Source organism: Schistocerca serialis, chromosome 2 (genome assembly GCF_023864345.2).
Source record: "Schistocerca serialis cubense isolate TAMUIC-IGC-003099 chromosome 2, iqSchSeri2.2, whole genome shotgun sequence".
Classification (NCBI taxonomy): Eukaryota; Metazoa; Arthropoda; class Insecta; order Orthoptera; family Acrididae; genus Schistocerca; species Schistocerca serialis.
Genome location: NC_064639.1, coordinates 341859764 through 341931852, shown reverse-complemented (window position 1 = coordinate 341931852; position 72089 = coordinate 341859764).

Below are 72089 nucleotides of genomic sequence, written 5' to 3'. Positions count from 1 at the left end.
GCCAATTAACTATGTCAAATGCTTTTTGTAAATCTATACAGGTCAAGCAGATTTTCCTATTAACTCCAATTCGTCTTTCTAATACCATCCTCAGAGCTAGTATTGCCTCTCTAGTTCCTTTTCCGGATCTGAAACCAAATTGGTCTTCTCTTAGGTTTGCCTCAGTTTTCTTTTTTATTAGATTTTTTTTATTACGTTTAACATTACCTGACCGCAGAGGCAGAAAATCGTGGAGTTGAGTAGCAGTAAACGATTAGGATATAGGATCTCAACTATAAGTCCTTTGCGAAACGGAAGCTGTGGTTTTCTATGAGGTAGTGTGACTGGAATTACCGACATCTATTGAAGGGGGTATGATTCGCTGAGAACGCAATACGCCAAAGGCTCAGGTGAAACAAATCGGCGTTTTGTGGCTGGCGTAAAGATTTTAAAAGACTGTAGGTTTTGATTATGATGCAATTATGTGAAAACTCTTAAAACTATTAAAAAGAAACAAACGTTATTAACGTTCTGCGTCTTTAGTCTTCATGTCTACATATATACAGCCCTCTGCTGCTAGAGGCTCCGAATTGTAGCGTGTAACACGACGGTCTGTAACGTAACATCGTCGGTGCGTGGAAATAGCGTGCCGTAATCGCGTTCCTAATTGTCTACTTCAGCATGACAATGTCAGACCACAAACGAGCGCTGCGACATCTTCAACAATCCGACGCCTCGGGTTCACTGCCATTCATCAACATCCATAACGTCCCAACTTGGCCCCATCCAATTTTCATCTATTTCCAGCAACTGAAGAACACCTTAGAGGACTTCACATAGATAGCGATGGAGCGGTGGAAGCACATGTAAGGTTGTACCTGCGTCAACGAGGTCAAACATTTCACAGTGACGGTGTCGACAAACTGGTCTCTCGTCGGGAGAAACATGTGCGTCGCCAGTGACTAAGTTGAGAAATAAACGCGTAGACATGGAGAATAAAGATGTAGACTGTTAGTAACGTTTTTCTCGTATAAAAGTCCTTATGAGTTTCCAGGTAAAAAATTCGGAGTCATTACTTTTCTGCGCGCCCTCTCACAATAAAAGAACTGTCTGTATAGGAATATATTTTTTCACATCAACTATTACTACGCCGTTTCGTAGAGAATATTGATTAGTTTCAGTAATAAAAATAAAACGAAAAGAACATAAAATCTTATAAATTTTCAAGCAATGTACAGGAATGCAGTCGGGTGATGACTTCGACAACCGCCAGCATTTCGACAATTGAGCAAAACGTTATTTTCAAAGCAGAAATGCGAATTCCTGCGTTTACGTAAGTTTATTGAACATTTCATATGCCAAGAGAATCTTAAGGGGACCACACCGTGGTTCAGGTCGAAAAAATAGATTTTCGGTTTTCATCATATTTCGATAGAGTAAGGTTTTATTTGAGTACTCTGAAAAGGATTTTGCTGAAAAAAATATTTTTCGAGCACCACGTGTGTTTATGTGCCATGCCCACTTTTCTGTCATCCATTTTTCTGCATATATTTTAGATCTTTATATTCCCTACATTGCACGTTAGGAATTTTTTTTTTCATTCCGAAGTGCTATCCTTGGAATGCAACGGTCGGTATTCTTTTGTTTCTGCTGTTTGTAAACAACATGCTTTCAAACACGCGGTTAGTTTTGTTCAAGTGTGATTGCGAGTAGCTGTTATAGAAAACTTGCAGGTATACTATGGGCAGGCAATTACGAGAAATAAAGAAAATCTGGAGGCAATGAAGAGAGATGTTTGGGCCATATTCTTCCATAAGTCCTCTACGGATGATAAGCCATGTTGTGGATTGGATCCATCAGCAGAAAATTCGTGGTGCAAATACAATAGGGTTCAGGCAACTACAGAATTTTATTCTCACCAGCATTCTCTTCCTGCTGCTGTTATTACGCAATTAAACCTATTTTCAGAGACTTGGCTCATCCTGACTTTCTAAGGAAATGTCTCCATGGGCAGACACATAACCCAAATGAATGTTTCAGCAGCATAATTTGGAACTGCCTTACTAAAACTGTATTTGTAGACATGCATAAAATGAAATTAGGAGTTCATGATGCTCATATTACATTCAATTCTGGTAATACTGGAAAGTGTTGGGTACTGAAAAAGCTGGGAATTAATCCTGGTGAAAATACGATCACTGGACTGCAACACTGAGATAAAATGAGGATAGCCGATGCAGACAGATGTACATCTAATATGGCCACGAAAGGAAGACAAAAATCCAGGAAGGTGAAAAAGAAGCTGCAAGAGCTGCTAGAGGCCAAAGAAGGGCCATCATATGCAGCAGGACAGTTTTAATTAACTGTAAGTAACAAATTTCAAAAGTTTTTTCTTTAAAGTCAATTTCACGCAAACTAAAGTTTTCAGTACATATGCCCCATTATATCAGAAACTATCATAGATAAATGTATGAAATTTTCAGAGACTCTGTATAACATAAAAAGCCACCTCTGGTACTACATTCATTAATATTACCCAATTAGGAAGTTCAGAAAAAATATTTTCTGCAGAAAAAACTTAATATTTTTTGTTAATAACTTTAAAAAAGTATTTCTTAAAAACGATAAAATGGATAAAGTAGATTTTAGTACAGTTTACTTTATTAGCATCATGTAACATACAGTAAAAATATTAAGGTCTTGCATCAAACAGTTTTTTTCAGAAATGGGTCAAATACTTGCCTAAATTAACAAGGGTTAGATAGGCAGGGTGTAGTCCCCTTAAGTTCAACACAGTCTAAAAATTATTGTAAAAGACTGGCATTAGCAGAGTACATATATAACCTGTATGCAACATACGCCTAGGAGACTCAATCAGTAATAAAGACCTCGTCAATTTTTATATTATATATGCTGCCAGGCAAACAAATCGTTCTTGAAGAGATGCAGCAGCCTTTTTAGTAGTTGCAGGGGCAGTAGTCTGGAGCGTATGATCATCTGATCAGACCTTGGTGTGCTGGTACTACAAACGGCTCAACGCAAGGAAAACAAGCTGTTATATTTTCCGAGAGGATCCAGCTTTATTGTATGATTAACAGACGATGGCATTCTCTTGGGTAAAAAATTACCGAATCGAAATAGTTCCCTATTCTGCTTTCCTGGAGGGGACTACTCAGGCGGATGAGATCAAAATTGTGTCTGTTCTTTCGGACAACCGCACGCAGAAAGTTGATGTTAGTAAATTGTGAAGTCAGGAAGAACAGGTCTTCTGGCCGGATGAGTACACGGTAATAGATGAACAATGACATACATGTCCTAAAGAACAGACACCATATCCATATAAGTATATACTTTTAATAAGTGTCAACAAAGATACCCCTAAATGTGATTGAACAAAGTGCATGAGATGTCGCAGCGGTTCCAACCGCTTCCTAACTAATTAACTGATGAGGATGAGATAATATTGCTGTCACGACACGTAACTGCGCCGCACATAGCATGTGGTTTGCTGCGAATTGCTGTGTTTTGAGAGCTGCGTTCATGGACTCGCAATGAAGAGCTAAAGAAAGTTTCTTCCTTCTGTGTCTGGACAGAAAAGGGGGTGGGGGGGGGGTGATGGGGGTTGCTGACTTTATCTCTTTTGAAGGTGTCTCGATATCCCCATTGACTTTGTTCTCCTCCGGCCGCAGGCCTTAGCATGCGAGCACAAACAATGGACAATAGAGTGGGACGTGAGTCTCAAAATAAAAGGAACATGTGACTTTATTGCTCTCCATCTTCCTGCATCTTCACACCGTGAAAATTAATCGTTATAATAAGAAAGCACTTGATGGCCATTACTGCGTGCATACTGCGATTCTAATTGTCGCTTATCGACACCGTATATGTTTACTTTTACCTCCACAAGTTTGCAGTGACTGTACATTATCGTATACAAACGCTGTATGAGACAATTCCAAGGTTAATTCACTTTTCTGCAAACTTAAGAAGCCAACCACATTGCCGCAGTGGTAACACCGGTTTCCGTCATATCATCAAAGTAAAGCACTGTCGAGCTGGACTAGCACTTGGATGGGTGACCATCCGGTCTGCCGAGTGCTGTTGGCAATCCGGTTGCACTCAGTCCTCGCGAGGCAAACTGAGGAGCTACTTGATTGAGAAGTAGCGGCTCCCGTCTCCGAAACTGATTTATGGCCGAGAGAGCGGTGTGCTGATCACATGCCCCTCCATATCTGCATCCAGTGACGCCTGTGGGCTGAGAATGACTCGGCGGGCGATCGGTACCGTTGGGCCTTCATGACCTGTTCAGGCGGAGTTTTTTTTCTGCAAACTTAAAAGCCTTACTCGGCACACGCATATTGCTTATCAGAATACTAGTCGAAGACTGGGTCACAACCGTTTTTCGAGGCTGGCTTAAAGTAACTTAATTTCAATTAGACCAAATATCCTCTCGTACTACGAACATGTCGCTGGTGTGAAAGATACATACGAACTGCCTGAAAGTTTGTCATAAACTGAGCTCATAAACGTTTTTTCGAGGCTGGTTTTAAATTTAATTCACTTTTGATAATCTGAAATAGTCACACATAAGAATAACATGTCGCCATGGTGAATATGAAGGCTGGGCTGCCTAGTGAGTTAGCTTACAGTTTTGCGCCTGCCCGCTCACGGCGCGCTGGTTATTGGGTGCTTCAGCCAGTCACTCATTTACAATATAAACTGAAATCTTTCGTCAGACTTTGAGCTTGGATTTAGATTTTAAAAGCCATCATTGTGGATAACGTCTTCTGTATAGCTGGAGGCATGTTAAGAACTTGGCGCCAAGGCTGGTAGGTGAATCACCGCTCTCTCCATACTCCCCAACACGTCAATCGTTCTACGCACATCACCATTCCCACGCTTGATGACCATCTGCCGTTTGTGGAATGGGTAGGATACCAATTTTGCCTCGTCGCTAACTTACAGCAGCGTGAGTCTTCATATACCGTATGATAAAACGTGTGCTGAAATGTAGCATGAATACCCCGATGTGACTTGTATAAAATGCCCCCACTGTATTAAATTTTGATCCACGAAATAATCTATAACGCCATCTCGCCATGGTTTCATAAGCGTATTCAAGCGTACGGGATGCTTACGTTGCGCAACGGGAAGAAATGGCAGCCTGGATGTAATATGAGTAAATTTTAAATAAGAATTATTTTTCGTAGTTTCATATTTGGTTTTGGTGGGCATATAATTGATCTCAGTCTCTCAGTCTCGTAGTCTAAACACAGGGTTTCGCAAACTTTTCCTCTGATGCAACACATTGTGAATCCTGGTACTTTTATGAAACATCTTGTTTATTTTGAAGGTTAATTTGCCGTCAGTGACTTGTGAACCCGGCAATGTTTCGCAAGTGCTAAATTGGAATGGAAATCGGATGAAAGTGCTAATCTCTTCCCCCCCCCCCCTCCGTCCACCCAGTCCTCCCTCTCTCTCTTTCTCTCTCTCTCTCTCTCTCCCTCTCTCTCTCTCTGTCGATCTTCTCCTCCCTCCTAACTCTATCCAACTCCTCCTCCCCACTCTCTTTGTCCCTTTCCTCCCCGTCTCTCTCTGTACATCTATTCACTCCCACTCTCTGACCTCGAGCCTTGTTTGTTGTTATTTCCAATGAAACCTTGATGGGAATTTAAGCCGTTTAAAATGAATGAGTAAATCAGTTGGGAGCATGTGTATACGGGATACGAGGGACCTCTCCTTCTGTTGGATAGTAGCTTCAATGACAGTATTTTGCGTAATTTAAATTTGCCCCTGAAATCGTATTTAAAACTGACTGAACTAATAACACAGAAATAATAATGAAATTTTGAAAAACTAGTTAATATTGTCAAACTGCCGAAAAAAAGCCACCAGTTTTTCGTGGAGCATTTATTCACTCCCCGTGGAATACCAGTGTTCCGTGGAACGCAGTTTGAGAAACCCTGGCCCGAGACCTGTTTACACAAGAACATCAAGTATAATCACATAATGCGGTAAACAGCAGAGAAATCTAGGAATCTGTGCAGCGCTACCTACATTTTGAGCTGTAAAGCCACGCAAAGAATTGGAAAAGGCTTCGGCTGATTGCAGTTTGGTCTCTCGCTGACTAACATTTCTGCTGAAGGCAGCTTTCACAATAAAGTTATTTCTCAGATCCAATACAAATTCGAGAATAAATAGAAAGGCATGCATGTAATCAGTATAGATTTAATTAAGTGACTGGGGAAGGAAAAAATATTGTGTCGTCCGAACAAGACACAGCCAGGAAACAAGCGCCACAGACGCAAAGATGCGAGCTGGCGCCAGTGTCGTAGAGACTCGCCACTTGACCGAGTTCCACCAGCGCCACGGGCGGCGCTGTGGGTCAAGATATCGACTTCGCCTCGGCCAATTGGCGGCCGAGTAAAATCCACCAATGACCGAACGAAAAAGGACAGAAGCCTACTCGGAAGACAGAAGAGCAGCCCACTCGATTATAGAGCATCGTCCAGGGCTGACTTAGACAGGGAACGTCAGTGAACGCTCAGAAGTGAAAAGATTGTTGTTGTAAATTGCATTTTCTATGTACTGTGAAGTTTACCCACGATTATTTGCACTTAGCCATTGAGGGCCTGAGCCGTAGTTGTGTCCGGCTCTTCGAAAAGCGCGCCAGGCGGAGTGCTTTCTCTTCGCGTCTAGTGTTTGCGGTGGCGCTTTCGGTTTGGCGCGCTGTTTGGATCGCTACCGCCCTCTGGCGGGAGGTGGAGCAAATGTACGCTGGCGTGACGATCGTGGAGTACGCACTGGGCGGTGACTGAGAGAGGTGGTGGCGCGAGCGGGGCCCTGCTGTTGGGGGTCGTCGACTGCTCGCCACGTGCTTTGGCCGACCTCTTGGCTGTCAGGGGCTAAGTCTGCCTTACCCGCATGTACGTGGCTTATGAAGCTTAGAAGCCGTGGTGCAGGAGATCAGCTTGTGGGACCGTATGTCTTCTTATCGGCCGTTGAAACCACTGGCAGCGGTTGGCTTTCACGAGCATTTGTAAGTGCGACGTGTTCCCGGCGCTGGGGTGGAGTGTGAGAAGTTGAGTACTGTTTTCATGTAACAGAGTTAGTTATATAAACGGGTTTTTCAAGTTCTAGTGAAGTGTATGAGTTTCTTCACCAGTGGTTTTGTTGGGGTCTTCCCACCACAGTTTTCGTTTGCCTGTCCGCGGGAATGTGGTAGTTGCTTCATGGTCGGGCCTCGATTGGGTGATTTAGGGTCGGTGTCGCGGGTCTCTGTGGTTCGGAGTCTGTGCAGGCACCGCCCTTGCCACATCTCCTGGTTCTGAGTTACTCGGGGAGGTGGCGGCTTGTTATGGAAGTGTTGGGGCTGATCTGCTGTGGCCCTTTTGACCACCAGTAACAATTCCGCCTATTGTGATTTGGGCCCCTTTACACGTGTCACTACCTCACCGAGCTAAGGAAATTTTTTTTTGAGAACTGCATTTAATGTGAAGGTTTGTGTGCTGGCTTATTCACATTTATCTTGTAACAACTGACAGGTGTAATATAAGTTATTTAACTGGCAAGAGACAACTATTTTAGCTTTAGTACAAACTAGCTACTTAAAGGTGTCTTTTTGAAGGAATTGTTCTCTTATATATATATATATATGAGAAGTTCAAAATCTTATTATTGGGAAATTGTTAACGTCATACCTTGCAATATCCTTTACATAGAGAAACTTCGCCAGCTATTTAAAAGAGTTTTTTTCTAATTGTTGTCTCATATATATATATATATATATATACACTCCTGGAAATTGAAATAAGAACACCGTGAATTCATTGTTCCAGGAAGGGGAAACTTTATTGACACATTCCTGGGGTCAGATACATCACATGATCACACTGACAGAACCACAGGCACATAGACACAGGCAACAGCGCATGCACAATGTCGGCACTAGTACAGTGTATATCCACCTTTCGCAGCAATGCAGGCTGCTATTCTCCCATGGAGACGATCGTAGAGATGCTGGATGTAGTCCTGTGGAACGGCTTGCCATGCCATTTCCACCTGGCGCCTCAGTTGGACCAGCGTTCGTGCTGGACGTGCAGACCGCGTGAGACGACGCTTCATCCAGTCCCAAACATGCTCAATGGGGGACAGATCCGGAGATCTTGCTGGCCAGGGTAGTTGACTTACACCTTCTAGAGCACGTTGGGTGGCACGGGATACATGCGGACGTGCATTGTCCTGTTGGAACAGCAAGTTCCCTTGCCGGTCTAGGAATGGTAGAACGATGGGTTCGATGACGGTTTGGAAGTACCGTGCACTATTCAGTGTCCCCTCGACGATCACCAGTGGTGTACGGCCAGTGTAGGAGATTGCTCCCCACACCATGATGCCGGGTGTTGGCCCTGTGTGCCTTGGGCGTATGCAGTCCTGATTGTGGCGCTCACCTGCACGGTGCCAAACATGCATACGACCATCATTGGCACCAAGGCAGAAGCGACTCTCATCGCTGAAGACGACACGTCTCCATTCGTCCCTCCATTCACGCCTGTCGCGACACCACTGGAGGCGGGCTGCACGATGTTGGGGCGTGAGCGGAAGACGGCCTAACGGTGTGCGGGACCGTAGCCCAGCTTCATGGAGACGGTTGCGAATGGTCCTCGCCGATACCCCAGGAGCAACAGTGTCCCTAATTTGCTGGGAAGTGGCGGTGCGGTCCCCTACGGCACTGCGTAGGATCCTACGGTCTTCGCGTGCATCCGTGCGTCGCTGCGGTCCGGTCCCAGGTCGACAGGCACGTGCACCTTCCGCCGACCACTGGCGACAACAACGATGTACTGTGGAGACCTCACGCCCCACGTGTTGAGCAATTCGGCGGTACGTCTACCCGGCCTCCCGCATGCCCACTATACGCCCTCGCTCAAAGTCCGTCAACTGCACATACGGTTCACGTCCACGCTGTCGCGGCATGCTACCAGTGTTAAAGACTGCGATGGAGCTCCGTATGCCACGGCAAACTGGCTGACACTGACGGCGGCGGTGCACAAATGCTGCGCAGCTAGCGCCATTCGGCGGCCAACACCGCGGTTCCTGGTGTGTCCGCTGTGCCGTGCGTGTGATCATTTCTTGTACAGCCCTCTCGCAGTGTCCGGAGCAAGTATGGTGGGTCTGACACACCGGTGTCAATGTGTTCTTTTTTCCATTTCCAGGAGTGTATATATATATATATATATATATATATATATATATGTGTGTGTGTGTGTGTGTGTGTGTGTCAAGTTAAAATCTTACTATTGGGAAGTTGTTATCGTCATACTTGGCAATCTCCTTTTCATAAAGAAAATTTGTCAGCTATTCGAAATTGTTATTGAAATTGTTTTTTTGAAATGCCAGACTTAAAAATTTATTATTGAGAAAGCCTTTCAAAATAGAAAGATGACCTTAGCAGCGTGTGTTATTTCACCGGTACCTCATCGCCCCTACTTCCACGATAACGTTTTTGGAATAACATGTGTACTGGAGTTGTTGTTTGTGAACCGCCCTAATTGACGGTTCAGGGCCTTTTTCTGTCATATGCAGTGTTGCAGCCTTTATTATTAATCAGGTCACAAAGATGGGTAAACCTTTTTAACTCATTTGTGTGACTTTGTTACTAATTTGTTGGAGTGTTGTGGAGCCTTCGTTCTCCTGTCCTGTTACCTGATTCTGAGGCATAGCTATGTAATAGTGGCAGGGAGAAAGTTGTCTTAGCGGTGTAGTGCACCAGAAGCAGTTTCACGAACTCATAAATTCGCCCTACTGTAACAACGGTGGCAACTCGGTCTGCACAGCAGTTACGACGAAGCCTTCACAAAAGAGGCGAGGAGGGTTCACAAAAAAATAAATCGTAGATATTTTTGTAAAAGTCGTGAGTACTGAAATTCATTTCAAAAGCAGTAACAAATGAAATATTACATTTGTCCTGTGATGGACCACGCGCTATACTGGGCCACTATATGTGAAAAATTGAACCAAGGGAAAGTCCAGATACAGTAGAAAATCTTGAACACATTTAAATTATCGGACACGAAATGTAGCTAGTAAGGCTATTATTCGTATGAATGAGAGAGAAATCGATGCTGCCCCCCTTGCATGGGACACAATTTACCGCTCTGAATAATGGAAGTTACCTATGAAGAGGAACGAAGGTGCATTTAAAGACCTGAAAATTTCTCCAAGCTCGGTGCTTAAGAATGGCCATCAAAAAGTAACCTCACTGCAAACATCAAACATCTATAAGCAAGCTGACACACTAATCAGCCGTAGCAAAATATTGAAGCGGCGAGACGACCCAGAAGCCAAGAAGAGTATCGGAATCAGATTGCTTTTTCCACAGTTTAATAGATCTAAAAAACACGGGACACAGCACGTGCAGGCCTTTGATTGAGGTGTACACACTGTCTCCAAAGTATAGGCTGCCAGACATATCTTCATTCAACTAGTACATTATCATTAAGCGCCGGCCGAAGTGGCCGTGCGGTTAAAGGCGCTTCAGTCTGGAACCGCAAGACCGCTACGGTCACAGGTTCGAATCCTGCCTCGGGCATGGTTGTTTGTGATGTCCTTAGGTTAGTTAGGTTTAACTAGTTCTAAGTTCTAGGGGACTAATGACCTCAGCAGTTGAGTCCCATACTGCTCAGAGCCATTTGAACCATTTTGAACATTAAGCAATCGACAATCCGGATCAGAACGTCTCTGCAACAGACTTGTAACTCACAACTTACGCAAGCTGAATAACGAGGCAGTTGATATTTTAACGAATGACCTCCACACGTTGCCTGAACCAACCGGACCGACAGAAAACGTGGCTTCGTCCGCAGAATCTGGGCGCAGTTTCCTCTGGTTGGCTTGTGTATACGACGGTGCGATATGCGCGACTCTTGTGGCGCTCCCTATATAACTCACATAGGGGACAGGCAAAATAATGTGAACAGTGGTAGTAATGAGAGGTTTGTGTTTAACGGTCAACAACGCAGATAAGGTATGTGTCGCGCTGGACTGTGCATGTTCAGTACGGACTACGCATCAGTGCAGGTTGTTTATGAGTAGTGCACACTTCGTATTTGCATTCAGAGGCCGATATCGACGTGCAGTGAAGGACCTAACAGAGTTCCAAACAGGGCACATCGTGGGGCCGAATAGCTGGAACAACAGTAACCAAGACAGCCAACTTATTGAATGTTTCAAGAAAATGGTTTCAAGAAAATGGTTCGAATGGCTCTGAGCACTGTGCGACTTAACGTTGGAGGTCATCAGTCGCCTAGATCTTAGAACTAATTAAACCTAACAAACCTAAGGACATCACACACATCCATGCCCGAGGCGGGATTCGAACCTGGGACCGTAGCGGTCGCTCGGCTCCAGACTGTAGAACCTTGGAACCGCACGGCCACTCCGGCCGGCGAATGTTTCAAGAGGAACTGTTTCAACAGTCATGACAACCAACACGAAACATGGAGAGACATCATTGCGTAAACGTAATAGACAAACTGTCGAAAAAAAGCCACCAGTTTTTCATGGAGCATTTATTCACTTCCCGTGGAATACCAGTGTTCCGTGGAGCGCAGTTTGAGAAACCCTGGCCCGAGACCTGTTTACACAAGAACGTCAAGTATAATCACATAGTGCGGTAAACAGCAGAGAAATCTAGGAATCTGCGCAGCGCTACCTACATTTTGAGCTGTAAAGCCACGCAAAGAACTGGAAAAGGCTTCGGCTGATTGCAGTTTGGTCTCAAAACTAAATGACGCAGATCATCTTACGCTAACAAGAATTGTGTGAAAACAACACAAAACTGCGGAGGCTAAAGTGACTGCAGAGATCAAAGGCCATCTTTGAGACCCTGTATCTATCGATATTGTCCGCCCAGAAGTCCATAAAGCGAATATACATGGAAAAACTGCTACACCGAAACCATTAGTGACGACAACCAGCGCTGGCCGGTGTGGCCTAGTAGTTCTAGGCGCTTCAGTCTGGAACCGCGCGTCCGCTAGGGTCGCAGGTTCGAATCCTGCCTCGGGCATGGATGTGTGTGATGTCCTTCGGTTAGTTAGATTTAAGTAGTTCTAAGTTCTATGGGACTGTTGACCTCAAATGTTAAGTACCATAGTGCTCAGAGCCATTTGAACAATTTGAACGACAATCAGCGCAAAGAAGTGTAACACATGGCGTTAGGAGCATCAATCCTGGACACGTCATATGGTCCGACGACTCAATGTTTTTGTTATTTCCAACATCAGGCTGGGTTTTCATCTAGAGAACGCCAAAAGAAATCTACAATTCTGATTGTTTGGTTCCAACGGTTAAGCATGGAGGCGGAAGTGTGATTGTGTGGGCAGCCACTTCATGGTACTCTGCTGGTCCCATCATTACTCTCAAAGGCCGTGATACAGTCACCGATTATATGAACATTTTAGGTGATCAGGTGCACCCCATGATTCAACTGTTGTTCCCCAACAATAATGCCTTATTTCAAGACGATAGTGCACCAATTCACACAGCCAGAACGGTACAATCGTATTACGAAGGGCAAGCAAATAACTGCAGCGTCTTCCCTGGACAGCACAGTCCCCGGACTTTAACATTATCGATCCCTTTTGGGCGGTAGTGGAGCGCAGACTCCTGAGCAGATTTCCGTCTCCCTCGTCACTACAGGAGTTTGAAGAGGTTCTGAACGAAGAGTGGCATAGCATTCCACTCTAGGCTATACAACCATTATATGCCAGTATTGCAAGAAGAACCGCAGCAGTATTACGGGTAAATGGGTATCCAATCCCTTATTAATAATCCATTCCCAAGTAAGTATAGGTGTTCACTTTTGTCTGGCCCCTGTGCGTGCCTCACGTTACGCTAAACTTGAACTGAGGTGGTGCGATGACTTTCCCTGCAGGAAATATTGCAGGGTGCCGTATCTGTGCATGGCGTCGGCAGGGTTGACGGTGAGGAATTGCCACAATTAGTGCGTAATCTGGTGAGCGCCGACCTCGCCAGGAGCGCAGCGGGTGTCCTGGCGACAGATAACGTCGTCTTCAACGTCCATTGTCTGGTAAGGCGCACACATGTCTCTGTCACGCGCAAGCGTGCCGCTGTGGCATGCCGGCAACGTGGGCGCTCGTGTACAGACAGTTACCGCTGTTTAGGCTACCAGCGCGCAGCCTCTGCAGTGTCTTTCTTATAAGAGGGTGTCGAGAGTGAAACAAACCTGCTTCTTCCGCAGATGCCTATTCTGTTCTCGGTGGCTGCGCTGGCTCCAAAACTAGCTGAAAAATGTTAGTTCTACTGAAACTGGTAGTCTATAGCAATACTGTGGTCGGCTTTCCCTACTACACTATTCTTTGATTGTTAAAGTGTCCTAGTGCACTCATCACAGATCATAGTCCAGTGGTTCAAAATGGTTCATATATGGCAAGAATTTAACATATCAGTTCACGATATCACTGTCCTATACACATGTAAGGAACTCGAAAAAATTAAGACAGTGCATAAAAATAAGCAGCATATCCGTCAACACTGCCCCGCTAACCAATCATTGTTCGTAGGAGTCAATAATCACTGTCTTCCGCTTTTAAGTTCTCATTCGGAATCAATGAGTAATTTCTGTCACAGAAGTCATGAATTAAACCAACGAGTAAAGAAAACAAACTGTATGCAGTATGTGTTGATATTTCCAAATATTAGCTATCGGTCTATAGCTAACTGCTCTAGACAGGAAACGTAGGTGCTGCTCACTTTACTCTCTGCCACAGACCGACTAACATCGACTGTGCAAGATCTATATACAGTTCGCCTGTGAACAATATGTTGACGACAGCCATCTTAAATAAAATAATTTAAGACGCACAAATTACTGAACTTTCTAATTAGTGAGTTAATTAACAAATTCTGCACGTCAAATGAAACGTAAAAAATATATCAACAAAATTATAATGCAAAGTACAGAATGTAACAGTAGTTTTGACATAACTTGTAAATGAAGTTGACAATTGTCTAAAGCTTTCATGTTAATTAATTCGGAAGATAATTACTTTCAGACAATTTTTGGATATGTTACGGAAAAGTTGGAGATACGTACTTCCAAATGATAAGCGTTAATATGAAGAAAGACTTTTTTATGTAAGTCTTTTTTTTTTTTTTTTTTTGTAAACCCTCGTCGTCAATTTTGTAAAGGCCTCGTTCCTACTCCTATGGAGGCCGAGTTGCCACTTTTGTTATGGTAGGCCGACTTTGTGAGTTCGTGAAACGGCTTCTGGTGCAGTACACCGGTAAGACGTTTTCTCTCAGCCTCTATTACACAGTTATGCCTCAGGGTCAGGTAAGAGGATAGGGAAATGGAGGTTCTACAACACTCCAACAAATGAAAAGGCTTACTTTTCTTTGTGACTTGTTGAATAATGAAGTTTGCAACACTGCATGTAAGATAACACAAAAAAGGCCCTGAATGGGTAAGTGCAAATAATCGGGGGTAATATTCACAGTATACATCAAATGCACTTTACAACAACTGTCTCTTCATTTCCGAGTTGACTAATTGACTTTCAGTTTCTAAGTCCATCCTCGACGATGATCTATAACCAAGTGGGCGCAAGCTGCTCTGCTATCTTCCGCGTGGATTCCGTCCGTTGTCGTACGGTCACTGGCGGATTGTACTCGGCCGGCAATTAGCCGAAGCTAAGCCGATATCTTCATCCTCAGTGCCGCCTGTAGCGCTGGTAGAACTCAAACAAGTGGCGAGTCTCTATGACATTGGCACCATCTCGCATCTTTGCGCCTGTGGTGCTTTTTCTCCAGCAGTGTCTCGGTCAGACGACACAGCGCGTTTCCTAACACTCACTAAATGTGTAAGGTATTAATGTATGAACCATTTCAATATTTAATAATTAACAAAGTTTCTGTGTTAACTAATCAGACCAATGGTTCAAATGGCTCTGAGCACTATGGGACTCAACTGCTGAGGTCATTAGTCCCCTAGAACTTAGAACTAGTTACACCTAACTAACCTAAGCACATCACAAACATCCATGCCCGAGGCAGGATTCGAACCTGCGACCGTAGCGGTCTTGCGGTTCCAGACTGCAGCGCCTTTAACCGCACGGCCACTTCGGCCGGCTATCAGACCAATGCAACTGTATTAGTAATAGTGTGTAATGAGCTATGAAATTGAATGGGGCTAAGCTTATTAATGAATTTGAAATTACTATGCACTCACTTGGTACTATGTACACTGTCGTATAGTAATTTTCATAGTTTAGGAAAAAATTTAAGAAGTCTTGGGCGCCAGAAAAGCAAAGCAGATGAGATGGGTACTCAAGGGGCTTCACCTCAAGAGTATGAACGTTGGTTGTTACATTACAACTTTCAATATTTAACTTGCTACTTTTAAAGGTGTGAAAATTACCGAACTATTAGCTTAATAAGTCATGGCTGCAAAATACTGACACGAATTCTTTACAGACGTATGGAAAAACTGGTAGAAGCAGACCTTGGGAAAGATCAGTTCGGATTCCGCAGAAATGTTGGAAAACGTGAGGCAGTACTGACCCTACGACTTAGCTTAGAAGAAAGATTAATGAATGGGAAACCTACGTTTCTAGCATTTATGGACTTAGATAAAGCTTTTGACAGTGTTGACCGGAATACTCTCTTGCAAATTCTGAAGGTGGCCTGGGTGAAATATAGGGAGCGAAAGGCTACTTACAATTTGTACAGAAATCAGATCGCAGTTATAAGAGTCAAGCGACATGAAAGGGAAGCAGCGGTTGGGAAGGGAGTGAGACACGGTTGTAGCCTATGGCTGGTTCAAATGGCTCTGAGCACTATGGGACTCAACTGCTGCGGTCATCAGTCCCCTAGAACTTAGAACTACTTAAACCTAACTAACCTAAGGGCATCACACACATCCATGCCCGAGGCAGGATTCGAACCTGCGACCGTAGCAGCAGCGCGGCTCCGGACTGGAGCGCCTAGAACCGAACGGCCACCACGGCCGGCAGTTGTAGCCTATCCCGTATGTTATTCAATCTGTATATTGAGCAAGCAGTAAAGGAAACAAAAGAAAAATTTGGAGTAGGAATTAAAATCCATGGAGAAGAAATAAAAACTTTGAGGTTTTCTGATAACACTTGAATTCTGTCAGAGATAGAAAAGTACATCTACATCTACATCTACATTGATACTCCGCAAGCCACCCAACGGTGTGTGGCGGAGGGCACTTTACGTGCCACTGTCATTACCTCCCTTTCCTGTTCCAGTCGCGTATGGTTCGCGGGAAGAACGACTGTCTGAAAGCCTCCGTGCGCGCTCTAATCTCTCTAATTTTACTTTCGTGATCTCCTCGGGAGGTATAAGTAGGGGGAAGCAATATATTCGATACCTCATCCAGAAACGCACCCTCTCGAAACCTGGCGAGCAAGCTACACCGCGATGCAGAGCGCCTCTCTTGCAGAGTCTGCCACTTGAGTTTATTAAACATCTCCGTAACGCTATCACGGTTACCAAATAACCCAGTGACGAAACGCGCCGCTCTTCTTTGGATCTTCTCTATCTCCTCCGTCAACCCGACCTGGTACGGATCCCACACTGATGAGCAATACTCAAGTATAGGTCGAACGAGTGTTTTGTAAGCCACCTCCTTTGTTGATGGACTACATTTTCTAAGCACTCTCCCAATGAATCTCAACCTGGTACCCGCCTTACCAACAATTAGTTTTATATGATCATTCCACTTCAAATCGTTCCGTACGCATACTCCCAGATATTTTACAGAAGTAACTGCTACCAGTGTTTGTTCCGCTATCATATAATCATACAATAAAGGATCCTTCTTTCTATGTATTCGCAATACATTACATTTGTCTATGTTAAGGGTCAGTTGCCACTCCCTGCACCAAGTGCCTATCCGCTGCAGATCTTCCTGCATTTCGCTACAATTTTCTAATGCAGCAACTTCTCTGTATACTACAGCATCATCCGCTAAAAGCCGCATGGAACTTCCGACACTATCTACTAAGTCATTTATATATATTGTGAAAAGCAATGGTCCCATAACACTCCCCTGTGGCACGCCAGAGGTTACTTTAACGTCTGTAGACGTCTCTCCATTGATAACAACATGCTGTGTTCTGTTTGCTAAAAACTCTTCAATCCAGCCACACAGCTGGTCTGATATTCCGTAGGCTCTTACTTTGTTTATCAGGCGACAGTGCGGAACTGTATCGAACGCCTTCCGGAAGTCAAGAAAAATAGCATCTACCTGGGAGCCTGTATCTAATATTTTCTGGGTCTCATGAACAAACAAAGTACATGGAAGGGCAGTTGAACGGAATGGACAGTGGTTTGAAAGGAGGATATAAAATGAACATCAACAAAAGCTAAACGAGGATAATGGAATATAGTCGAATTAAATCAGGTGATGCTGAGGGAATCAGATTAGGAAATAAGACATTTAAATAGTAGATGAGTTTTGATATTTGGGGAGTAAAATAACTGATGATGGTCGAAGTAGAGATAATATAAAACGTGGACTGACAATGGCAAGAAAAACGTTACTGAAGAAAAGAAATTTGTTAACATCGAGTATATATTTAAGTGTCAGGAAGTCTTTTGTTAATGTATTTGTGTGGAGTGTAGTCATGTATGGATGCGAAACATGGACAATAAATAGTTTAGACAAGAAGAGAATAAAAGCTTTCGAAATGTGATGCTACAGAAGGATGCTGAAGGTTAGATGGGTAGATCACGTAACTAATGAGGAGGTACTAAAATTATTGGGGAGTAGAGGAATTTCTGGCACAACTTGACTAGGAGAAGGGATCGGTTGGTAGGACATGTTCTGAGGCATCAAGGCATCACCAATTTAGTACTGGAGGGCTGCGTGGAGGGTAAAAATCGTAGAGGGATAAAAAAAATGGTTCAAATGGCATTGAGCACTATGGGACTTAACATCTGAGGTCATCAGTCCCCTAGAACTTAGAATCACTTAAACCTAACTAACCTAAGGATATCACACACATCTATACCCGAGGCAGGATCCGAACCTGCGACCGTAGCATTCGCGCGGTTCCAGACTGTAGCGCCTAGAACCGCTCGGCCACACTGGCCGGCGTAGAGGGAGACCAAGAGATGAATCCACTAAGCAGATTCAGAAGGGTGTAGTGTGCAGCAGTTACTTGGAGATGAAGAAGCTTGCACATGATAGAGCAGCATGGGGAGCTACAACAAACCAGTCTCTGGACTGAAGATCACATCAACAACACTCCTAAAATTCGATTACTTTTGCGTACTAGTCGTTGGGGACTTATTGTAAAGATGTGATTTTGCACCTAGTATATTTTAAGATCAAAGTAAATATCTGGGGAATAGTCTGAGGTGTACACGAAGGAATTCCGGGTCAACCGACCAATCTATGCGCGGCCTGCATTTCTGGGGATTCTGGGTTGCAAGTTTGAATAGGCGATCTTGTGTTCCGCCGTCTTGAGGAAGGTGATGTTGCTTGCTGGCTACTGGCCGTTGGGCGTGAAGTATAGCTTGGCTTCGTGCAGGAGATGGACACTTGTAATACTATTTTGTTAATCATCCATATTGACTATTTTCTTGAGTCGTATTGCGAAGTTTCTGGACAGGAGTTTGTGGTTATCAGGTCTTCGTGGGGCGAGTATGTGTCGAGGCTCAGTACAGATTCTGTCTGCCCTAAAATAAGCCGAACGGTAATGTTGTCAATCACATTCACTATTATGAACGTATGTTACTGCTTTCCGATTCGTATGTTGATTTTCTTACGTTCTCTAATTCCGTATGCCACGTGCTTTCTGAGCACTAATAATACAGTCCTGGAAATCAGTATAAACGCAGGGTTCCTACGCAAGTAATACACTATGTCTGAACCATACATGTATCTAATTTATTACGAAAGTAGTAGGTACATGCAAGACATAAACAATCATGACGGAATCACGTAGTGTCTTTCACAATACAAGTAACAAAAATAAAGCATTTGCATTTCCTGGATGGAAATAGTTATAAAGGCCCTTACTGTCCTGTTGTATTATTGTATTGTTAGTACTTTTCCGAACTTCCGTTCATCCTAACGACAGCAAAAATTCTCTTCGGCGTTGATTTAGTTAGGGTTTGTAGTTCTTGTAGTGAAATTGTCGCTTACTTTTCTCGTATTGCTCTTTTCAGCTCACGTACGGCCTCAAACTGCCTTCCATTTGCAATAAACACTTCTTGCAAGTACTCCCCAAAGGTTTTCCACGGGCTTCAGACTCAAGTTGTGTGCAGGCTAGGGCAAGACACCGATATCTTTATCGTCAAACCACTTTTTTGTTATAGCAAAAAAATCACATATGCATTATCTTAAGTAACTGATTCTGTCTCTAGCGACTCGGTGTACGTATTAAGAGTTCATTCAAGTGTTTACCCTAGCAATACGTGATTTTTACGTTGACTGCAGCAGGTTGCCCAAATCATAACACATCCACCACCAAAATTTCTTCTCGTTCTTACCTGCTGTTGGGCTCTCAGATCATGCCAGTCATATCGAACTCCATCCGGACCACGTAAATTAAACTTCTTGAATGCAAGATGTTCGTCATTTGACAAAATTTGTCGTACACGTCTGGCAGTTACTAGCAATTGTAAATCAGCAACAAGCTGAGAAGAATAACGGCTTGTAGCATTTGCTTTTGAGAAAGTAACTATTTCGATGCCTCAGACAATTTTACACTTTGCCCATCTTTCCCGTTCTGTCCATGTCGTGCGCTCTGTCTAATGAAATTATAAATCACTGAACTTGAACGGTTCAACTTCTTGGTTATTTGACGATTAGGGGGTCCCACTTACTTCTATGCTCTGATTTTTGCTTTTTTCATCACGTGATAACTATTTTCCAAATTCCATTACAATCGTGGTTTATGCACACAATATGCACTGTCATAAATGCAGTCCGTTTCCTATCTACAGAAAGGGACGTTCGGACACACTAACACCGCTAGGAGCGGACCGCCTTTATACGAGTTCCACTCTCTGCCACCCGAATCGTTGATGTCCTGTTATATGCTGTACTACTGACGTCAAATGTGATACCGTTTGACTGCATTTTGTCAGTATGCAGGACATTATACTACTGCATATGCATAGTGCGTAACTAATCCAACAGACAATACTGTTTTCCTACAAATATTTATGTCTTTATATTGTGTTCCACTACTGTAAATGTGTCATTTTGATTTTCTCACTTTTCACAGTTACGTGCATATTCTGTCTAGTCCAATATTTGCCACTCATTTTCATTTTTATACGTATTAGGCAACTCGCAGTCACCAGTTTGGATACGATTACTTGTTGCGAAAAGTTCTATTTAAGCCACCGCAATTGGTAGAATACTGAAATATACCTCAACAACAACGTTAATCCCTATGAATATTATACATAACATTTCTGAGTATGCCTTCTTCAGCAGAAAATGTGGCCTTTGTACTGATGCAGGCGACAGAGATGCAGTTCTACGGAAAGTGTGTTTATTTGAAGTTAGATACTTGTGCATCATTACAACAGACTGAGTCCACACGCTCACATGACTATAGGCTGTGTTACATAAACATGCTATTATGCATTGCCAGATGTTTGGTACAGTTGCTGGTGGTCCCTTCAGTTTTTCTTTTCTATCTCTACTGTCAAACGTTGCGCTAATAAAGCAAGGGTTCACTGCCTAGTTAATTTTCTACAAACTTTTCGTAGTGGGATCGAGTTACAAAAATTGATTCATGGACTGTAACTATGTAATTCAAAGCGTATTCCCCTTTAGTTTAATAGGTAATCCACTTCTAAACCTTGCAACAACCAGATGGTATTGCTAGCCTCAGTGAAACTTGCCAAAGAGAGAATTACGAGATGTGATGGATGAAACGAGAAAATGTGGACTGAGAGAAATCAAAGAAAGACTCAGGTATCGAGGAGTACCAGAAATGAGACTTAACAAAACTGAGGACGCCATACACTGAAGAACCAAAGAAAGTGATACACCCGCCTAAAGTCGTGTAGGGCCCCCGCGAACACGGAGAAGTGCCGCAACACGACGTGGAATGGACCCGACTAATGTCTGAAGTACTGCCGGAGTGAACTGACACTATGATTAGATTAGATTAGATTAGATTAATACTAGTTCCATGGATCATGAATACGATATTTCGTAATGATGTGGAACGAGTCAAATTTTCCAACACATGACATAATTAAGTTAATTTAACAACATACTTAAGTTAGTATAATAACTTTTTTATTTTTTTGTGTTTTTATTTTATTTTATTTTTTTATTTTTTTTAGTCATTTTTTTTGTTTTTTTCTTGTTTTTCTTAATTTATATCTAAAAATTCCTCTATGAAGTAGAAGGAGTTGTCATTCAAAAATGCTTTTAATTTCTTCTTAAATACTTGTTGGTTATCTGTCAGACTTTTGATACTATTTGGTAAGTGACCAAAGACTTTAGTGCCAGTATAATTCACCCCTTTCTGTGTCAAAGTTAGATTTAATCTTGAATAGTGAAGATCATCCTTTCTCCTAGTACTGTAGTTATGCACACTGCTATTACTTTTGAATTGGGTTTGGTTGTTAATAACAAATTACATAAGAGAGTATATATACTGAGAAGCTACTGTGAATATCCCTAGATCCTTAAATAAATGTCTGCAGGGTGATCTTGGGTGGACTCCAGCTATTATTCTGATCACACGCTTTTGTGCAATAAATACTTTATTCCTCAGTGATGAATTACCCCAAAATATGATGCCATATGAAAGCAATGAGTGAAAATAGGCGTAGTAAGCTAATTTACTAAGATGATTATCACCAAAATTTGCAATGGCCCTTATTGCATAAGTAGCTGAACTCAAACATTTCAGCAGATCATCAATGTGTTTCTTCCAATTTAATCGCTCATCAATGGACACACCTAAAAATTTGGAATATTCTACCTTAGCTATATGCTTCTGATTAAGGTCTATATTTATTAATGGCGTCATACCATTCACTGTACGGAACTGTATGTACTGTGCCTTATCAAAATTCAGTGAGAGTCCATTTACAAGGAACCACTTAGTAATTTTCTGAAAGACAGTATTGACAATTTCATCAGTTAATTCTTGTTTGTCAGGTGTGATTACTATACTTGTATCATCAGCAAAGAGAACTAACTTTGCCTCTTCATGAATATAGAATGGCAAGTCATTAATATATATTAAGAACAACAAAGGACCCAAGACTGACCCTTGTGGAAAACCATTCTTGATAGTTCCCCAGTTTGAGGAATGTGCTGATCTTTGCATATTATGAGAACTACTTATTTCAACTTTCTGCACTCTTCCAGTTAGGTACGAATTAAACCATTTGTGCACTGTCCCACTCATGCCACAATACTTGAGCTTGTCTAGCAGAATTTCATGATTTACACAATCAAAAGCCTTTGAGAGATCACAAAAAATCCCAATGGGTGGTGTTCGGTTATTCAGATCATTCAAAATTTGATTGGTGAAAGCATATATGGCATTTTCTGTTGAAAAACCTTTCTGGAAACCAAACTGACATTTTGTTAGTACTTCATTTTTACAGATATGTGAAGCTACTCTTGAATACATTACTTTCTCAAAAATTTTGGATAAAGCTGTTAGAAGGGAGATTGGACGGTAATTGTTGACATCAGATGTATCCCCCTTTTTATGCAAAGGTATAACAATAGCATATTTCAGTCTATCAGGGAAAATGGCCTGTTCCAGAGAGCTATTACACAGGTGGCTGAGAATCTTACTTATCTGTTGAGAACAAGCTTTTAGTATTTTGCTGGAAATGCCATCATTTCCATGTGAGTTTTTGTTTTTAAGCAAGTTTATTATTTTCCTAATTTCAGAGGGAGAAGTGGGTGAGATTTCGATTGTATCAAATTGCGTAGGTATGGCCTCTTCCATTAACAGCCTAGCATCTTCTAATGAACACCTGGATCCTACTACGAGGGCGGTTCAGAAAGTAACCTCCGATTGGTCACAGTGCGGGTTGTGGGGGGAGTAGCGACGCCATCTGTGCGTTCACGCACTCAACAGGTCAGTCGGCATCAAGCCGTGGTCGAGTGAACGTCGTACCTGCGCTAGTTTAGTTTTTGTGGCAGTTTGAAATGTGTGCTGCAATAGAAAACCCCGCCAAATGTGAAGTGCGTGCTGTCATATGGTTTTTTACAGCCAAAGGATATTCTGCAGCAGCTATTCGTCGTGAGCTTTGTGCCGTGTACGGACCAAGAGTTATGAGTGAAGGAGTTGTCTGTGAATGGGTACGTTTATTTAAAAGTGGACGAGAAAACGTTCATGATGAAGAGAGGAGTGGTAGACCATCATTGGTGACTGACGAACTCGTTCAGACAGTTGATGCAAAAGTTCGTGAAAATCGACGTTTCTCAATGTCGGAGTTGTCTACTGGTTTTCCACAGATTTCTAAGACTCTCTTGTACGAGATAGTGACAGCAAGATTGGGTTACCGTAAGTTCTGTGCACGATGGGTGCCCAAAATTCTTACCGACCACCACAAAACTCAAAGAATGGCCTCTGCATTAGACTTTCTGTCACGTTATGAGGACGAAGGAGAACCATTGTTAAACAGAATCGTGACCGGTGACGAAACCTGGATTAAGTACGTGAACCCTGAGACAAAAGAACAATCAAAGATGTGGGCACATTCAAATTCGCCTACCAAACCAAGAAAAGCCTCGCAAGATTTTTCTGCCAGAAAACTGATGGCAACGGTGTTTTGGGATGCCAAAGGGGTGTTGTTGGTTGAATTCATGGAACGTGGTACGACCATTAATCAAGACGTGTACTGTGAAACAATAAAAAAGTTACGACGCGCTATACAGAACAAACGCCGTGGTATGCTGACTTCCGGTATCGTTTTTTTGCACGATAACGCCCGTCCTCACTCTGCTCGCAGAACAACGGCCCTTCTTGAGTCCTTCAAGTGGGACGTTGTCAACCATCCACCTTACAGCCCAGACCTGGCGCCAAGTGATTATCACCTCTTCATGCATTTGAAGAAATGGCTCGGGTCACAGCAGTTTGATGACGACGAAGAGCTCAAAGATGCGGTCACAGGCTGGCTCCAGGCAAAAGCGGGTGATTTTTATGCAGAAGGAATTTCAAAGCTTGTGAAGAGATACGATAAGTGCCTCAATCGCTATGGAGACTATGTAGAAAAATAGTGCAAAGATGTAGTTGTAAGATGTATATATTAAAATATTTTTATTTAACTTGGTGTATTTTTTTAAATCAACCGGAGGTTACTTTCTGAACGGCCCTCATATATCCACAACATTTAGAAATGAATCCTGATGGGCTCTTCATAAATCCGTAAGAGTATGAGGGGGTGGGGATCTCTTGTGAACAGCACGTTGAAAGGCATCCCAGATATGCTCAAGTGGCCAGCGGAAGTGTTTAAACTCAGGAAAGTTTCCCTGGGGCCACACTGCAGCAATTCTGGACCTGTGGGGTGTCGCATCGCCCTGCTGGAATTGCCCAAGTCCGACGGAATGCACACTGGATATGAATAGATGCAAGTGATCAGAAGGGAAGTTTACGTACGTATCACCTGTCAGAGTCGTATCGAGACGTACCAGGGGTCCCGCATCACTCGAACTGGACACGCCCCACGCATTACAGAGCCTCCACCAGCTTCAACAGTCCCCTGCTGACATGCAGGGTCCATGGATTCATGAGGTTGTCTCCATATTCGTACACGTCCATCGGCTCGATACAATCTGAAGCGAGACTCGTGCGACCAAGCAACAAGTTTCCAGTCATCAACAGTCCCATGTCGGTGATGATGGGCCCAGGCGAGGCGTAAAGCTTTGTGTCGTGCAGTCATCAAGAGCACACAAGTAGGCCTTCGGCTCCAAAATCCAATATCGATGATGTTTCGTTGAATGGTTCGCACGCTGACACTTGATGATGGCCCAGTATTATAATCTGCAGCAATTTGCGGAGGGGTTGCACTTATGTGACACACTCGTGAAACTGTCGTACTAGAAAATGCCCACTTCATCGCTACATCGGAGATGCTGTGTCCCATCGACCACAACACCACGTTCAAATTCACGTAAATCTTGATAATCTGCCATTGTAGCAGCAGTATCCGATCTAATACCTGCACAAGACACTTGTTGTTTTATATAGGCGTTGCCGACTGCATCACCTATTCTGCCTGTTTACATGTCTCTGTATTTGAATACGCATGCCTATACCAGATTCTTTGGCACTTTCAGTGCATAAGCTGTTTTACTTAAACATGCTTTTATGCATGGTCAGATGTTTGGTACAGTTTCCCGTGTTCAGTTTTCCTTTTCTATGCCTACTGTAAATCGCAGCGCTAGTGAAATGTGCACTGCTTAGGTAATTTTCTACAAGCTTTTCGTAGTGGGATCGAGTTACTAAAGTTGATTCACTGGTTGAAACCTTGTATATAAGAGGGTCTTTTTCTTAATTCGGGACATATTCCAGTTTAGTTTCGTAAGTAACCCATTTCTAAATCTTGCAGGAACCCCGTCGTATTACCATCTCAGTGAAACTTCAATGAGACTTATTCGACCTGGTGAACGGAAGGGAGAAAATATAGACTGAGAGAAACCCAAAGAAAGACTGAAGTGTTGAGGAGTAGCAGAAATGAGACTGGCGATAAACTTATCAAAATTGAGGACGACATAGTACACTACGTGATATCAAATTGGACCCACCACCTCTTATGGGAGAATACTTCTTGGGTTATGTACTCGTAAATATTCAATAGTTCAGATGGGACAGTAATTACATGGATTGCCGTATTGATTTGCTATGCTATGAATTGTGATTAACATTTGATATTTTATACCGAGATGATGTTGTGAGCCGAAACCGTTAGTTGTAATAAAAGACATTTTAACAGCTATGTAGTGTGAGGAGGGCTATGCGAGAGGCGTTCAATGAATTCGAAAGTAAAGTTCTATGTACTGACTTGGCAGAAAATCCTAAGAAATTTTGGTCTTATGTCAAAACAAAATGTCCAGACACTCTGTGACAAAAATGGTACTGAAACAGAGGATGACAGACTCAAGGCCGAAATACTAAATGTCTTTTTCCAAAGCTGTTTCACAGAGGAAGACTGCGCTGTAGTTCCTTCTCTAGATTGTCGCACAAATAACAAAATGGTGGATATCGAAATAAACGACAAAGGGATAGAGAAACAATTAAAATCGCTCAAAAGAGGAAAGGCCGCTGGACCTGATGGGATACCAGTTAGATTTTACACAGAGTACGCGAAGGAACTTGCCCCCCTTCTTGCCGCGGTGTACCGTAGGTCTCTAGAAGAGCGTAGCGTTCCAAAGGATTGGAAAAGGGCACAGGTCATCCCCGTTTTCAAGAAGGGACGTCGAACAGATGTGCAGAACTATAGACCTATATCTCTAACGTCGATCAGTTGTAGAATTTTGGAACACGTATTACGTTCGAGTATAATGACCTTTCTGGAGACTAGAAATCTACTCTTTAGGAATCAGCATGGGTTTCGAAAAGGACGGTCGTGTGAAACCCAGCTCGCGCTATTCGTCCACGAGACTCAGAGGGCCATAGACACGGGTTCACAGGTAGATGCCGTGTTTCTTGACTTCCGCAAGGCGTTCGATACAATTCCCCACAGTCGTTTAATGAACAAAGTAAGAGCATATGGACTATCAGACCAATTGTGTGACTGGATTGAACAGTTCCTAGATAACAGAACGCAGCATGTCATTCTCAATGGAGAGAAGTCTTCCGAAGTAAGAGTGATTTCAGGTGCGCCGCAGGGGAGTGTAGTAGGACCGTTGCTATTCACAATATACATAAATGACCTTGCGGATAACATCGGAAGTTCACTGAGGCGTTTTGCGGTTGATGCTGTAGTATATCGAGAGGTTGTAACAATGGAAAATTGTACTGAAATGCAGGAGGATCTGCAGCGAATTGACGCATGGTGCAGGGAATGGCAATTGAATCTCAATGTAGACAAGTGTAATGTGTTGCGAATACACAGAAAGATAGATCCCTTATCATTTAGCTACAAAATAGCAGGTCGGCAACTGGAAGCAATTAATTCCATAAATTATCTGGGAGTACGCATCAGGAGTGATTTAAAATGGAATGATCATATAAAGTTAATCGTTGGTAAAGCAGATGCCAGACTGAGATTCATTGGAAGAATGCTAAGGAAATGCAATCCGAAGACAAAGGAAGTAGGTTACAGTACGCTTGTTGGCCCACTGCTAGAATACTGCTCAGCAGTGTGGGATCTGTACCAGATAGGGTTGATAGAAGAGATAGAGAAGATCCAACGGGGAGCAGAGCGCTTCGTTACAGGATCATTTAGTAATCGCGAAAGCGTTACGGAGATGATAGATAAACTCCAGTGGAAGACTCTGCAGGAGAGATGCTCAGTAGCTCGGTACGGGCTTTTGTTGAAGTTTCGCGAAGAGACCATGAGGAAAAAATCAGAGAGATTAGAGCCCACACAGAAGCATACCGACAATCCGTCTTTCCACGAACAATACGAGACTGGAATAGAAGGGAGAACCGATAGAGGTACTCAAGGTACCCTCCGACACACACTGTCAGGTGGCTTGCGGAGTATAGATGTAGATATAGATGAAGATGTGCCCTGAACCATTTAAAAAATTTTTTTGAGGGCTATGTAAACACTAGCATTGTTTAACGGATCTCTCCTTCTTTCATAAATAATTTTTCTATCTTCACAAAGTATCGAACAGAAAACCTGCGCATTGTATCCCATATAAACGAATAAGCGTTACGTTTCCCTGCTACGCTCTTTGTAGAAGAAGCAACACATTAAGTAACATTAGATAACAGTGTAGAAAAACTGAAAAGAGTTATTTAATAACATAGATGACGCCGTATAAGTTGCTGACCAAGTCTAAACGTGTCACAATTTTTAACTGATCACTGAAAATACCATTGCTCTTTTAAAATTGACAGATGTATTTTACGTCCCCACCTCCCGCTATGTATCAGCTTTCACCTGAAGTAGCAACAGATGCACATTGTGGCCCACGTCTCGCATGCAGTAAGGCTACTGGAACCTGAAAAAGGAAAAAACGAGTGGAACGGATCTGGAGCGACTCAACGGTAATCCTGTCTGACCTCGGCTTTACATTTTAAGTAACAAGACGAGACAGTGTGTCACGCATGCTTGCGCCCGTGTCAAAATTCAGTGTACTTAGCCTACAGGCGGGGTGTCGGTGGCTGTCACCTAATTCCACCGGTCGAAAACACTCGTAAAAATCTCCTGTACAACTCCTGACAGCCTGAATAAATTCTTTCTAGTTTATGCCATTTAGATGCATTACGCGTCAGGTGTATTAAAGTGTAATTTTTATGTGCAGGCGAATGGAGAGTGAATCGTAAAATTTGATAAAAACCATTCAGTAGCAAGATCGCATAAAATATTTTTTTTTATTTAAGACAACCAGTTTTAACAAACTGTGCTGTCATTTTCAAGTCTTAAAATCTTTTGTTGTAAAACATTTTCATTTTGCGCTGACCTCAAGCATAAGATGTCAAGTGGATGAGAATCAGAACATTATAAAAGCTTTGTCATCGCTAAAATATTTAAAAACGTAAGTCACCTTGTGCAAAAGGCTATGTTCATATACATATTGCTCACAATTGCTTGTTGCATCATACAAACACGGTACGCAATAGCACAACTCTCGCAGTAAGCAAGTGTGAGCAACACGTGCTTCATGTTTTACCGATGACAAACCTTTTATAATGTGCTGATTCTCATCCACTTGACATCTTAAGCGTGAGGTCAGCGTAGACTGAAAATGTTACACAACAAAAGATTTTAAGACCTGAAGATGAGAGCACAGTTTGTTGAAACCGGTTGTCTCGAATAAAAACATACTTTGTACAGTCTCGGCTATTGAATGGTTTTTAACAGTTACACAGATCGCCCTTCAGTCTCTCAAACTGAGAAATTCAATGTAAAATTTGAGTCCTATAACAATCACTTGCGCTACTCCTCGAAGGTACGCTCACGTCCATAGATTTCTCTCCATTATTATGCTACGTTCTATTTGCTAGGGACTCCTCAGTCTACCACAGACCGGCATGATACCCTATGAACTAGTTCTCGCATTTTGTTCACTAAGCGCCCGGTTGGGAGGGGGGAGGGGAGGGGGGGCAACTGCACATTAAACCGTGAAGGAACACGGCATCAGCCTGTGGGTCGGCATCCATGAACACCTAGGTTTCGAGAATCCATGTTGATAGCTACACAGGAGATTATTCTGTCTCCGGACAGGTCTTTACGCATGAGCGTAAAAGTACCCCAAAAAACAGACTGCAATATAGAGATGTACGGCTGTAATGTTCTTTGTCTGTTAGACGACTCTTCTTAAAAACGGGAATGATCTGCAGTTTTTCTAGTCGTTTGGAACTCTTCATTTCTCTAACGATGCCCAATAGATTGCCACTGGAACGCTAAGAAGGATCTCTCGCATATACGACAAACAACTGCATACTTGAATGAAATTTTCACTCTACAGCGGAGTGTGTGCTGATATGATACATCCTGGCAGATTAAAACTGTGTGCCGGACCGAGACTCGAACTCGGGACCTCTGCTTTTCACGGGCAAGTGCTCTACCGACTGAGCTACCCAAGCACGACTCAGGCCCCGTCCTCACAGCCTTACTTCTGCCAGTACCTCGTCTCCTACCTTCCAAATTTTACAGAAGCTCTCCTACGAACCTTGCAGAACTTTTTTTTTCTTGGTCATCAGTCTACTGACTGGTTTGATGCGGCCCGCCACGAATTCCTTTCCTGTGCTAACCTCTTCATCTCAGAGTAGCACTTGCAACCTACGTCCTCAATTATTTACTTGACGTATTCCAATCTCTGTCTTCCTCTACAGTTTTTGCTCTCTACAGCTCCCTCTAGTACCATGGAAGTCATTCCCTCATGTCTTAGCAGATGTCCTATCATCCTGTCCCTTCTCTTTATCAGTGTTTTCCACATATTCCTTTCCTCTCCGATTCTGCGTAGAACCTCCTCATTCCTTACCTTATCAGTCCACCTAATTTTCAACATTCGTCTATAGCACCACATCTCAAATGCTTCGATTCTCTTCTGTTCCGGTTTTCCCACAGTCCATGTTTCACTACCAGACAATGCTGTATTTCAGACGTACATCCTCAGAAATTTCTGCCTCAAATTATGGCCGGTATTTGATATTGGTAGACTTCTCTTGGCCAGACATGCCTTTTTTGCCATAGCGAGTCTGCTTTTGATGTCCTCCTTGCTCCGTCCGTCATTGGTTATTTTACTGCCTAGGTAGCAGAATTCCTTAACTTCATTGACTTCGTGACCGTCAATCCTGATGTTAAGTTTCTCGCTGTTCTCATTTCTACTACTTCTCATTACCTTCGTCTTTCTTCGATTTACTCCCAAACCATACTGTGTACTCATTAGACTGTTCATTCCGTTCAGCAGATCATTTAATTCTTCTTCACTTTCACTCAGGATAGCAATGTCATCAGCGAATCGCATCATTGATATCCTTTCACCTTGTATTTTAATTCCACTCCTGCACCCTTCTTTTATTTCCATCATTGCTTCCTCGATGTACAGATTGGAGAGTAGGGGCGAAAGGCTACAGCCTTGTCTTACACCCTTCTTAATACGAGCACTTCGTTCTTGATCGTCCACTCTTATTATTCCCTCTTGGTTGTTGTACATATTGTATATGACCCGTCTCTCCCTATAGCTTACCCCTACTTTTTTCAGAATCTCGAACAGCTTGCACCATTCTATATTGTCGAACGCTTTTTCCAGGTCGACAAATCCTATGAGAGTGTCTTGATTTTTCTTTAGCCTTGCTTCCATTATTAGCCGTAACGTCAGAATTGCCTCTCTCGTCCCTTTACTTTTCCTAAAGCCAAACTGATCGTCACCTAGCGCATTCTCAATTTTCTTTTCCATTCTTCTGTACATTATTCTTGTAACAAGATTCGATGCATGAGCTGTTAAGCTGATTGTGCGATAATTCTCGCACTTGTCAGCTCTTGCCGTCTTCGGAATTGTGTGGATGATGCTTTTCCGAAAGTCAGATGGTATATCGCCAGACTCATATATTCTACACACCAACGTGAATAGTCGTTTTGTTGCCACTTCCCCCAATGAATTTAGAAATTCTGATGGAATGTTATCTATCCCTTCTGCCTTATTTGACCGTAAGTCCTCCAAAACTCTTTTAAATTCCGATTCTAATACTGGATCCCCTATCTCTTCTAAATCGACCCCTGTTTCTTCTTCTATCGCATCAGACAAATTTTCACCCTCATAGAGACTTTCAATGTATTCTTTCCACCTATCTGCTCTCTCCTCTCCATTTAACAGTGGAATTCCCGTTGCAGTCTTAATGTTACCATCGTTGCTTTTAATGTCACCAAAGGTTGTTTTGACTTTCCTGTATGCTGAGTCTGTCCTTCCGACAATCATATCTTTTTCGATGTCTTCACATTTTTCCTGCAGCCATTTCGTCTTAGCTTCCCTGCACTTCCTATTTATATCATTCCTCAGCGACTTGTATTTCTGTATTCTTGATTTTCCCGGAACATGTTTGTACTTCCTCCTTTCATCAATCAACTTAAGTATTTCCTCTGTTACCCACGGTTTCTTCGCAGCTACCTTCTTTGTACCTATGTTTTCCTTCCCAACTTCTGTGATGGCCTTTTTAGAAATGTCCATTCCTCTTCAACTGTACTGCCTACTGCGCTATTCCTTATTGCAGTATCTATAGCGTTAGAGAACTTCAAACGTATCTTGCCATTCCTTAGTACTTCCGTATCCCACTTCTTTGCCTATTGATTCTTCCTGACTAATGTCTTGAACTTCAGCCTAGTCTTCATCACTACTATATTGTGATCTGAATCTATATCTGCTCCTGGGTACGCCTTACAATCCAGTATCTGATTTCGGAATCTCTGTCTGACCATGATGTAATCTAATTGAAATCTTCCCGTATGTCCCGGCCTTTTCCAAGTATACCTCCTCCTCTTGTGATTCTTGAACAGGGTATTCGCTATTACTAGCTGAACTTGTTACAGAATTCAATTAGTCTTTCTCCCCTTTCATTCCTTGTCCCAAACCCATATTCTCCTGTGACCTTTTGTTATACTACTTTCCCTACAACTGCATTCCAGTCGCCCATGACTATTAGATTTTCGTCCCCCTTTACATATTGCATTACCCTTTCGATATCCTCATACACTTTCTCTATCTGTTCATCTTCAGCTTGCGACGTCGGCATGTATACCTGAACTATCGTGTCGGTGTTGGTCTGCTGTCGATTCTGACTAGAACAACCCGGCCACTGAACTGTTCACAGTAACACACCCTCTACCCTACCTTCCTATTCATAACGAATCCTACACCTGTTATACCATTTTCTGCTGCTGTTGATATTACGCGATACTCATCTGACCAGAAATCCTTGTCTGCCTTCCACTTCACTTCACTGACCCCTACTATATCTAGATTGAGCCTTTGCATTTCCCTTTTCAGATTTTCTAGTTTCCCTTCCATCTTCAAGCTTCTGACATTCCACGCCCCGACTCGTAGAACGTTATCCTTTCGTTGATTATTCAATCTTTTTCTCATGGTAACGTCCCCCTTGGCAGTCCCCTCCCGGAGATCCGAATGGGGGACTATTCCGGAATCTTTTGCCAATGGAGAGATCATCATGACACTTCTTCAAATACAGGCCACATGTCCTGTGGATACACGTTACGTGTCTTTAATGCAGTGGTTTCCATTGCCTTCTGCATCCTCATATCGTTGATCATTGCTGATTCTTCTGCCTTTAGGGGCAATTTCCCACCCCTAGGACAAGAGAGTGCCCTGTACCTCTATCCGCTCCTCCGCCCTCTTTGACAAGGCCGTTGGCAGAATGAGGTTGACTTCTTATACCGGAAGTTTCCGGCCGCTAATGCTGATTATTTATCAAAATTTACGCAGTGGCGGGGATCGAACCCGTGACCGAAGACGTTTTGATTATGAATCAAAGACGCTACCCCTAGACCACGTGGACTGACAGCAGCACTCCTGAAAGAAAGGATATCGCGGAGTCATGGCTTAGCCACAGCCTGGGGGTTGTTTCTTGAATGAAATTTTCACTCTACAGCGGAGTGTGCGCTGATATGAAACTTCCTCGCAGATTAAAACTGTGTGCCAGGAAGTTTCATATCAGCGCACTCCGCTGTAGAGTGAAAATTTCATTCTAGAAGCAACCCCCAGGCTGTGGCTAAGCCATGTCTCCGCAATATCCTTTCTTTCAGGAGTGCTAGTTCTGCAAGGTTCGCAGGAGAGCTTCTGTAAAGTTTGGAAGGTAGGAGACGAGGTACTGGCAGAAGTACGGCTGTGAGGACGAGGCGTGAGTCGTGCTTGGGTAGCTCAGTCGGTAGAGCACTTGCCCGCGAAAAGCAAAGGTCCCGAGTTCGAGTCTCGGTGCGGCACACAGTTTTAATCTGCCAGGAAGTTTCAACTGCATACTTATCCCACCAAGCCATCACGTCCAGTCACCTTTTCTATGTTGAGCGACTTTAATGGATTTACTCTTCTGTACTTACTGCCATTCTTGCGTCCGTGATATGACTGAACGGAGAAACCACACTACGATCTTTCCCTGTGAAACAACTTCGCATAATAGGATTAAATATTTCGGCTTCTGTTTGTGAGACACCGTTTCGTTGCCAGTATGGTCACTGACTGACTGTTCGATCGAGTTAGTGACTGAACGTAAGACCGAAGTTTCTTAGGTATTTTTGTATGATCGACAGATAGAATTTTGCCGTTGAATTCGTTGAACACATCAGGCGCGGTCATCTACACCTTGTTCAGTTTTTGTTCGACGACATGGCTCTGACTACGTTTAAAACGATTCTAAATTTCTGTGTGTTTTCTGAGTACCTAACCCGTCTGTTGTCCCACGGTGAGTCTTTTCTGTCTCTCACAACAGATTTCGGCACTTAGGCTATCTGTCTAGGACAACACTGAATTTTATCCTTTTCAATTCAATATTTTCATAGATGACTGTTTGATGTTGATCGCTCAGGTGATCTGAAACCTGTTTCTAGAGGTTCTAGTCGCTACAGTCTGGATCCGCGCGACCGCTACGGTCGCAGGTTCGAATCCTGCCTCGGGCATGGATGTGTGTGATGTCCTTAGTTAAGTTTAAGTAGTTCTAAGTTCTAGGGGACTGATGACCTCAGAAGTTAAGTCCCATCGTGCTCAGAACCATTTTTAAATCTGTTTCTCGTCGCATTTAGTAAACAGAAACATCTTCCTACTTTTCTCAATCTTTCTATTGGCACATTCAGTTAGCGATAATTTAACGGCCTTGTGGTCACTGGCTACCTGCTGTACATTAACTAATCAAAAAAATTAGGATCTCTTTGTAAATTGGAGATCTAAGGCGTTGCCGTCACTATTCGGTTTTGGCCCAAGGTAATTTTTGGGTTACACATCTAGATCGATATCACATGAACCCTCTCCCTACCAATGATCGTATTACTTATCAGTTACCATGAGGGTAAAATTAGAGTAAATCTGCCGTATACAAATAGATCTAGACAATTATTTTCTCCTGGGCACTATTGGTGATTGATCTATAAAGCGTGGTACGTGGGGTAGGAGTGGTGAGGTGGCGAGGGGGGGGGGGGGGGGGTAGGCGGTGTGATAAAATTTTGTGTACCATGGTAACATGTTTCGTTGTGATACATGTGACAGTGAAGCCCTTCTTCTTCTACTGCAAGCTCTTGGCTTTCCATATTTTGCAAAGACTTAGTATGAACCAAAACAAGAAAAATTTGTCTGTTAAACTTGAGGTATAAAATAAATACTTATGAGCTATTAGTAATTGTTCAGTAGAAGGGATGCTTCACAGGAGCTAAGATGAACAAGTGCTCATAGTTTTTAAGGTATGCACTGTTTACTGGGTATTTTTTTCTTGTTTTGATTCATACAACCTCCTCCCAAAATGTGAAAAGCAAAGAGCCGATGTATCACAGCTATTTTCGCTTATAACATCCGACTCGGTAGTTTCTGGAGAAGGGTCCCATACCTCAAACTGATGTATTTACCCTTCTCCATCGTCGTTGGAAGTTTGTAATATCATTGCGGAATCATCCAATATGTACAGACATCAAACGTATTTAATCCTTCCTGTTGCTTATTTCGCATCATTTCTTTGTACCGTCCAAGTGTGATTTAAGCCTAAGAATGAAGCAGACGTTTACGCGACGAAATACGTTATTATGGCGGAGATTTTATTGGCATAGATCTACGTTTCTAAGGCGATGTGCATATGAACTTATACTCTTCTCCTAAAACACTCAATACGAACATTGTTTCCAGATTTAGAGAATCGTTTCACCACACTTCCTTTGGCGCCATTACTAACTGCGTTGTACATCTCTGAAACAAGACACGAGTTTCACACATCCTCTCCGCAACGGGCTGAAAGTGGTATAGCGGTGTCGTAACGATACGATGTCATGTTGTTGTTGTTGTTGTGTTGTTGTGGTATTCAGTCTTGAGACTGGATTGATGCAGCTCTCCATGCTACTCTATCCTGTACAAGCTTCTTCATCTCCCAATAACTACTGCAACCTACATCCTTCTGAATCTGCTTGTGTATTCATCTCTTGGGCCGGCCGCAGTGGTCTCGCGGTTCTAGGCGCGCAGTCCGGGACCGCGCGACTGCTACGGTCGCAGGTTCGAATCCTGCCTCGGGCATGGATGTGTGTGATGTCCTTAGGTTCGTTAGGTTTAAGTAGTTCTAAGTTCTAGGGGACTGATGACCACCGCTGTTAAGTCCCATAGTGCTCAGAGCCATTTGAACCATTTTTTCATCACTTGGTCTCCCTCTACGATTTTTACCCTCCACGCTGCCCTCCAATACTAAATTGGTGATCCCTTGATGCCTCAGAACATGTCCTACCAATCGATCCCTTCTTCTAGTCAAGTTGTGCCACAAACTTCTCTTCTCCCCAATCCTATTCAATACCTCCTCATTAGTTATGTGATCTAATCTACAGTATTCTTCTGTAGCACCACATTTCGAAAGCGTCTATTCTCTTCTTGTCCAAACTATTTATCGTCCACGTTTCACTTCCATACATGGCTACACTCCATACAAATACTTTCAGAAACGACTTACTGACAAATCTATACTCGATGTTAGCAAATTTCTCTTCTTCAGAACCGCTTTCCTTGCCGCTGCCAGTCTACATTTTATATCCTCTCTACTTCGACCCCAAACAGCAAAACTCCTTTACTACTTTAAGTGTCTCATTTCCTAATCTAATTCTCTCAGCATCACCCGATTTAATTCGACTACATTCCATTACCCTCGTTTTGCTTTTGTTCATCTTATATCCTCCTTTCAAGACACTATCCATTCCGTTCAACTGCTCTTCCAAGTCCTTTGCTGTCTCTGACAGAATTACAATGTCATCGACAAACTTCAAAGTTTTTATTTCTTCTCATTGGATTTTAATACCTACTCCAAATTTTTCTTTTGTTTCCTTCACTGCTTGCTCAATTTACAGATTGAATAACATCGGGGAGAGGCTAAAACCCCGTCTCACTCCCTTCCCAACCACCGCTTCCCTTTCGTGTCCCTCGACTCATAACTGCCATTTGGTTTCTGTACAAATTGTAAATAGCCTTTCACTCCCTGTATTTTACCCCTGTCATCTTCAGAATTTGAAAAAGAGTATTCCAGTCAACATTGTCAAAAGCTTTCTCTAAGTCTACAAATGCTAGAAACGTAGGTTTGCCTTTCCTTAATCTAGCTTCTAAGATAAGTCGTAGGATCAGTATTGCCTCACGTGTTCCTATATTTCTACGGAATCCAAACTGATCTTCCCCGAGGTCGGACTCTACTAGTTTTTCCATTCGTTTGTAAAGAATTCGCGTTAGTATTTTGCAGCCGTGACTTATCAAACTGATAGTTCGATAATTTTCGCATTTGTCAACACCTGCTTTCTTTGGGATTGGAATTATTATATTCTTCTTGAAGTCTGAGAGTATTTCGCCTGTCTCATACATTTTGCTCACCAGATGGTAGAGTTTTGTCAGGTGTGGCTCTCCCAAAGCTGTCAGTAGTTCTAATGGAATGTTGCCTAGGCCCGGGGCCTTGTTTCGATTCAGGTCTTTCAGTGCTCTGTCAAACTCTTCACGCAGTATCGTATCTCCCATTTCATCCTCATCTACATCCTCTTCCATTTCCATAATATTGTCTTCAAGTACATCGCCCTCGTATAGGCCCTCTATATACGCCTTCCACCTTTCTGCTTTCCGTTCTTTGCTTAGAACTGGGTTTCCATCTGAGCTCTTGATATTCGTACAAGTGATTCTCTTTTCTCCAAAGGTCTCTTTAATTTTCCTGTAGGCAGTACCTATCTTACCCCTAGTGAGATAAGCCTCTATATCCGTACATTTGTCCTCTAGCCATCCCTGCTTAGCCATTTTGCACTTCCTGGCGATCACATTTTTGAGACGTTTGTATTCCTTTTTGCCTGCTTCATTTACTGCATTTTTATATTTTCTCCTTTCATCAGTTCAATATTTCTTCTGTTACCCAAGGATTTCTACTAGCCCCGTCTTTTTACCTACTTGATCCTCTGCTGCCTTCACTACTTCGTCCCTCAGAGCTACCCATTCTTCTTCTACTGTATTTCTTTCCCCCATTCCTGTCAATTGTTCCCTTATGCTGTCCCTGAAACTCTGTACAACGTCTGGTTTAGTCAGTTTATCCACGTCCCATCTCCTTAAATTTCCACGATATCATAAGTTTCTTATAGTCCCATAACTAGACAGATGACCGTATGATACGAAGTATCTCATTCGGTGCAGTATTCGAGAAGTACTCCAGAGGGGCGCAGCCCCGAATCCACCCGAAATCAAGTACGTAAGGAGGTAACAGGACCGAATCCCCCAAACTGACACATTGTATGTTGTATTATAGACAATAATATAATTATTTCTGCCATGTTACTTACCTTCTTCTCCTAACCTTTCCATGTTTTAAACAAAAAATATTGATTCACTTATGCCCGCTTTGTGCGTGACCTTGAGCGGGACTTAGTTGCTGTCGCTGTGCACGCGAAAAATTTTTACTTCTACTGCAACTTCATATGCTTAACTTTGCCTGCTCAGAGTATTCATCACGTTTAGAGCTGCAACCTATTTCAAACGGGAAGATTCGATCCCATCACTTTACAGACCCTTGCGGGCTTGGGAGAATTCGGTACCATTTTTCTGACCGCGGGAGGATCCGGGGCTGCGCCCCTGCGGAGCGTTGTTAATTTGGAATCGGCGCGTTTTCCATCAGAGATCATACGCAGGGATCGTGTAACTTCTACTTCACTTTGTTCGATTGTGGATCTGCATAGGTACTGCTCCTCTCGAATATGCATTAGAAGTTATCAATAACTCTCCCATTCCAGAGTCATTAAAGAATCGAACTCGCATGCATAAAACTGATACAAACAAAGGACGAGTATAGTCTGGATAAGTTTCGTTCCGTTTTCAGAAAAGCCTGTTTCTCACGCAGTGGTTATACCATAATTTGTCCTCTGATGTGTGTCGTGTAGTGATATAATTTTGCAGCTACAGGGTAACACTCACTAAATTATATGAAATACAATCGTCGTAACTTCTGAACGGTTTGTGTTAGAACGTTCAAACGGCACGAGTGGCCGCGGACCGTGATGGGAATTGGTATGCGCATGCATGGTTTGGTTTAGCAACGAAACCCACTTTTATTTGGATGGGTTCGTCGATAAGCAAAATTGGTGCATTTGGGGACTGAGAATCCGCATTTCGCCATCCAGAAGTCTCTTCACCCTCAACGGGTGACTGTGTGGTGTGCAACGTCCAATCACGGAATAATACGCTATTCCTTGATGGCACGGTGGCTAGCGATCAGTACGTGAAGGTTTAGGAAGGTGATTTCATCCCCATTTTCCAAAGTGACCCTGGTTCATGCAAGACGGAGCTCGAACCCTTCGAAGTACAAGAGTGATGTCCTGGAAGAGCATTTTGGGGGACCGCATTCTGGCTCTGGGGTACTCAGAGGCCACTGGCTTGAACCTAGATTGACCGCCATAGTCTCAGGATCTGAATACAAAAAAAAATGGCTCTGAGCACTATGGGACTCAACTGCTGAGGTCATTAGTCCCCTAGAACTTAGAACTAGTTAAACCTAACTAACCTAAGGACATCACAAACATCCATGCCCGAGGCAGGATTCGAACCTGCGATCGTAGCGGTCTTGCGGTTCCAGACTGCAGCGCCTTTAACCGCACGGCCACTTCGGCCGGCGATCTGAATACCTGCGACTTCTTTTTGTGAGGCTATATTAAAAACAAGGTGTACAGCAATAATCCCAAAACCGTTGCTGAGCTGAAAGCACCATTCAGGATGTCATAGACAAGATCGATGTTCCGATACCCCTGCGGGTCATGCAGAATTTCGCTATTCCTCGGCGCCACATCATCGCCAGTGATGGTGGGAACATGGAACATGTCATAATATCCGAATATCCGTAGTGACGGTTACATGTTGAATAAAGTGTTTGCACGCCGTAGTGTGAAATTAATTTACGTTTCTGTAATTAATAAAATATTCCGGGCTATTATGCCGTTGACGAATGGATTTCATTTTAATATCTGACGTTTCGTCCCCATCTACAGAGAAAATTGACAGTGGGGATCGTAGCTATGTCGAATGGCGATTCATACCCTGGCTCGCTTCTAACTACAGCAAAATTCCGCTTCCGCGATATTCCGCGCACTGGCGTGAGGTCACATGTTTTGAATACGCGAACGCAATTGGCCGTTATCGACTGCCGTCGTCCGCTGTTCTATCATCCCATGGTGGAAGACTGGTACGTATCTTGCTGGCCGTGGTGGCCGAGCGGTTCTAGGCGCTACAGTCTGGAACTGCGCGACCACTACGGTCGCAGGTTCGAATCCTGCCTCGGGAATGAATGTGTGTGATGTCCTTAGGCTAGTTACGTTTAAGTAGTTCTAAGTGCTAGGGGATTGATGATCTCAGAAGTTAAGTCCCATAGTGCTCAGAGCCATTTGAACCATTTGGTACATATCTTCTCCTGTACCGGAAACCAAATTTCATGCAGTTTCACGCCCTCCTCCAATTCCTGGAGTGTTTCATAATTTCTGTTGCCTCTCTGTATAGCCTTTCGTGGTATCCGCATGTGGCTGCCATACTTGAGTCGTATCAAAATGAATGTGGTGGTCTCCTGGCTGTAAAGTATGTTCCGCAACAACTGATTTGTCAGTCTCCCCTCTTTTGCAATTGCCTTTGTGCTCTTCGAGTCGTTTTTTGACAGTTTTTCTCTGTAGTACTCACAAACACCTCCCCACAACTACACGGATCCTATAAATTTCAGCTTTTTTCCAGCGGTTGATGAGCATCCTTGGCCGACTTTAGGTGATACACACTACTAGCCATTAAAATTGCTACACCAAGAAGAAATTCAGATGATAAACGGGTATTCATTGGACAAATATATTATACTAGAACTGACATGTGATTACATTTTCACGCATTTTGGGTGCATACATCCTGAGAAGTCAGTACCCAAAACGACTACCTCTGGCCGTAATAACGGCCTTGATACGCCTGGCCATTGAGTCAAACAGAGCTCGGATGGCGCGTACAGGTACAGCTGCCCATGCAGCTTCAACATGATACCACAGTTCATGAAGAGTAGGGACTGGCGTATTGTGACGAGCCAGTTGCTCAGCCACCATTGGCCAGACGTTTTCAGTTGGTGAGAGATCTGGAGAATGTGCTGGCCAGGGCAACAGTCGAACATTTTCTGTACCCAGAAACGGCCGTACAGGACCTGCAACATGCGGTCGTGCATTATCCTGCTGAAATGTAGGTTTTCGCAGGGATCGAATGATGGGTAGAGCCACGGCTCGTAACACATCTGAAATGTAACGTCCACTGTTCAAAGTGCCGTCAATGCGAACAAGAGGTGACCGAGATGTGTAACCAGTGGCACCCCATACCATCACGCCGGGTGATACGCCAGTGTGGCGATGACGAATACACGCTTCCAATGTGCGTTCACCGCGATGTCACCAAACACGGATGCGATCATCATGGTGCTGTAAACAGAACCTGGATTCATCCCACAAAAATTACGTTTTAACATTCGTGCACCTGGGTTCGTCGTTGAGCACACCATCGCAGGCGCTCCTGACTGTGATGCAGTGTCAAGTGTAACCGCAGCCATGGTCTCCAAGCTGATAGTCCATGCTGCTGCAAACGTCGTCGAACTGTTCGTGCAGATGGTTGTTGTCTTGCAAACGTCCCCATTTGTTGACTCAGGGATCGAGACGCGGCTGCACTATCCGTTACAGCCATGCAGATAAGATGCTTGTCATCTCGACTGCTAGTGATTCGAGGCCGATGGGACCCAGCACGGCGTTCCGTATTACCCTCCTGAACCCACCGATTCCATATTCTGCTAACAGTCATTGGATCTCGACCAACGCGAGCAGCAATGTCGCAATACGATAAACCGCCATCGCGATAGGCTACAATCCGAACTTTATCAAAGTCGGAAACATGATGGTACGCATTTCTCCTCCTTACACGAGGCATCACAACAACGTTTCACCAGGCAACGCCGGTCAAATGCTGTTTGTGTATGAGAAATCGGTTGGAAACATTCCTCACGTCAGCACGTTGTAGATGTCGCCACCGGCGCCAACCTTGTGTGAATGCTCTGAAAAGCTAATCATTTGCATATCACTGCATCTTCTTCCTGTCGGTTAAATTTCGCGTCTGTAGCACGTCATCTTCGTGGTGTAGCAATTTTAATGGTCAGTAGTGTATCTTCCGTGTGGGTGTGTATATTACTGCTGTTCAGCTTTTTCAAGACTTTACCTATGCGGTCAGCGACGTCCTTAATGAATAGCAGGAGAACTTTCCATTTTACCGTTGCTTGAGCATCGCCACAATTTTTACACTGTTGTCTTAGCGCTCTTTTCACTTCAGCGAACGAATAACCATTCTTGAGCAACGCATTGGTGAGATGTCTTAATTCTGCATCAAGCACATTTGGTTCGCTGGTTTTCCTTACTCCATCCGCCAACGTTTATATGATGCCTCGGTTTTGTTGTGGGTTTTAGTTCGAATCCCCGTGCAGGTAACGATCTGTGTGCGTGGGTTTTCGGTAAATCGTGTAGCCCAATCTACCATCTTCTTTCTTGAAAAACACATCAAGAGAATTTAATCTTCCGCCTGCCTCTTCCTCCTCCTTGGTAAACTGAATTTTCGGATTTATACCATTTAGATGTCTATAAAAAAGGATTCAGGCATTAATTGTGAAAGTTTCGGCCGTGAAAGTTTACATTTTACCATTTATGTTTTTTTTTAAAATAGTTCAATAATTGTCTCCCTGTATATGTGGATACTGTCTGCAAAATGTGTTGCGAGTAGAGTTACTAGTAAAGAAGTAATAAATTAAAATGTCGTGCATGATGCTACAGCGAAAATGTAGTAAACGATAAACTCTTTTTCCTTTCATTCTTTTGTGGGGGATGTCAGCGAGAAAAAGTTACGATATGTTTCCAAATGCCGGTAAGAGCTCTCATTCTCAAATACTGGATTAATAAAGTCTAGGTAATTTGCGCGCCATGAGTTACAATGCATCAAGACGTATACACAGTTTCTAACTTCAATATTTGCTTTAATGTGTTAAACGTTTAATGTAAGATTATAGCTCTTAATGTGCAGGTTATGGCAGCATTTCAAATTTTTAAATTCGTTCAATAATTAATATATATGAAATACTGAAAAACAAATTTTTATTGGCCCTAGAAGCTGTCTCATTTGCAATCTCTAACTGAACTGGGTGCTTTTAGCAGTAATGTAGTAACGCGGATTTGAAGAAACAGAGCAGTTTCTGCCCTATAACCTTATTGGAAAGAAAAACGTAAAAATAATCGTCGATGAAGAGCAGGAAACAGTTTGTGTGCCACGTGCTTGGCTTCCTAACACAGTCTCTACTTAATGGCTGCGGCAGCGTGCAAGGCCTGAGACGGCGATGAGCCTCCACTTGCATTTTAATGCAGAAACGATAATGCTAAAGATTCAAGATATATTCGATAATGTGCTAAGCAAACGATGCGCGTATTCCAATGCATACTAATCAGGTATGGCGCACAGCGGGATTTAATGACCAAGTAACGGGCCATAAGTAGAATTAATAGCGGTTCCTAGAGACAGCAGGTAGAGAAAAAAATCGATTTGTGTGCAATTTGTGTCAAAGGAAGTACTGAAAAATTTAGCAGCACCAGGATACCGGCTCTAAATAAATAAATCGTAAAGAAAATCTAGAACAGTAAAAATAAAAGATATTAACAGTGCTGCAAGATTACCAATGAAAGCGATAAAGCTGCAAGTTAAAAAAAGTACAAAAGTTCACGGGATCGTAAGGCTTCCATTGCGATTATTATAAGTTACTACTGAGCCATTATGAAAGACTTACATCTCATTCTAAATTAAAACGTCATTAGAGCTATCACAGAGAATACTTGTGCGTAAGTAAACGCAACACACTGCAGTAGTGTCGTATCTGAACGTGTAATTCAAACTTTCGCATTCACGTAATGGTGAACCAAAGAGACGACGTTGTGGGAATTAAAAGGTCTTCTCATTAGAAGCTATATGATACTGGTAGACTCATTACAACAACAGTTCTCGAAATAACCATGTAGTAAATTTATACATCAGTTCATCGCACGAATCCGGACACCAGCCACCACACTTTCTGTTTGTTGTATCCACAGTGACGACGACGAAGACAAAGACAAAAAATAAATAGGTAATTGCGATTTATAATGATACCACTAGAGCCAGAACACAAGCTCGCATATGTAGAAGACGTCATTTTTCGCCGTAATCAGCATAGATACTATTAGAAACTTAAACCTAGACGACTAAATCGAGCCCAGCGCGTTAGCTTCACAGAGGAGACAAGAGACGGTGAGAATATGGTTCAAATGGCTCTAAGCACTATGGGACTTAACTTCTGAGGTCATCAGTCCCCTGGAACTTAGAACTACTTAAACCTAACTAACCTAAGGATATCACACACACCCATGCCCGAGGAAGGATTCGAACCTGCGACCTTAGCGGTCTCGCAGCGCCAGACTGTAGCGCCTGGAACCGCTCGGCCACCCCTGCCGGCACGGTGAGAATAATGTGGGACACATACATCACTAACCTCGTCGGATGACTGGGTGGTAGAAGGGTAAGAGATAACCAGTTTATCTACCAGAAACATTCTCCTGGGTAGAAACATAGCTAAGAACCCTTAAAATTAACTTTTAACGGCAATCATCTTTAATACGGCCGCGATTAACTAAATTTCAGGAACGACATTCCACAGATGACTACAAATATGAAAAAATTCTTATCCTAAAAACGAATAAATTAATTTAGAAGCACTCAAAAAACACTTAGGGACAAAATGGAAAATCATAGACACAGCAAATAAATCACTAGGCACTGTAACATGGCGCGGGATGTAAAACGAGTCGAATCCCACAGCACATCTGAATCACCCCACCTCGACAGCAACGAATGAAAGAAGAAACACATTAACTCGTAGAAAAATATCAGTAGACCCACAATGCATTCATACACATACATATAAATCATAGCACATACTTATAACAATCACTGCGAACACGTGATAGATCACCCGGTATTGTGCAAGTGGCAGCCAACAGGTGGTACACAAAAATAATTTAAACAATGCAGCATGTAAAGTTTGTAACTTATTTTTGGTATTGAAGGAAAGTGATGTAAGCTGTATATTTTCATCCGATGTCTCATACCTTATATTTGTAAAGTGGATACTTGTTAAACAGGAGTTTTCAGTAGTCGATATGTTACGCCACAGAGGTTCTGAGTACAGGCCGAGAGATCTTTGCTTGACAGTAGCGCTGTCGTTGGCAATAGCTTTCTGTGAGAAGTAAGTGAGGGAGTTTGGTGTTGGTCACGTTACCTGCAGTATGGAAGTTGCTAGCAGAGCACAGAGATGAAGATGCAGATTATGTTGAATTTTGGAAATATGATTTGGTAAAGACCGATTTGAGAAGTGTGAAGATTTTCAGTAAATGTGTTGCGGTATTGCCTGATTGCGTGTAATTTAAGAAGAGTTTGAAAAAAGAAAAGTTTTAGTGTGTTTTTATCTATTGATCCACGTTAGCTAGTTTGACTGTTGAGACTGAATTAAACACAATTATATATTCACACAGCTACACTCAGAATTTTAGATGCTCCACTCCTTTACCTGTTCGGTAATTAATCTCGTGGTAGAGGAATACACTGCTGGCCATTAAAATTGCTACACCAAGAAGAAATTCAGATGATAAACTGGTATTCATTGGACAAATATGTTATATTAAAACGGACGTGATTACACGTTCACGCAATTTGGTTGCATAGATCCTGAGAAATCAGTACCGAAAACAACCACCTCTGGCCGTAATAACGGCCTTGATACGCCTGGGCATTGAGTCAAACAGAGCTTGGATGGCAAGTACAGGTACAGCTGCCCATGCAGCTTCAACACGATACCACAGTTCATCAAGAGTAGTGACAGGCGTATTGTGACGAGCCAGTTACTAGGCCACCATTGATCAAACGTTAACAATTGATGAGAGATCTGGAGAATGTGCTGGCCAGGGCAACAGTCGAACATTTTCTGTATCCAGAAAGGCCCGTACAGGACCTGCAACATGCGGTCGTGCATTATCCTGCTGAAATGTTGGTCTCGCAGGGATCGAATGAAGGGTTGAGCCATGGGTCGTAACACATGTGAAATGTAGCGTCCACTGTTCAAAGTGCCGTCAATGCGAACAAGAGGTGACCGAGACGTGTAACCAATGGCACCTCATACCATCACTCCGGGTGATACGCCGGTATGGCGATAACGAATACACGCATCCAATGTGCGTTCACCGCGATGTAGCCAAACACGGATGCGACCATCATGATGCTGTAAACAGCACCTGTATTCATCCGAAAAAATGACGTTTTACCATTCGTGCACCCAGGTTCGTCGTTTAGTACACCACGGAAGGCGCTCCCGTCTGTGATGCAGCGTCAAGGGTAACCGCAACCATGGTCTCCGAGCTGATAGTCCATGCTGCTGCAAACGGCGCGAACAGTTCGTACATATGGTTGCTATTCTGCAAACGTCCCCATTTGTTGACTCAGGGATCGAGACGTGGCTGCACGATCCGTTACAGCCATGCGGATAAGATGCCTGTCATCTCGACTACTACTGATTCGAGGCCGTTGGGATCCAGCACGGCGTTCCGTATTACCCTCCTGTACCTACGAATGCTGTTTGTTTATGAGAAATCGGTTGGAAACGTTTCTCTGGTCAGCATGTTGTAAGTGTCGCCACTGGCGCCAACTTTGTGTTAATGCTCTGAAAAGCTAATCATTTGCATATCACAGCATCTTCTTCCTGTCAGTTAAATTTCGCCTCGGTAGCACGTCATCTTCGTGGTGTAGCAGTATTAATGGCCAGTAGTGTATGTTTTTATATGCGGTATGTAATTTTTGTAAAGTTGATTGTGGTTGTAAAGACGCAACACGACACGCGTCAGTTTAAGTTTCAATTAACAATTAGTAAAATTAACAAACATAAATCCATACTAAATTAAAATAGTGAGAGTGGTGTACAAAATGCTCTCCGCCAGACACCATAAGGTGGCTTGCGGAGTGTTAATGTCCACTAACGTGTGTTCGGATGGCTTTTATCGGACAGTGTATTCAGCGCAGGAGAGATCTCTCCGCTGCCCTCACAGGAAGTTGTAGGAATGCAAGTAAGAACACGCATGTGGCCAGTCACCTATCAGTGTAACCGTATAAGGAGTCCTGAAAGATGAGAAATAATTTATGATAAGCACCTGAAATACCACCTGTAATGTCAATAACCAAATGTCTGCGATTTAGAAAGTGCTACCAGCAGTCCAGCTAGTGCAATGACTGTGCGTAGAAGTTAAAAAGAATGGAGTGCAACGGTCGAACAACTCCTCATAAGCCACCCATTGAGCTTGAGGCTGTATACAGAGCGAAGCCACTGGACGGTGGATGACTGGAAAGAGAGTGATTTGGGTAATGCATCACTATACATTGTGTGGCAAACCAATGGACGGGTTCGGGTTTGGCTAGCGATTGGAGAACTTTACGTGCCATCATGTACGGTGTCAACAATAAAGTACGGAAGAACTGGTGTGGGGGTGATTTTCGTGGTGATGTTGTGGTTCCCTCACAGCGCTTGAGGTTAGCTACATATGGAAGGATATGAACGCATTGTACATCATTGTGTACTGCGCACAGAACAGGACCTATTCGGAAACAATGATAGTTAGGGTGAGAATGACAATACCCCTTGTCATAAAGCTACATCTGTAAGGCTATGGTTTGTGCCCAAAAACATTCCCGGGATGGCGTGGCCTCTCCAGTGTCCCGACCTGAACCCAACGGAACACCTAGCAAGACTTGGTAATTCCCACCGCATGTGTGGGCTGCCGTTAACACGACAATACAAACAGCTGTGTTTGGAATGATGCCGCGACTGGGAGACATGGACTGCTGATGAATGGTGTCGTATTCTTTTCATCTATGACTAAGATTTCTGCACTATCCCGTATTACCGTTGGAGGCGGGTACGACGGTGACTTTGGGGAGGCCCCATTCTTCCAATGTTTTGAAGGGGGCAGTGGCATTGATCCTGAAATCAAATGGTGTGGGGAGCCATCGAGTAATGGCTGCTACTCACTGAGGAAACCTGCCGCGCAACGGTACGTAACATCCTATGTCCTCATGCGACATTATTGTTGTGGGATTTTTCAGTAGAACACTGCTCACCCAACATCGTACGTGTTTCTATGATCTGTCTGCATGATGTTGAGGTATTCCCATGGCGAGGAAGACCCCTAGATTTGTGTTCGATAAAACGTGTGTGGGCCCAACTCTGACGTCAAAACTATCTCATTGGCAGTATGCATGATATCAAGGTCCAGTTACAGCTCGTGTAGGCCAATTTGCTCAGGAGAGGATACAACGGTTTTGTGACACCGTTCCCAACTGAATCAGTGCGTGCATCCAGATCATACTGATTAGGGGGTTGCTGCTGCCAAGTTGTTGCAAGTTAGATCCAATTTTGTAATCAATGAAATAACATCAGCTACTCTCTCAAACCGTGAATTGCTTTTCTTTTCCTCATCGTGAGTGCTTCACTTTTTTGTATTTTACTTAGTTATTTAGGTGGGGGGGGGGGGGGGGGAAGAGAGGGAGTGAAGCACTGGGGAGAGGCGGGGGGGGGGGGGGGAGAGGTAGGGAGAGGAGCAAGAGACCCTCAACCCCTGGAACCGGACCCTTGATCTCTGCCTGTTCACCTTCGGATCCATTCAGTGTATTTTAATCTTTCATCTCTTTTTCCCTATAACCAGTTTCGCGTTGTCGATTCACCTTAAACCACTCCCGACTTGTACTGTTAGGTTAAAATGAGCCTCAGATATGCCAATAAATTAGCGGTGTGTAATTTACATTGTTCAAAGTGTTTCACTTGTTGAAGGTTGTGAGAAATTTTGCAAAAAAATGGTTCAAATGGCTGTGAGCACTATGGGGCTTAACATCTGAGGTCATCAGTCCCCTAGAACTGAGAACTACTTAAACCTAACTAACCTAAGGACATCACACAGATCCATGCCCGAGGCAGGAGTCGAACCTGCGACCGTAGCAGTCGCGCGGTTCCGGACTGCAGCGCCTAGAATCTCGTGGCCACCGCGGTCGGCGAAATTTTGCATTTGAGTAAGAACCGTCCATATAAGAGTTAGCTAACGCATGTTCGTGCGACAGCGAACAATACAATAACAATTTACATCGCCAGTATTTGACCAGCAAATGGTGGTAGCTGCCAGTTCTAGTCTCTACTTTTCACTAATGTCCTGGTTTAAACTTCGAATTCGTCAACACCGTCTCGTGGAGTGAAGCCGAACGCCATCTATAGTGATCCCTCCATAGAATGGGGACCTTAAAACTCAGTGGCATCCGGAGTGCTGTTCGGAAGGAATTGGATGTCACACTCCGATAACTCCGATACTTGCTTTCATCCTCTACAAATAACCGAAAAAAATTCCTGAGTACTTCAGAAGGCCTGACGACACCAGTGGAATGTTATAACGAGTTTTAGATTCTATCGGCAAGGTCTTAGTTTCCAAGTTCGCCTGTCACATAGGAAATAAACGCGCTCATCGAGGACAATGACTGATATTCCACGTACAGACACTCGTAATTGTTGCAAGACTCTGCTCTCCCTGACGTCTCTCTCCCCCCCCCCTCCTTCCCCACCAACCCCCGCACTAAGACCTCATCTCAGCCTACGCCTCCTCATCTCAGGCTGCCCCCCCCCTCCCCACAAATCCGTCGCCGTGAACACGAGTTCCCCACCGACTCCCCACGTAATGGCTTACGTTCTTGTTGTCCGGACCGGGCAGTATTTTATGAGAGCCTGCCGCTGCGATGACGACCGGAAGATAAGGTAAGCTTCCGTGGGGCGTGCTATGAAGATGCACAATTAAGATAGCAGCGACAGTTTAGCCGGGCGCGGCGCCGTGATAAAATCGACTTGCTGCACCGAAATGTGTTTTAGAACAATCTCTTAAACTTTTATGGTCGATAAGGACCATTTCGCGGCAAATTCCTTCCACGTGGTTAAACAGAAGCGGACTTTAAAATGCTGTTACCACTGCCGTGTCCCAGTTCAGTGTACGTTTCCAGCAGTAACGCACACACGGCAGTACGCTTTGCTACCATGGAGAAAAGCCATTTATAAAAAAAATACTTTGCTTCAAGTGCAGGTGAGAATTTTGTATCACTTTACCCTGCGGTTCTACTATTTATTCTATCTCTCGATATTTTATGTTTTAAGCACGGAAACATGTCTTCCCAAGGTGCGTAACCTTCCCACCAGGCGAACTGAAGTAATGCTGCCATCTGGAAAATGGGCTACCGTGCAAGTCTTGAAAATCCTCAGTGGTTGTGGCCACAATGTATGTGATTGGAATACGTGAAAAAAATTCTGCAGAGTTTACCTGGATTTTCGAGGAAAACCAGCAGTTCGAAAACCATTCACCTGGTTTCTGTTCCAACTACTGCTCGCGATCGGTATTCCTGTTGATGGCGATAATCTTTACGACCTCTTACATATTATCCAAGAGGAGAAGATATTTCTTTCTGTCTATGTTTTATCTTCATCTTGCCTATGTTTTGTCTTCGTCTTGAACAATATACCCTACACACTATACCTCAAAAGCTCTCTACTCTGCCGAGGTGGTGAAAATGCCGTCTGCAGTAGGATTCTAAAATAGCCTCTGTGTCATTTCTGCACAAATTCACTCAGCGGTCATTCGATAATAGCGAAAATTTAATCGTAGGATAAACCCTTTGGCCCAGCCCGGAATGCAGTTTATGTTCAAGAGTATTCGAAAGTCAAGGGAAGTTTAGAAACTCCACTGAAAATCATAACCTCCATACAGAGTGCTTAGTTTTTTTATCGTTTGACCACACCAGAGATTCAGCAGGTCAGCAATCGTTGACGTACAACCACATGAGTGGAGACATCTAAGTGTAAGCGACTAGACTGTTCAGTACTTGCTTCTCAGTTATTATTGCCTCCTCTTAATCTATCTCTATCACTGTCAGTCAGAATTCACTATTAATTTAAATCAGTAGAACAAAATGCCTCACTGTTCCCCAGAATACAGAAACCTAGAAATATTTTTCATGTCGGGTCCGACAGCTACAATTTTTTTTAAAAACATAATTATTTTTCACCTTGGTTATTATACACTCATTGTTATTTATATCAAACGATCAACTAATTTAGGCGTTCTATTTCAAAGTGCTATTCCTATCGTCTTCACTTTACATCACCTGAGTTGGTGTATTCTTGATCTGAATAAACAAGATCGCTGCGACTGTTAGAATTCTTTAATGGAGAACACAAACGGTTTCGCTAAGTAAATTTGCATCTTCAGGTGCTTCACTGTCTGCAAAGGAAGAAAAGAACTTATCAGAAATCTGGCCATGCCAAGAAACCGACTAAAAAAACCGATAAGGCCTGTATCTACTTACACTCAAACGATGTTGTACTTAAACAGGATAAAGTCATTCCCAACATTTAGATTCAGGTATTTAAAACTTCTGACTAACAAATCTGCGAGAGTCTATGATAAAATGTATTGGAGGTTAACGCTATCCATAACCTAACAAAGAACACAGTAGAAACGTCGAAGTAAGAACGTAGTAGCTATTAAAACTATTTATAATAAAAATAATTAAAATACTTAGCAAACACGTCGCGTTTGTAACAGTAAAAGGCAAACAGTTGTCAACAGTGTCGCTGTTTACCTCCATTGTAGACAGCCTGGGGAGGACTCGTTGCTATTGCTGGCGCCAACTAACCGCTATCTATAGCGGGGAATAGGCGGAAAGCCGCGCATGCGCAGTGTCGCAGACATTAAGTAACTAGATTCCTTGAATGAAATGTGGGGCCGACTGCAAATTTCAAATTACAAAACTGTAATATTCATAAATAATACAGTCTTTTTGTGAGTCGCGTAAGTCGGAATTGCTGTTACAACGAATTTCAAAAGGCTTCCTGATACTATCTAAGATCCTATATGCTACCCCTATCTAAGGCAGTGTCCTTCCAATTAATAAAACTTTTTTCACAGATTAAATGCCTTTTACATAAATACCAAACAATGGTACAGCTGGAAAACGTCATTCACTTAAATAATCAAATTTGGCTAGGACGCTCCTGTAACGTGACGTTTTTAGATTGGAGTCCGCCTTAGCCACCAATATATTTTATCATAGACTCTAACAGATTCGTGAGTCAGGAGTTTTAAATACCTGGATATAAATGTTTCGAATGGCTTTATCCGATTTAAACAGAACCTTAATCTTTCGACTGTAAGTAGACACAGACATTGTCTCTTTTATTTGTCCGTTTCTTGGCGTGGCAAAATTTCTGATAAGTTCTTTTTGCCTTTGTATACAGTGAAACGCCAGAAGATGTAGATTTAATCTGCGAAACTGGTCGTGTTCAAAATGGCTCTGAGCACTATGGGACTTAACTTCTGAGGTCATCAGTCCCCTAGAACTTAGAACTACTTAAACCTAACTAACCTAAGGACAGCACACACATCCATGCCCGAGGCAGGATTAGAACCTGCGACTGTAGCGGTCGCGCGGTTCCAGACTGTAGCGCCTCGAACCGCTCGGCCACTTCGGTCGGCTGGTCGTGTTCTCTAATAAAGAATTCTAGCAGTCGCAGCGGTCCAGTTTATTCAAATCCTAGGACATTTCGGTTGTAGTTGCCCTACATATAAAGCTAGTGTATTCAAATGTGCTTTTGTCATTTAAATATACACATAAAAGAAGTTTTGTATCACCTCGGTTACTACAGTTCCGGAACCTGTATACAAAATTGGAGTAGATATCAAAATAAACACCATTTCCGCTCTTTTTATTGCTTATGAAAACCAAACATTACTTGTTGTACCACCATACAGCGAAACCTTCGGAGGTGGTAGTCCAGATTGCTGTACACACCGGTACCTCTAATACCCAGTAGCACGTCCTCTTGCACTGATGCACTCCTATAATCATCTTGGCATACTATCCACAACTTCATCAAGGCACTGTTGGTCCACATTGTCCGACTCCTCAACGGCGATTCGGCGTGGATCCCTCGGAGTGGTTGGTGGGTCACGACGTCCATAAACAGCCCTTTTAATCTATCACAGACTTTTTCGATAGGGTTCATGTCTGGAGAACATGAAGGCCACTCTAGTCGAGCGATGTCGTTATCCTGAAAGAAGTCATTCACTAGATGTGCACGATGGGGGTGTAAACTGTCGTCCTTGAATTCCTCGCAAATATGCTGCCGATATGGTTGCACTATCGGTCGGAGGATAACATTCACGTATCGTACATCCGTTACAGCGCCTTCCACGACCACCGGCGGCGTACGTCGGCCCCACATAATGCCGCCCCAAAACTGCAGGGAACGTCCATCTGGCTGCACTCAGTGGACAGTGTGACTAAGGCGTTCAGCCAGACCGGGCTGCCTCCAAACAAGTCTCCGACGATTGTCTGGTTGAAGGCATATGCGACATTCATCGGTGAAGAGAACGTGATGCCAATCCTAAGTGGTTCATTCGGCATGTTGTTGGGCCCATCTGTACCGGGCTGCATTGTATCGTGGTTGCAAGGATGGACCTCGCCGTGGACGTCGGGAGTGAAGTTGTGCATCATGCAGCCTGTTGCGCACAGTTGGAGTCGTAACACGACGTTCTGTGGCTGCACGAAAAGCGTTATTCAACGTGGTGGCATTGCTGTCAGGGTTCCTCCGAGCCACAATCTGTAAGTAGCGGTCATCCACTGAAGTAGAAGCCCTTGGGCGGAGCGAACGAGGCATGTCATCGACAGTTTCTGGCTGTCTGCATCTCCTTCATGTTAGAACAACATCTCTTCGGTTCACTCCGAGACGCCTGGACACTTCCCTTGGTGAGAGCCCTTCCTGGTACAAAGTAACAATGCAGACGGGATCGAACCGCGGTATTGACCGTCTAGACATGGTCACTACAGACAACACGAGCCGTGCACCTCCTTCCTGGTGGAATGACTGGAACTGATGGGCTGTCGGACCCCCTCTGTCTAACAGACGCTGCTCATGCATGGTTGCTTACATCTTTGGGCGGGTTTCGTGACATCTCTGTACAGTCAAGGAACTATGTCTGTGATACAATATCCACAGTCAACATCTATCTTCAGGAGTTCTGCAAACCGCAGTGATGCAAAACGTTTTCTTGATGTGTGTATGTGACCAAGATTACAGAATCCATATACTGTATTTAAGTGAAACACGACAGCATGAATTGAAGGCTGTGCTGATTAAACATTTACACAATTTGACGAGAAACCGGGCATAATTAATACATATGTCTATAAAACGAATGTCAAGCCACATGAAACATTCAATTCATTCATTCATTCTGTGGACCAAGCGAGAGTCTGGTGATCATGAAATTAAAAACATGGTTATGTGGAAGGTTATACTACTGTCTTTATTTCCATTCTGTAGCTCACTGATTGCAGTAAACAAAGCAAATGGACAGGTAAGGCTCGATTTAGACGCAAGAGCCATTAACAAATTTATTGTACCCGTTTGTACTCAAGCAAAGAACTTAGACGAACAATTACAAAAATTCTGTGATGTGAAATACCTCTTTGGCCTTGATATTAGGAATTCATACGGACAGGTAAAATTATGAAGACTCCAGAAAATACACTGCTTCTGCTCATGCCGGAAGCAGTTACCAATTTTGTGTGCTACAGTTGGGATTTAATGTAAGTGCAGGAATTTTCATTGCAGCACTTGACACAGTGGTTGGTCCTGATCTTTTGGATAAAGTAACTGTATATGTTGATGATATTCTCACTGTTACTGAAACATTGTCAGAGTATCTTGAACAGCTTACAGAATTTTACATTGATTTTTTAAAACAGGTGTTACAGCTAACTTACAAAAATCTAAATTTAGTAGAGATAAAATAAAAATTTTTGGGGCATATTACTCCAGCAGGCATCAGGCACCAAACTTAGATGCTGTAAGAAATTTTCCCCATCCTACAACTAAGTGCCAATTAATAGCATTTCTGGGACTAACTTCATTTTTTTCGTCGTCTCGTTCCTAAACAACTATTAAACAGTCTGTCACTTTCGAAATTCTTGAAAACAAATGCCAGCTGGTGTTGGATAGACTCCTGTAAAAAAGGTTTTGAGGTAATAAAGCGTGCCTCAGTAAATTCAAGTATTTTATGCCACCCAAATAAGAGTTTACATATTTTTATAGCAGCTGATGCTTCATTACGTGGTCTTGGAGACTGTCTTTTCCAGAAGAGATCAACATAATTAGTTTTGCCAGCAGAACACTTTCAGAGTGTGAACGTTCATATTCGACCACCAAATTAGAAACCTGGGAACCTTGGTTGTCCTACGGGCCTTCTAAAGCTCAGATATTACATCTGTTACATCTGGGGTAATCATGTATGTGTGTACTGCGACCAGCAGGCTATGAGTTCGCTACTCACGTACAAATTACTACATGCGAGAATTGCTAGGTGGACTGCTACCCTTCACATATTTGAAACTGAACACATACCAGGAAAGGACAATATCTTACCGGATGCACTTTCTAGACTACCACAAGGTCTCGCAGATTTAAATGATATTTCAGAGCAGGTTAGAGACCACAGAATTTTGTTAATAGAAGACACACACACTACTATCAGTATTATTTAGACCCGTGCAAAGACATAGCAATACTACAAGATCTAGATGAAAAATGGCTCACAGCTTATTCAGAACATCTCTGTAAAGGTAAAAGCACACTATAAAATTCATGATGATGCGTTACTCAACTCAAGAAAACCTAAGCAAAACAAATGGTGTGTGTGTATAAGTGTGTGTGTGTGTGTGTGTGTGTGTGTGTGTGTGTGTGTGTGTATTCCTCATTCGTGAAAACATGCTTTAGTATGGCACACCCATTATTTGTGGGGTCATTACAGAGCAGATAAATGCCTAAGAAAACTCAACAGATGTTACATCACAACCAATTAAAAACTCGTTTGATTTGTCATAAATCTAAGCCAAAAAGGAGGTGTAGTCACATTGAGTTACATCCAATTATACCAACCAAACCTAGAGAATTAGCCTGTGCCAATATTGTGTGTCCAGTTCCAATTAGACGTGGTGGTACAAAATATCTAATACTGTCTTATGATTTGTTCACAAAATTTAAAGTTATATACATTAAACTCAGCAACGGCAACTGTCCTAATACGAAAAGACTCACTGAGCTATCTACCAACGACAGGAAAACTTGAAAATCTGTGACAGACAATTCTACAAATTTCACGTGTAAAAAGTGGAGCGATCTTATAAGGAACAAGACGTTAAACACATTCTTACCTCAAAATTCCTTCAACAAAGGAATTATGTGGAGAGGATTCTATGAGAATTTAACAGATTTATAGATACTATCCTACTTCACATCATTCTAAATGGATAGATTACATCGAGGCTTTTGAAGAAATAGTAAACAATGTATCCACATATAATACACCATAATGTGTAACAGATCAGACAAGAATAAACGGCTGCAGCCTCTACCTCAACTGGCAAAAGAAGAATCGTCGCCGCAAGAAAAGGTAATCGACACACTAACGGCACTTACAAAGCAACGTTACAAACGCGGTATATGACAAAAGATTAGGTTCAACACAGCAATACTCTGTGGGAGATCTAGTACTTCTATCCACTCATCCACATTTTTCAGCTCTACTTAAAAAATACTGTAAATGGTAGCTACTGTACACAGATACAACAGGACAGTAAATGCATCACAACAAAGAAGTTAAGATAAGTAAGTATAGCATCACCTCAGTTGTTAAAGATCAAAGGACTTTACTGTCACCATGATCTAAAAAGATATTTACGTGCATAGATTTGCAAATCGCAATACCAAAAGTTAAATGTCAAGTATAATAATGTATGAGCAACAACACGCTATCAGAAACCATTTGATGAAAATTTTACTATAAAATGTCAATGTATTCACGATAATGTGATTTCTTTCTTTAATGTTTGCCTAAGGCATGCTGATTTCTGTATTCAGTTTTGCCGAAAAATGTTATTTATAAGAATGTTTTACACGCAATAAATTTACTTATGTGTTTCTTCAAATAAAACACATCTATAAAGCTAAAATGTTCTGAGATGTAGATTAATTCAGTAACTTAAAGAAAAGGTAATACTCCTATCCTAAAACCAAACGAACAGTAATTTCGAATTATTTGAAAAGGTTTTCTGAGTATTGTGAAACTATTGTTGTATATACACATTAGTATGAAAGTGGCAGTACTCACACAAAGTAAACCACTTCTAAAACTTTAATAAGTATAGCTCGATGGAATGACTAGAACAGAAACCAGAATTTTTCATTTGAAGGAATACTTTAGGCGCACGATTGCGGAAAATTGTGTGTAAATTTTCTGTATATGAACACAGTTTTAATTTAGCCTAAGGTGCCGTTAGAATCGCGACGCCAAGCGTTGAGATCATGCTGCTTTCTTATGGGAGGCAGAGGGAAACTTCTCAGACACACCATAATACAAAATAGACACTAAAAGGTCTCATGGAGGTAGCATGAAATGCGTCAATGAAACCATCTCTTTCCATGAGGCATTGATTCTTCCACACTTCGCTCTAGACACCCTTTGACACTGCTGTCAATCTTCGACGTTTCAGCCGTTTTCTAAGGACACTGAGGGTCATGACGCACATTGAACGTTACCCAGAAGGAATACGGTGGAAGATTTTTGGTATAGCGAATGCAAGAAGAACGTCAGCTGCTGTCATGTGTAGTGCCAACAGCGAAGCACAGATGAGGCAGTATTACAGTGTGTTACTGCTTTGTGTACTACATATGTAGTAGATGATGATTGTTTCCATCAGCATGACAATGCACCCTCTCATAAAGCAGCCATTTTGGGGCAATGATTTTACGGAGAACAATACTCCTGAAATGGACTGGCCTGGCCAGAGTCCCGACCGCAAGTCTATGGAACACCTACGGGATGAGTTACAACGCCGACTGCGCTCCAGACCTCAGTGTCCAACATCACTACCTTCTCTGGTTTGGGCACCTGCGGAAGAACGGGCTGTAATTCCGTAGAAGACATTCAGACACCTAACTGAAAGCGTCTCCATCAAATTTCAAGTGGACACAACACATGTTAATGTCCGTTAATAGGCTCCAGTGCACGGTTGCTAATCCCCCATCCGGCACCTCCCCTGGTGGAGGACAGGAAAAAGCCTTCCAGATATAGAAGGAACTGGGGAAACGAAATACCCGGGGAGAGCCATAACTAGCAACATGAGCCATGTCTGCAGTCCAGAAGAGGTACTAGTTAAATGCGTCTGTACTTCACATTAGGAACGATGTTGAACATCAGATAGCCAATCCGTCCTGAAAAAAGTAAACGTGGCGATTACATTTCTAACTTCTGAGTCATGATGTCTGACAGCAAGATAAAATGTTTCAGAGTTAAATTTGCCCCACATTCGGATTTCTGGGTGGTAGTCGCTTTACTGTCACAAAATCTTAAGGGTATAAAACGAGTAAGTGGCAGCACTCTCACGAAATACTTATAATCTGGACTTTAATAAAAATGGCAAGGTACTGTTAATCAGAACACAGGAAAGAGTTGTAATCTAAATAACAATAGATTTATTCATTCTTAACATCACAAGACAAAAAAAGACTAAAGAAACGTCACACAAACATTTTCATTTGACAAACGTTTTCACTAATATGGGGTCTATGGTGGACAAAGGGACCCGTTGGGTATCGACACACGACGCTAACCAGAACACTAATCGCTATATCTGACTTCATACATGTGAATCCGGAGTATGGACTAAAACTACGCCACCATCAAGCATCTATAAAAAAAATGGTTCAAATGGCTCTGAGCACTATGGGACTTAACATCTATGGTCATCAGTCCCCTAGAACCTAGAACTACTTAAACTTAACTAACCTAAGGACATCACACAACACCCAGTCAGCACGAGGCAGAGAAAATCCCTGACCCCGCCGGGAATCGAACCCGGGAACCCGGGCGTGGGAAGCGAGAACGCTACCGCACGACCACGAGCTGCGGACGAAGCATCTATACTCTACTATTCCAAAAAGATAAATATTGTTCGAAAGAACAGGGTGCTGAGAAACATTTATCAGAGCATACGCTGTAGCAGCGAATACTTTACCCTTCTGCTGGCGAGGGCGGCACACCACGATGCGTTCGGCGATTGAAGTCATGGACGGCAGAAATCTGTTATTAATGGCGCGCGCCCGAAAAATGTAAGCACGCGGTCTCGTGTTCGGCTAATTCGGAACGCAGGTACTTCCCTATCAGCCTCTGGAACCCCGGCGGATTTCAGTGTGCACGTGGACCCGTTTGCTGGTCAGCCAAACTAATTTTAACTCCATCCCACGACTATTCATGACGGAATATGTCAAATGTTTAGAAGGCCGACTCAAGACAAATAAGTACACCCAAACATCTCTCGTTGTGTGCGTGATGGCAGAAGCAGTACCTCTGATGGTTCAGAAATTGATTGGCACAGGCTCTAAGTGACACACTAGCAAAGGACAGTCTCACTGTCTAGCTAGAGACCTGCAGTTTTTTACTAGCGAAGCGTCAGTGCAAAAGTGACCACTTCTCTTTCTCTCCGCCAGCTCGGTAGCACAGCACATCTTAGAGTACTCCCACTTTAGCACAAACCAATCACGAGCTGGAGCGCCGCGTTCGAAGATGGGATACTGCTCCTTGCTCTGCATACGCCGATTTGACCAATAGGAAACTTTAAAGTTAATTAGGAGAAAAGGAAAAAAAAAGATTCAGCTTCACGGCCACTTTCCCACTCATTTACGCCGTGTCTTTTGCTAACAACATGACCAGGACGGAACCACAGCCCTCCATAAAAAGATTATCTCCCCTGTTGCGTCCATTTCGAAGTATCCAAAGAACGGCCATAAACTTGCTCCTTGAACCGTTTTCAGCAACTTGCTGACATCTGTCCAAGGAGCGCACATGCCCGCGGGAAAAAATCTTCACGATTCCAGTTGACAATGCTGCACTGGTTTCTAACACGAGGGTTACTCGATATATGCAGGCCTGAAGACGGCATAATGTGATGCCGAAACTGGTTGCCTAACAAATAAAACCAAAAAAAGGCTGCTGGTGTTTTATTATTGGAAATCGACCAGCCGAAGTCCCACACTCCGGACTTAGGATGGAGTTACATTTATTGCGCTTTTAACAGCTGTCAACTGCGAAGCGCAAACACTTGTAGGCGTCTGTAGATCTATGAAGAGGTTTTGCCATGGAGACGTTCACGAAAGCACGTTTTAGGCACGAGAAGCAGCTGCGCCCAGCATACAGATCCTGTCCGGGATCATGTTTCTTAATTTGGATACTGTACTCATGCATGTGCACATTAATTTGTGCGACTGCTTCAAAATTTCGAACGTGTTCTCATGTTTACGTGGAAATAAAATTTCTTCAATACTTAAATACAAATACATATCATTTTTTGTTTTCCTTTCTAATAGAAAACTGGCGAAGTGAATGCCCGGGAAATGCCGGGTTTTTCAGCTAGTGATGAAATAGATGAGCCTCCTGTCTTAACTGCTACTTCTTCCCATGCCTCTAGACAGAACCTCGTGTACCCTTTCACCACAGCAGCAGGCGTTTCAACCAGACAATGTTATAGCATAAGGGCCATGTGAAAGGGCAGAAATGTATAACAGAAAGGCATAAAATCAATTAGATAGTGTAACACTTCTGTCACTAAATGTAACTGGGTTTTCTCTCTTGATGCTAGTCAATTGTCAGGATGAGCATTACTGCAAAGGGCTTTTAATTCTAAAGCATTATGTCAGGGTGAAAAACACTAAATAAATTACTTTTTCTTTCTAAGGAACATGTGGGCAGGGTGGGTTCTTCCTTGGCTCGGGTATGAGGTAGAATGAAGCAGCATTTTTACATAAGATAACTTTTATTGAAAGTTTTGTACGAATGTTTCCTTACTCGATTGTTCTTGCTGGGAGAGCGGCAGCTGTGTCATTTGCGAAGCCTCTGCTGCGGCAGCGGCGGCGTCTGATTACGCCTGGCGGTGTGTATCTCGTGTCGCCGTGTCGCCCAGTTGACGGAGACGCGCATCGTGCTGTGGCCCGTTTAATTATTGAGAACGAAGTCGTGAATCGGATGGTGATACCTTGGATGTGGCGTCCCAGTGTTCCTCTTCTCTAAGCGGCCACGTGTGTCAGTGTTGTGCGTCGGCCAGCGGAGCGGCGCGGCGGGGGCAGGCCAGTGTCCCAGACTCGAACAAAGGACTCCCGCTTGCCAGTCTTCGGCTGTCAGATCTTCATCCCAGCTCACAGGCGATTGCTGATGTGGGGCCGTCTCCTTCCCGTACTCACGAGTCACCCGGGTACGTAAAAATCAGTCTTCAAATAACTTTTAACTTCTGTCTTCTGGCGCCGAGGCTGCTGCTTGCTATTCCATTACAGCGGCGGACTTGGTGCGTCTGTGTATGATGTAGTCTCTTCTTGCATCACGGTGTTCAGCACCGAAACTGACTGAAAACTACTGCTACTCTTGTTGGGCCCACTGCGTCTCACGTATTTATTCACTTCAGTTCACTGGAGGTAAACGACTTCACGGTCATTGCCTCTTCTGTCACGTTGAAAAGCTTCTCGAAAAACCTTCTTAACGTCGGTCATTGGCTCTTGGAATGTAGTCGAGGGCCTTTACTCACATGTGACAACTGAGAAACACGTGACCCGGTCGGGCGATGCCCTGACGGCTGAATCGACAGCTCTTGGAATGTAGGCGAGGGCCTTTGATCACATGTGACACCTGAGAAACACGTGAGCCGGCCGGGCGATGCCCTGACGGCTGAACCGACAGCTTCCGCTTATGTGGGGAGGGCGATGGCTTTTCCTCAACGTGCTGACTTCATGGTCATTGGCTCTTCTGTCACTACTGCTCTGCCCACTGTTTGCCAGTGTGTATTTCTTCTAAACTAAATTAAGTTTTTCGTTTATTTTCTAATTTCTACTTCACTTCACATTGATTTCACTAATTTATTTACCTATCTTAAGTACCACTCAACAATAGAATGCAGGGCAGCCTTTACCAAATGGGGCGACATCAATCCATAATTCCGGGTTATTCCTCGTATTGCTAGCCCCCCCACAGGAATAAAAATTTAAAGAAGCTTTTGTGAAAGATGAATAGAAGGTTCATCCAGTGCCTAGAGTGTTCTAACAAGTAAAAATGTGGGAAAGCAGAAAGGAGAGGAACACGGGAAGTGCACTGTGTCACGGGACGACCGCTTTCTTACTGCTGTATGGAGGCCATTACATACGAAGCGCAAATGGCCGCTACTTCCTAGTTAATAGGTACGAGCGATCTCAAAACCAAACTGCGCCGATGAGAAACTACTCCAGAGTTGGATGCAGAGCGTGTTTCTCTCCGTTTCATTTCCTCAGCGGAGACGCGTTGGTGTGACTACGCTGATAAAAAGTAGTTCCTACAGCCGCCTTTATAGGTGAGGCTGCGCTGAACTCTCCTGCGCCTTTTTTGACTGTGTTGAGGGTGAGACTCTCTGACTGCATTGTTAGCAGTTCTGCAGTGGAGCCACTCACACACCACTCCAGAGGAAAGGTCTTCCTCGTGATAACGTGGCTACAAAGAAAATTTGAGTGAAACGATTCTTTTATTCTGCGACGTACACTATCTAAATAATGGTTCAAATGGCTCTGAGCACTATGGGACTCAACTGCTGAGGTCATTAGTCCCCTAGAACTTAGAACTAGTTAAACCTAACTAACCTAAGGACATCACAAACATCCATGCCCGAGGCAGGATTCGAACCTGCGACCGTAGCGGTCTTGCGGTTCCAGACTGCAGCGCCTTTAACCGCACGGCCACTTCGGCCGGCCGTACACTATCTTGGGACTTTCTTAAACAATATACTTGATAGGTATTAAAACTACTTTGACCTCATCATCCGATGGTCAATACCGAGAAAAATGGATATTATAGAGGAATTCCCATACTAAACGTTCCAAGTAATTAAATATTCGACCAATCGGCCCGCGATCTCGCCCAGCGTCTGGGAAAAATGCGTAGATGACTATATATAACAAGGGGAAAAGAACGGATCCGCAAAATTACACACCAATATTCTGAACATTGGTTTGCTGCAGAGTATATTCTATGTTCGTAAATAATATATTTCCTAGAGAGAAAAAAGCTTATGTCCACGAATCAGCACGGTTTTAGAAAGCATAGCTTCTGTGAAACTCGGATTGTCCATTCCTAGGGTGATATACTGCGAACTATGGATGAAGCTCAACAGGCAGATTCCATATTCCTAGATTTCAAAATGGCTCTGAGCACTGTGGGACTTAACATCTGAGGTCATAAGTCCTCTAGATCTTAGAACTATTTAAATCTAACTAACCTAAGGACATCACACACATCCACGCCCGAGGCAGGATTCGAACCTGCGACCGTAGCGGTCGCGCGGTTCCAAACTGAAGCGCCTAGAACCGCTCGGCCACACCCGCCGGCTTTCCTAGATTTCCGAAGAGCATTTCACGCGGTACCCCATTGCAGAGTGTTAACAAAAGTACGAGCATACGGAAGAGGTTCTCAGATATATGAGTGGCTCGAAGACTTCTTAAGTAATAGAACACAGTAGGTTGTCCTCGACAGTGAGTGTTCAGCAGGTACAAGAGTGAGGGTGATAGGACCGTTAAGATTTTCTATATACATAAATGATCTGGTGGACTGGGTCAGCAGCTGTCAGCGGCAGTTTGGTGATGTTGCTACGGTGTACGGTAAGGTGTCGAAGTTGAGTGACTGTAGAATGATACAAGATAACTTGGACAAAATTTCTAGTTGATGTGATGAATGTCAGCTGACTCTAAATTTAGCAACATGTAAGTTAATGTGGATCGGTAGAAGAACAAACCCGTAATGTACAGATACAGCGTTAGTACTGCCCTGCTTGTCACAGTCGCGTCTGAGGTGTCAGGTCAGAGGGGTGTTCTGAAAAGAATTTCGACACAAAACAGCTCAATAGGCTGTGGAGTGGAAGGGGTAGGCTAGCAATAGAACAGTGCAGCACCATTGACTACACACTCATTTATTGAACACATAAGTCAGGTATTACCCAAAAGGAACATTCAGTACAAATTACAAAATAATATTCTTGTCCTTTAAGTCACTCAAACATTTAAACAGGCAAATAGCGATCATTTAACTGAAAGCCTTTTAAGAAAGCAAGACTAGAAAATTTGAATGATGAGTTAAAATCATATTTAAATAGGCTCTGACCGAGCACTTATTTTAAAACGAAATACTTCCTTTAAGGAACCAGCGATCAAAATTAATTACATAATCCTCAACAACCATATTACATCCAAGATATTTAAGATTAAATAGTAATATATAACATCAGAGAGCTTCAGTCCCAAGTTTTAAGCAGCACGTTTCAGATGGACTGCACTGCAACAGTACAATACAAGTCCCTCAGAGGATCTCCCCACACAGGAAGTTATTGCCGCAATCGACAAAATATCAACATCATTCCATGTACAGACCTAAAACAAACTAAAAGCTCTCTTAATTTTGGTACAGTTAATTCCCTTTCAACATAACATACATCACAAGTCTAGCCTAGGACGGCACCGACACCCCGCAATTTAGCACGCGAAAAGCTACAGTGATGGACTCATCACGTATCCTTACAGAATCCAAGAACAGAGGGCTGGCTCCCCAATAGCGGAACATTTAACCACGCGCAGCGTGCGGGTTTGCGGGATGCTGATCTTGCCCTTAAGCTTCAGTTCAAATACTAGTTAGCCTACAATCTTGAACCACCATACACATTCCTTCAGTTACTGCATAGAAAGCCAAGGTGATAGGCAAACATACCAGCATATGGTAAAAGCTTAAGGAATTTCCTTGCTAGACAACCCTTATGAATAGTAGCCGTAATTTTTTTTGAAACGTGAGCACACCCACAATCAAAAGACAAACAACGCCAATCATAAGGACAGTAGCACATAAGCAAGTAGCAATGGTAGCTTCTTCTTAGATTGGCTACAAATCAGCGCGTGATTTAACATACCATAGACCAGTCTTTACAACATAACCATCAATACAATAGCAAATTACTCACGCGTGTACTCCCCCACGATTTCGATTCGCAAAGCCATAGACAAAACGTGGAGAACGTATCACTTAGACCAACATAATGGTGCTCCCTCAGTTACCCCAGATAACTGACTCCCTTAGTTGCACAGCAAAGAACCAGACCTAATGAAACCACCACAGTTTTCGCCTCTAAATTGCCATAGTACAAGTGAGACTCAATCACAAATGTAATTTTACATCACCAGTTCCCGTATAGTCAATACAAGCGCCTGATTTTCACCCGTTTATAACGGCAGTCAGTAACATCGTACGGAAAAGAGCGTAGACACAAGCTCTTACCAATTCTCTTCTCCGAAAGCAGCCACCGCAACTCTCGGGAACCACTGGGACATCCAATGCAAAAATCGTTACTCCTTCACACAAATTACAAGACGACCGCTTCACGCTGCTTGCTACGGCGCCTTCCGTTCAGAGCCAACTTGTATATCTCCATGCGATAGGTCCGGTCCCACACTCGCTGCGTCAACCCGACAACCGTCTTCCACCATGTCCCAGAGCACACCCCCCACAGGACCTTGCCTCGTTACTCCTCGCGTAGGCCCCAGAGGACGCTGCTTACCGCCCTGACCGTGGCAGGAAAGATAAACCACCAGAGTGGCACTATCGATATGAGCCGCCACGGCTCAGCGTCGTTTAAATATCTGGGCGTAACGTTGCCAAGCGATTTGAAATGGAACGAGCACGTGAGGACTGTGGTAGAAGAGGAGAGTGATCGACTTCTGTTTATTGGGAGAAATTTAGGAAGTGTGGTTTGTCTGTAAAGGAGACCGCAAACAGACGCTAGTGTGACCTACAATTGAGTACTGCTCGCCTGTTTGGGATCCGTACCAGGTCTCATTAAAGGAAGACGTCGAAGCAATTCAGAGACAGGTTGCTAGATTTGTTACTGGTAGATTCAAACAACACGCAAATATTATGGAGATGCTGCGAGACTAAAATGAGAATGCCTGGAGATAAGGCGACGTTCTATCCGAGAAAGACTACTGAGAAAATTTAGACTCTGAGCACTTCAACCTGACTGCAGAACCGTCCTACTGCCGCCAACATACACGAGTACATCATACGTTAGGACCACGATGATAAGACATATTCCACGTCATGTAAGTAGTCCCTTAACCGCTTCCGCTATCCCAGACAGAACTGCATGTCCCGAGGAACATTGCACCGTACTTTTTAATAACACAGGCACTGCCATTTCGTATTTATTGGCCAATACCAGTATCTCGACTCCCAATAAATATAGGCTTCCTGGAAGGGAATACACGTAACGTACGAGTGCAGGTTGTGACACATGGATAACGACGTATGGAAGTTTGGGTCTGGTTGTGATTCGTGCAGAGATAACCGAAGAGGTTAAGGCTACCGCTCCTATAAAGCGGGAAATCCAAGTTAGAGTCCCAGTCTGGTGCAAGTTTTCACTTTCTTCACTCCAATATACAGCAGATGATAGTCCATATTAACAGTTGCAAATACATTTCCTGTATTGTTTGATGGCTGTTGTCGCAGCAGCGCCTGTTTCTTTCTTAATAACTTAGGAGCTGCTATTTCGTACTACTGGCAAAGTCGTGCAACAATTCTGCCGCCACCAGGGCGTATCACACGTTGCGTGAGTTCTCAAGTAGAGTGTGAGATACTTCCCGTACTTATTGTAAGACATCGTGGTCTCCTGACCTTCATTGCTTACATATTCCGCCCTCACAATCATATTCCGCACATCAAGATGCTTCATTTGAACCCAAACTCTATAAGATAAAGTCAATGTTGTACGAATTCCTGTAAATGATATGCAATTTACAAGTAAGCGCACCGTGGTTGAAATACTCATGGCTGGCGTACACACATATATTCCAGACACGACGGTCACAGAAGCTTTTAGTTCAGGAGAGAAACCGCACAACGGGACGCTGGTCCCTTCAGAGGACGACCCAGCCTATGTCGGCCGGTGACCGCCCGTGTAGCGGACAGTTTGGGCCCGAGTGAAAAGGGGGAACGACTCCGTGTTCGGCTTAAAAGCAAATTCTGCTACACTGTGTGGGAGCGGCCAGCCTACACATTCTTTACACATAGCATGCAGTTTCAGAGATTTTCACAGGGAGACAGCAAACGCCAAACGCCAATGCTACAGGTACCCGGATTGGTCGCCTTAAACAAAACGTCATTCTCCCGTTTTGGAAGAGCAATGCTGATTGGCAGACGATATTTCTGATGCCTTGAGCTGAAGGAATAATGGAAGAGACCAAAAGATATACACCTTCACCTCTGGCGTGGAGAGGTGCCGTTCCGTTGTTGCTCTTGGAGCGAGGAACAAGTCTCTCCTCAGTACTTCACTGGGAGAGCACCTCTGTTGAGAGCGAATCGAAGTGTTACTCTATATTGACTCCTTGCGATTAAGCGTTGTTCCCTGTGTTGGCTGACACACTTATTGTGCAGTGTGAATGGACACAGTTATAGTTAAACGCCTGCGAGCCAATTTTGAGTCGCATCGCAGTGGACTGCTTATCTGACCGGTGTACCATGCCAAAGGGGCGAAAGGAATCCTTGACTTCATCAAGGCATAGGGAGAGTTTGATTGGCGAAGGTCAATCCAGATAGAATGAGAGTTATCCTATTTGTCAGCAGCAAGCGGCCCAGACAGTAGTCATCACAGCTTATGGTATTGTGCCCTACAGCTATTGCGAGCCCCATATTTCCTCCACAACAGTACACTTCCCTGCATTTCACACGCAACAGCCTTGACCATACCTAGCAACATTCTAAAGGATAATTATTCAAGTTGAGTAGGCGCGCCTCTCAGCCATTCTGCCAAGTCAACAACCATCTTAAACTTTGTATAGAAATTCCATTAGCGAATCGTATCCTTGAGAGGTAACTTCACATTCCGAAAAGAACCAGGATATAACTTGTTCAATTCATAACTAAAAGTGCCATTGTGCTTTTTTCTCAGAATTTTTGCAAAGTAAATAATAACTTTCGTTAGTTTCATGTTTTTCTTACACTAACTAGCACTACCCCAGTACCCAAGTATCCCACTAGTTACGTAAGAAATTTTGTGAGTTTTTGTGTCATTTACTTACAGCGGGCGACTCCAGAAGATATTTATTGCTGAAAGTTTTCCAGGCACTTCTCTTTAGAACGTTAGGAGCGTCTGTCTGACATCTGTAGTAGTGTGGGGGTGGAAATTGCATCTTGCAGGAGCCACAGGGTAAAGGGTACATCTCAGATTAATCCGTTGCGCAGAATAACAGGGTAACAGGTCAACCCCAGACCTCAGATTATCTGTCCTTATCACCTGGATTGTGAGGATGATATGTTTCAGAAACTCTGTCGCTGTGTCTCTGTAAACGTAAACTGCCTCCACGCACCCTGGTGGGCTCATTGCTACAGACCGACCACTGTGTTATCCTCTGCCAACGGATGCGTATGAGGATCAGCGCACCACTGTCCCAGCCACTGTCAGTTTTCATGACCTGGAGCTATTACTATTCGGCAAGAAGTTCCGCAATTAACATCACGAGGTTGAGTACGCTCCGTTCCAGTCCTACCACCAAGGAAAATGCCCCGGCAGCTCTCGGAATCGAACGCGAGTCCTCCGCATAGCCGTCAGCCGCGACGACCACTCAACTACGTAGGCGCACAGTGCTATGTCTCCAGTCCCACAGATTCTTCTCCGTAGCCTGAAAAACTGTGTGATTGCTACTTTTCCCAATGATTCAAGTAGTTCCGAAGGAATGTTACTTAACTGTCTTATTTCATTCCATTTCTCTCAAAAGCCTATCAAAAGAGAATAATAGCTAGGAACGAAATGAAACTGGAAATACTGGTAGTCACGCAGTCTGCAGACGCTGCGCCTCTGGTACTCGTCGGCTTGAGCGCTGGCACGGCGGGCAGCGATGAAGACCAGTAGCCGGCGACCGCTCGAGCAGCCGGCCTGGCGCACTCCCATCAATCATTACGACGTGCCTTTCCAGCGGCGTCTTTATTGCCTCCGTATATCATTTGCCATCCGCAGCTCCTTAGCAGCCACGAGTCGACTTGTTTTTCATACGAGGTGAGTCGTGCATCGCGCGACAGTCTGACGGTAGCGTTCATCCTAAGAACAGTTTAGATCTGGTTCCATTACTCAACGTATTTCATACTGCGCTTGAACGTAGGTCTGTGTTTCCTAGCATTTTACTCTTAAGATAATTTATTCATAATTACATAAATAAATTGCTAGATTTTTTCCGTTAGGGTATTTCATCAACATTTTTCATTAGCGTCCGTCTTTCCTTTTTCCTCTTCTTACGCTCTAGTTGGAGTCATTATCATCACAGTGAATTAGAGGTAACTAAGGCGATTAATTCACGAACAAATATGCACTTAGTATCTGTATCAATGAACGCCATGTGTAAATGTTTAGTGGTGCCGTTTGTCACTAGATTGCAAATCAATGGTTTATGATGCACTTTTACTTTCTAGTGATAATGTTGGACCTAGTGGTAAAGTGAGTGCCTAGAAATCAACAATATACTAGCTCGAGTCTCCTCCAAGAAAAATTTTCCTGCCTGATTTTAACCTAGCCTTCACCTCGTAATGGCTTTTCTAGTCCCTCCTTGACACTACCGTCTCTCTGTCTTAAGAGATTTAATCCTCATCGTTTCCGGTTTTTCCACAGCCCATGCATCACTTCAGTCTTTGCTGTACTCAAAACGTTCATGTTCAGAAATTTCTTCCTCAAAAATGTCGAAGGTCGGTTCTAGCAGACTTCTTTTGACGAGGAATGCCCTCTTTGCCTGTGCTAGTCTACCATTCCTCAAACAGAACAATCTTTCACGAAAGAGTGATAGGAGTTGTTTCGAGTTTTTTGCCTTTCTGCAGCACGTCGTTCGGAGAACGAAGGAAGAAAGTTCTTGCCGGCATCAAGGTCATTAGAATATTTTCGCATCTGGAGAAAAAAATGGAAAGTAAATAGCCATGGACGTTCTGGAAGAACTACCCAACTACACTACTGGCCATTAAAAATGCTACACCACGAAGATGACGTGCTACATACGCGAAATCTAACTGACAGGAAGAAGATGCTGTGATATGCAAATGATTAGCTTTTCAGAGCACGCACACAAGGTTAGCACTGGTGGCGACACATACAACGGGCTGACATGAGGAAAGTTTCCAACCGGTTTCTCATACACAAACAGCAGTTAACCGGCGTTGCCTGGTGAAACATTGTAGCCTATCGCGATTGCGGTTTATCGTATTGCGACATTGCTGCTCGCATTCGTCGAGATCCAACGACTGTTAGCAGAATAGGGAGTCGGTGAGTTCAAGAGGGTAATACGGAACGCCGTGCTGAATCCCAACGGCCTCGTGTCACTAGCAGTCGAGATGACAGGCATCTTATCTGCATGGCTGTAACGAATCGTGCAGCCACGTCTCGATTACTGAGTCAACAGATGGGGACGTTTGCAAGACAGCAACCATCTGCACGAACAGTTCGACGACGTTTGCAGCAGCATGGACTATCAGCTCGGAGACCATGGCTGCGGTTACCTTTGACGCTGCATCACAGACAGGAGCGCCTTCGATGGTGTACTAAACGATCAACCTGAGTGCACGATTGACAAAACGTCATTTTTTCGGATGAATCCAGGTTCTGTTTACAGCATCATGATGGTCTCATCCGTGTTTCGCGACATAGCGGTGAACGCACATTGGAAGCGTGCATTCGTCATCGCCACACTGGCGTATCACCCAGCGTGATGGTATGGGGTGCCATTGGTTACACGTCTCGGTCACCTCTTGTCCGCACTGACGGCACTTTGAACTGTGGACGTTATATTTTAGATGTGTTACGACCCGTGGCTCCACCTTTCATTCGATCCCTGCGAAACCCTACATTTCAGCAGGATAATGCACGACCGAATGTTGCAGGTCCTGTACGGGCCTTTGTGGATCCAGAAAATGTTCGACTGCTGCCCTGGCCAGCACATTCTGCAGATCTCTCACCAATTGAAAACGTCTGGTCAATGGTGGACGAGCAACTGGCTAGTCACAATACGCCAGTCACTACTCTTGATGAACTGTGGTATCGTATCGCGTTGAAGCTGCATGGGCAGCTGTACCTGTACACACCATCCTAGCTCTGTTTGACTCAATGCCCAGGCGTATCAAGGCCGTTATTACGGCCAGAGGTGGTTGTTCTGGGTACTGATTTCTCAGGATCTATGCACCGAAACTGCGTGAAAATGTAATCACATGTCAGTTCTAGTATAATATATTTGTTCATTAAACACCCGTTTATCAACTGCATTTCCTCATGGAGTGGCAATTTTAATGGTCAGTAGTGTATTCGTCAAAAGATATAAAGTAAAATGGAAGTTAATTCAAAGTATGACGACCAGAGACATGAATATCGCCTCAACAGAATACAGGTCTATGGTGCGGAAACACTCTTCCAGTTCTCTCCAAAGGGTAACGCCTCAGGAGAGATGCTGGCTGCTGCATTCGCTCATGTCCTCCTCCCGTTGGCCTCTGTGGGTAAAAACATCATCATCGATGAAGAGGATTTTATCCGTGTATTTTCGAGTGTCTAAGAACTGTTTAAAGTTTTATGTCTATCAGTACTGATCGGTATCTGCCACCAAAACATCCTCATGTTTTACCGACTAATAACTTCCGGCATAAGAAGTCAGCCTCATTCTGCCAACGGCCTTGTCAAAGAGGGCGGAGGAGCGGATAGAGGTTCAGGGCACTCTCTTGTCCTAGGGGTGGGAAATTGCCCCTAAAGGCGGAAGAATGAGCAATGATCAACGACATGAGGATGCAGATGGCAATGGAAACCACTGCATTAAAGACACGTAACGTGTATCAACAGGACATGTGGCCTGTATTTGAAGAAGTGTCATGATGATCTCTCCATTGGCAAAAGGTTCCGGAATAGTCCCCCATTCGGATCTCCGGGAGGGGACTGC